We start from the raw sequence: 72,089 nt of genomic DNA on the forward strand, positions 1-72,089 counted from the left end.
CATCCCTGTGGTCATATGATCAAAATTCAGATGCCTGGCAACTAACTCACATTTATGATGTTTGTGATCTCCTTTTATACCGTTCTGAGAAACAATGCCAGATTCACTTAACAACTGTGTTGCTAACTTAACAACTACAGCGATTCACTTAACAACTGTGATAAGGAAGATCGTAAAATGGGGCAAAACCCACTTAACAAATGTCTCACTTAGCAACAGAAATTTTGGGCTTAATTGAGATCGTAATTTGAGGACTACCTACAATAAGCAGAAAAAGTACAGTAAGTGGTTTGAAGTTTCTTTCTACTGCATATATACAGTGCATGCTTTTGGATGTGGAAGTCTGTCTGTAAAACTCAACAAATGATCAATGAACATACAGGGTTGGCATTTAACAACTTGCAACCTCAACAACAAAGTTATTGTTTTAACATACAAAAGTATTCAATATATATTTGTAGATTGGGCAGTCTCTGAAAAAATTTGCAAAAAGGAAGGAGAGGAGAAAAGGAGATAGGAATGCTACATTGTAACCATGAATTCTAATATCCCAATAGCAGTAAACTTACCTACTGGGAAAACAGAAGTTTTAATTAATGTCCAAAATGTTTCTTTTAAATGTCTAAACATTTACATATACTCTCTTAATTCTTCTCTCTATATAAGATGCAGTTAAGAGCAGAGGAATAGAACCTGTGCCTACTTCATTTTTAATGCATTCTCCAAGTCTCTGTTTTAAGAATTAAAAAAGGACAAACACAATTGCAGGATACTGCAATATTGGAAACAAAGTGAAATCAAAGGCCCCATTTGTTAGGAGATTGAAGCAGAACTTCAGAACCCTAGGTGTTGTGCTTTAAACTTAGAATATTTATAACAGCAAGCTTTAAGCCTGGAAATGTTGGCATATTTTTAATAGCAGGCAATAATCAATTTCCACCAACATACATAAATAGCCATAATCCCAGTTATAGATTTCAATTAAAGCCTCATTGGAAAATTATTTTAGTACTTTAAACAGTATATACATGATACTAACATATAAGGTTAACAGTCAAAAAGCTAGAGAATGTTGGCATTTCAATGCTGAATTGAATAATTAATGAAATGTATCTATTGAACATGATTTATTTAATTCACACATATATCCTGTATGTGAGAAACAGTTTGGGGTGGTGGTTAAAAGGCATCAGGCTAGAAACCAGGAGTTCTAATCCACCTTAGGCACAATGTGACTTAAGAGTCACATTCTCTCAGCCATTGGAAAGAGGCAATGCTAAACCATTTCTGAAAAACCTTTTCAAGAAAACTTCAGCGAAGCATCCAGGCAATTTCCAAGAATAGGATAAAACTGAATGGAAGAAAAAAAATATACCATATATCTATGCAAACAAACATTATAGTTTTAAAAGTATGAACTTAAAAATATGTGAACAATTTTCTTCAGGATACATTTTCAGTTTAATTAACTTTAACCTAAGTTGAAAAATGGATATCACAAGCTTAAAATGTAATGTGTAAAGTGAATACAACATTAAGTTGTCTATCGTCCGATGACTTATTTTCAGTCATCCAGGTCATGGTTGTCCCAAAGGTGCTTTTTTCAAGAGGCAGCTGGATTTTCTTGTTTTTCTTTGAAGACGTTTTGCTTCTAATCCAAGAAGCTTTTTCAGCTCTGGCTGAAATGTCTTCAAAGGAAAATCAGAACGTCCAGTTGCCTCTTGAAAAAGCACCTTTGGGATTAAGGCTTATTAACTCGTTGCTAAAAAGAGTCCAAATTTTAATGGGATTCATTAAGGACAAGAAAAAATTAACAGGTTAAAAAAGACTGAAGAGATAAACAGTATTGCCAGTTGTTGCATCTAAGTTTATATGAAAGTCTATTGGGCATATAATAAATTTGAGAAAACTTAATATGCCCTTTTGGTAGGCATTTAAGTACTTTTAACTAGTAAAATGAGAAAGCCAGGATAATTATGCCACATTGCAAAGTAACTGGTAGTCTAGGGAAAATGTCATAAATGTCACTTACATATTTAATTTTGCATTAAAACTATTTGGAAAAGCTCTTTTCTCTTCCCCTTCTGTCACTTTAGTTACTTGGCCTGATAATATTGTTTGTGTTCTACTATCTAAATAAAAGTCACCAGAATATTGTTGTTGAAAAAGCAAATTGTGCTGCTTTTCTACTTATATGTGCCACAGAGATGTAATGAGAACCAATAAAAAAAAAATAAAGTGACAGCCTGTCATTTTAAAAATTAACTATGGTACAATAGTGTATTTCTTTTCCAATCATATGATGCTAATGATCCAAGTTTCAACAGAGCCACTAATGAAACAGTGTGTTCTATTCTAAAAAATATACAAAGAAATATGAAAGAACTACCTGCTTCTAGAGGCCTCTTAACCTAACACATCTTTTTTTTAATTTGGTCCTCCAAAACTGTAACCTGCCTTCCAGTCTCAAGCACAAAGAATTGTACCACCACCTGAACTGGAATCGATGTATGGACCTCATTTGTTATAGGAATGGACTTATATGTGCTAATGATGTGAGGTTTCTTGACTAGTGCCAGTTCAATCAAACGAGCCACGGATGTCAGCCGATGCCAATAAAAAAAGTAAACTTCTCAATGTATCACTGGCCAGCCTTCTAAATTCTAAATTAAGATTGATGAAGCAAAAATTTTATTCTTTTGCTGTCAGAATAACAATGATTTTTTTCTGAAATTTTTGAGTTGATAAAGCCCTGTTATAAATATATGCATCTACTTAAATATAAAAATAGTCACCAGCAAGCAATTTCTTACATACTGTATTACAAATGATATAAACATTCAATGGATTCCCTTAAAGAATCCAGTACTTTATATTGTTTTTTCTGTTTCTCAGAATATATTTTACTCAGTTGAAAAATCAATATTGGTTGGATGTTCCACAGTTGTCATCTACATAGCTTTAGATCAGGCCAATTCATTATGTTTCCAATAGGATTTTGATACAGGTAGTCCTTGACTTGCAACAGTTCATTTAGTGACTGTGACAACTGCATCAAAAAAAGTGACTTATGACAGTTTTTCGCACAATTGTTGCAGCATCCCCATAGTTGTGTGATCAAAATGACAACTGACTCATATTTATGATGATTATGACAATGTTCCAGGATCATGTGATTCACCTTTTGCAACTTTCTGAAAGCAAAATCAATGGGGAAGCTACATTCACTTAATAACCGTTACTAATGTAACAATTGTTGTGATTCATTTAACAAATGTGGCAAAAAAGGTCATTAAAAGTTGGCAAAATTTACTTAACTGTCTCCCTTAGCAACAGAATTTTTGGGCTCAAATGCAGTTCTAAGTCAAGGATTACCTATAAATGGTTGATCATAGAGATAAGTACTGTAGTTATTTTTTGAAAGAATAGGATGTTCCTTAGCAAGACGTCTGAGGGGACTCAGCAAATATTTTTACAGAGTAGTAGCCATTACGTCATAGAATACTGTACCTCACCAAGGATTAATGCCAAGGTCTATAATTGTGTCTGGAAAAATATTGCATGTTATCTGATTTTTCTATCAATATCATTGACTACATGTTCATATATCTTTTTACATATTAATTTGTAGCTTTCATTAACATAAAATGGTAACTTTTTTGCCAATCAATTACTTTATTGACCGCATGATACCTGGTAGTTAAAATGCTGTTTTGGCACTCAAAGAGACATCAGTATTTTATCAAGGGTCTAGAAAGAAATTGAAATTGTTAATAAATTATGATAAATTTGATGATTCTCTCCATGTATCCAAACTGTTTGTTGGACTTATATTATTAGTGAAAGAAGTCTGTCTCCTGCTAATGCTCTCAGTATCTTCTTTATTCAATCTTTGTTTGATTTTTCGACAACACAAGAAACTCTGCATGAAGTCTTGTAGGAGATGCCCACTGAAAAACATGTAGATCCATGGATTGCAACAACTGTTCAAGCAGGCCAAAAGGGCAGTCACTGTAACTGCAACATCCTCTGAATCTGTTGAGAAAAAGTAGAACATTATTTAGCAAAGACCTACAATTTAGTATGCTAATATTTCTTTTAAAGCAAGATCTAAGAAAAACCTGCATTAAATTTAGTAAGATTATAATTCTGCATTACATTTTCAAAGGTAAACAGGTATTCAGTAAAGTTGCCCAAATAACCTCAATATGCCCATGTTAAGTTTCTGGCTGCAATTTGTGGTTTTAAGCTGGGATATTAGAGGAAGTGTCTCTCTGAAGCAACTTGCTCCATCAGTTCTGGCAGGAAATGGACATTTTGGGTCCTGCTGAATCAAGGCAGTCATTTGGAAGGACCAGGAATGGCTTCTTTGTTGCAGCATTTGGCCTTTGGGTCACAATTCCACCCAAAATCAGGCTGGGGCCATCCCTGAAAGCCTTCTCTTTTCTCCTCCCAGGAATATGATTCTTATTCTGTTGCCTGCCCAGAGTTGCTTTTTTAGGTGGCCATATAAATTCAATAAACAAATCAAATAAATAAAATAAGCTTCTGGACCATATTGAATGTGTTGTCCATCACAACAAATTCACACATTCTGTTTTTGTCTTACTTACCTTTTGTTCCTTTCACTATACTTTTATTTTAGTTATGGTTTAGGAGCAGGTTACTTTGGTTTACAATTATAACTCGACTTCACAAAAGTTCTAGAACTCTGTCATTTATTATATCTAGCCACATTTGGAATACTTACAAAAGATGTTGAGACTCTAGAAAGAATGCAGAGAAGAGCAACAAAGATGATTAGGAGATTGGAGGCTAAAATATATAAAGAACGGTTGCTGGAATTGAGTATATCTAGTTTAATGAAAAGGACTGGGATGACATGATAGCAGTGTTCCAATATCTCAGGGTTTGCCACAAAGAAGGGGTCAATCTATTTTCCAAAGCACCTGAGGGTACAAGAAGCAATGGATGGAAACTAATCAAGGAGAGAAGCGACTTAGAACTAAGGAGAAATTTCCTGACAGTTAGAACAATTAATCAGTGGAACAACTTGCTTTCAGAAGTTGTGAATGCTCCAACACTGGAAATTTTTAAGAAGAGATTAGACAACCATTTGTCTGAAATGGTAGGGGGTTTCCTGCCTAAGCAGGATGTTGGGACTTGAAGACCTCCAAGGTCCCTTCCAACTCTGTTATGTTATGTTATTTCTATTCTATTCTTTGTGGCTTGTTCATAGATATAGTACATTTCACTTTTATAACACACAGAGATCATCTTAAAACAAATTTACAGAAAATATCAGGCCTACTATGAAGATGACCAAGGTGACTACCAAAAACAATATACTGCTGAGAAGAAGGAAGCAGCCACAATTTCCATCTTCTATGCAACTCAGAGAGCTCCCAGAGAACTGTTCTATTGCTAATATTAAATATTCTGGTGTCAAGCTTGCTTAGAGGATAGGAACTTTCTTTAAAAATAAAAGACTGCCATTTTTTAAAAAAAAATAAAAAAGACTCCATTATTCAGTTAATGTGCAGGTCAGCTAACCATGGGCAAAATTTGGGACAAACTAGCTAAAATAAACATGATATTGTATACCACTACAAATAACAAATGGCTATCCATAACCTTGATATTAAAGAATCATTTGAATTTCTGCTAGAACAGAATAATTCAGATTGTAAAATTGGTATACTGTTCAATATTGCTTATAGTAACAAACAGTATTGGTATGTTCATGTAGAAAGTAAATATTCCTTGTGGCATCTTTTACTGTAAATTTAAGTGGAAATGCAAGATAGAGAAGTTGAAGTCTTTTTTTAGAGCAGAAATTGTGAGAATGGCATTTATGGTTGAATTCCTCATATTCTGGTAAGCCAATGAGATGATAATGAACTTTCCAGTTTTGCTGTTTTTTGTGGGAGATTAGAACAAAACAATGAAGAGGAAAATGATCGTGCAGATACTGGATATTTTTTCATTAATTTTGTTGGAGAAACTATTTTATGTCATCAACTTAAAGGGCAGCACATATCATTAAATACAAAAATTGCATTCAGCTGGCTGATTGTGATCACTTGTTAAATTTTCAGTGTTTTACAAGTTGACTCTATGTAGCCAAAAATAGACACCAGTGAATTCAACAGTCTAGTCTCAATTAATTTGCACAGGAGTATCATCCTACCAGGTAATGTGTAGGCTTCAGCTTTGTTTGGATATTTTCCCACGTCATTATAGTTGTGCTTTTAAAGTTGTAGCAACATTTCAGCAGAATCGTTTCAGCAGAAGTACCTCTACATAAGAGGTACTATTGACAAAATCAGTAAGATACTACAAAAGCATCACATCAAGACTGCCTTCAAAACAGACAGAAAAATAGCAGCCATCCTAAGAAACCCCAAAGATAAAATTGACCTGGAAAACCAAGGCATATATGAAGTCTCCTGTGCATCATGCCCTGCCACATACATTGGACAGACCAATAGAAGAATAAGTACCTGCCTGGATGAACACAAAAATGCAGTAAAAAAGCTGGAACACACTTCCTCACTAGTCCAACACATGAAAGCCACGGGTCATAGCATCAACTTCAATGGCACCAAAACCCTAGCCACTATAGAAAACCCCAGCCACAGAATTATCTGAAAAGCCATAGAGATTGAAAAAAGACCTGAAAGCATGAATAGAAGAGATGATTCCACCAGACTGTCAATTATTTGGAAGCCTGCACTCACAAACAAAAAAATCTCCACAACACAAGCCAGGCAAACACCTGGGCACAAATAAATCCCCCCTGATACCTCCAGCTCAAACACACCCCAACCAGGCACCCAGATGAAACCTAGCTTCCTAATAAATGATAGCTGTCCATTTACTCGGAGCCAAGCTGCACTAAACGCCTCCAATACAGGAACACAATGTTGCCAGTCAATCAAGACAAAAAAAGCCACAAAACAGACAGAAGATATTAGAAACACCAATCAAGCAGAACACAGCAAACTCCAAGACCAATAAACACAGACCAAGACTCCCAACCAATCAGGATGAAGAAAAATCCATTCTGGCACAGCAGTAGGCTAGCCCCAAATTTAAAACTGAAACAACTGTAAAGTCTGACTCACAGACAAACTCAATACAGAAGCCTGATGATGGCAGATAAGATTCTGCTGAAACATTGCTACAACTTTAAAAGCACAACTATAATGACGTGGGAAATATATATATATATATATAAGTTTTCTTAAGTTTTATATATATATTCCTCCTTTAAAATCTACACAAGTTACTGTGTCTTCCTCAAAAATATATAGCAAAGAAATATATAAAACAATATTTTTAATGTTTAAACTTTGGTGGTTTAAACTCAATGCAAAATAGCTTAAACTCAGTGCAAGTAAGTAGAGGGTTTGCTCCCTGTTTATATACAGTATTTTGCTCTGCCAGTGTTGGTGAGGTGTATTTTTCTCCTTGGTGATTCCTTGATTAGGGTATTGTCTTTTGCTGAACAGCCCACACTCACTTGCACTGATGATGTTACTATCTATCTGGTTAATGAAACACCCTCAAGCAAATAACCCCCCATGGTCACTAGCAAATATTACTTAGTTAGATAATGCATATAACCAAGCTTAGAGAGCATCAAAAACAACATAATTCAAACTTGAGCTACACATATTCTCTTCTTTTGGAACATTCTAATATAAAATCCCATGACACTGATATTTAAGCTTGTTGACATGTGCAAGGTAATCTCCAATATCTTCCAAAAACTCTGAACAAGGTTGCAAACATATGTACTGATGCACAGCATTTAAATTTTAGGCTGCAACCCTAGCACCCTTTATTCATAAAGACCACCCGAAATACATATGGAAATGTGCATAAAATTATCAGAATCCTGAAAGTTTTGTCACTTTTAGTCTGGTACTGGGCTTTAATTTGGTAATATTTGGGTTCCTTGAGCCAATCTATTTATTTCTAAGTGAACCACAGTAAATGTAAGACTTGGAAAGTTATGGTGCATCCCTATTTAGTCAGGATTCAGTTGAATGACTATTAAGATGGGATATTAAATGAGCCTCTTTAGATGTATGTGACTTTCAGAACACTTCTTCAAAGAAAGTCTCAAAATATATACTTAAAAAGCAATATGTTTAGTAAGTCCTCTTGAAATGCAAACATGGTAAGACTGAATACTGTTTCCAATCACTGAAATAAATGAGAGTAATAAATGAGAGGCACAAAAAAATTATATACATTCAGGACAGCATTCTGCTTTAAAAAAAAATTGGTGTAAGTGGAATGTAGGCTTGGAATCCACACTACAGGGCTGCCCTGTTGAGAAACCATAAATTACTCACCTTGAGCCCTGGCAAGCTTATTTTGTTTGTTTTCTAGCTTAACCATTGCTGTCTGGTTTGCCGGATTCACTTTACTTTTCCTAGGCAGATTGATGCTGTTGAGCAAAGAAACAGCAACATCACCTCAACTGAGTAAATGTTTGCTGCCCTGTTAAACTCTCGGATTCACTTTACTTTTCCTAGGCAGATTGATTAGCTGTTGAGCAAAGAAACAGCAAAATCACCTCAACTGAGTAAATGTTTGCTGCCCTGTTAAACTCTGACCTAGGCTTCTGTTGCATGGTATGGCAGGGCAAAAAAATGTGCTGAAGATTAATGGCTCAAAACCTGGCCTTTAAAATTACTAATTCTCTTTTTCTGAGATACTCCCTTTTCAATTGAGCAGTTTGTTTGTTTTTTTAAAAAGGAGGCTACCAGTGAAATGCTGGAACATTTGTCTTTTTTTTTTCTACCCAGCTCCCGAATGAACCTGCTGAATAAAATACTGCAAGGTGACCTTTTGCAATAATATTCATTTGGGCTGAGGACTGGGATGAAAAAGCCTCCTAGGATGAAATCCTTCGAGGAATGGAGAAAAATCATGAAACAGTACATAGGCTAGCTAGTTCAAAAAAGCAGTTGAATAGTAAGAGACATATATATAAACTTATCTAACATGTATAGGCAGGATCAGGAGCTGATCAGAGCACAGCACCTACCCTGCCAGGAAGCGTGGTCGTCCCAGACGGAACGCATCTGTACAGAGAAGAAAGGGGCCCAACACACAATATAAGCCGAAATGATCACGAAGGTCATCTTGATGGTGCGGATTTTGGCGCGGGAGATGCTTTTGACGCTGCTGACATGAGGCGTGAAGAGCAGCCCCTTGCGCAGGGCGCCTTCGTGTGGCGGAGCCTTCTCGGTCTTCTGCCGCCGCGTCTTCTCCCGGACGTTGCTCCAGATGTGGTAACAGATGAAGCCGTAGCAGGTGACCAGGATGAGGACGGGCGCCACGAAGATACTGCCGGTTATCCAACTGATGTAGGCGCGAGCCCCCCACGGCTTGATGAACTGCGCCCAGCAGTCATAGACCTGCGAGCCGCTCTCCACTTCGCTGAGGGAGAAGATGAAGTACTGGGGCGCGCTGAGCAAGAAGCTGAGCGCCCAGGCGGCCGCGATCATGCAGTGCGAGCGCTTGCTCGGCTGCTGCAGCCTCTTGAGCGGGTGGCACACGGCGATGTACCGGTCGGCCGTCATCACCACCAACATGTAGGCCGAGGCGAACATGCCGAAGACCTGCAGGTGTTTCACCACGCGGCAGAGTCCGTCGGGCCCGTGGAAGCGGTGCGTGACTTCCCAGCAAAGTTGGGGCAAGATTTGGAAGAAAGCTACCGCCAGGTCGGCCAAGCTCAGATGCCGGATGAAAAGATGCATGCGGGATGCCTTTTTGCGCGGCGTGTGGTGCAGCGCTAGTAGCACGAAAAAGTTGCCCAGCACAGCTAAGGCGAAGGTCAGAGCCAGCACGGCGATTTCCAGCTTGGCTAGCTCTTCGTCCCGTCCGTAGGGGTCTCTGCTTCCGTTGGTTTTGTTCCCTGGCCACGCCGTCTCCACGCTGCCCCTGGAGCCTTCTACCTTCCCGAGCGGGTCCCGGCTCCAGTTCCACGCAGGCGTCGTCCAAGCTGAGCCGCCGGAGCGGTTGCTGGACGGCATGGCGTCGCTTTGCTTTTTGAGTTCTCTCGGTGCGCTTTCCCGCCTTTACTTTTCAGGCGCGGGATCTTCTTCGCGCCTGGCGAAAATCGGTGCGTCTCTTTTCAAGTGCTGCTCTTGAACTTCGGTTCCAGACCAGGTAAAGGTAGGCGGCAGAATAGAAGAAGACAGCCTGAGTCTTCTCCGCCTGGAATGAACCCGTGCGATTATCTCCACGCCTGGTTTCCTTCCTGTCTCCTGTATCCCACTCGCTCCTGGCTTCACCCCCGCGCTTAAACCGTGACCGGGCGCTCTTCTGCTTTTCGTCTCTTTGATTGCTTTTCTTCCAAGGTCCCTTGGAATGCGATCTAACTCCTCCTCCTCCTCCTTCTCTCCCGAGTGGCTTCCCCCTCGGCCGAGTCTTTTCACATGAGAGTCCCCTCTCTGGTTCTCTCAAACAAAGCTCTCTCCCCACTGTGCCGTCGGGAATCTTCCCCAAAATCGATCTGCGTTTCCTAGTCGCTTAGCACTGTGCCTGGACGCCTACATCGAAGCCCACTAATCGGTGGATTTGGTATACAAAGTGTGAACAGAGGGACACGGGGAGTTGTTTCACTACTAGTTCCTTGGTCCATGCATCACAGTATTGATCATGTCGCCCAGTCAATATCAACATGGCAACACCTGTTTCAGGTACCCCTTTCGGAGATTCCACAGCCTGAGCCTGGAACTTTTCCCCAAAAAGATGACAAAAGGCAATGTGCTTATCAACTACTAGATCTTATAACTAATGTGAAAGTTAATACAACACTTGAGATACTTCCAACTAGGAATAATTGCAAGCAAATTTAGCATCTTGGCTACCCCACAAAGTAATTTTTAAAAAAATCCCTAGAGGTGACATCTGCTCATGGTGGTTGGAGTGAGGGTTTGTGTTTCTTACAACATTGTCTTTTCTTCTAAAACAATTTATGAGGTCCTAATTTCATTCGGTTTTCTATAAACGATGTGTAGAGTGCAGTATAATCTTTTCATATCATAACGTAGAACAGGGGTGTCCAACCTTTCACCTTCCCTGGGCCACATTAGAAGATGAAAATATGGTTTGGGCCGCACATAAAATAAAATAACAGTAACGATACCTGATCATCCCAAAAAACCATAGAAAACATAGTTAACATATTAAATTTATTTGGAAATGAAGTTAGTGAGATGTTTTTATTATTTATTATTAATTATTTATTAAAAATTATTTATTTTTTATCACGGTTTTTTTTATCACGGTTTATTTTCTGGCCAAATTTTGCGGGGAAAGAAAGCTCGCCCGCCTACCCCTTTCCTAAGAGGTCTGTAGGGGGCGTGCATAAGCATACCAAAACGTGCCTACCGTCCCTGTCCTATTGTTTATTTTTTTTCTTATTCGTAAGAAATAATAATTCGTAAGAATTTTTTTCTTATTTCATGTATTTATAACCATGTTTATACTTATACCTGTTATCTAATAATTGTTTGACAAAATAAATAAATAAAAATAAATAAAATAAAGTCCCAGTATTGTGTAATTGTTTTCCAACTGTTTTTCCTCAATCCTAGCATCATCTGGAATAGCAATATCAGTGAATCAGACTTCCTTCTTTTCAATAACTGTCACATCAGGCCTGTTATGAACAAGATGTCTGTCTGTTGGATCTTAAAATTCCAAAAGATCTTAACCCACTCATTTTCCCAAACCCCCTAAACCTTATTGTGCTGGTTAGACAGTATATAGGAGATGTAGTTCATGTCACATGACCAATCAGGATTATAGATATGACCACGTGACATGAACTACATATCCCAAGAGGCATTAACTACATTTCCCATGAAGCATTCCCTTAAGGGGACAGCTCTCATTCCCCAACTAACTATATACTGTCTAACCTGCATACTTATGGTCCTAGTAGTTTTTACCAATTCAAATCCAAACCTCTGGCAAAGTTTGCAATGAATAGTTCTGACAACTCAGTCATGATGCACCTTGTAGTCAGTTTATGAAATTATTCTTCAGCCACTGATGAAATGGTTAGTTGTTTCATCCTTTTTGATCAGGTGGCACATGGTGATGTACCAGTTGGCCAACACCACCACCAACATGTACACTGAGACAAACATGTCAGAGAGCTGCAGATGTTTCACCACATGTTGCAGCACCTCTGGTAATCCTAGAAAAAAATGTGAAGGCTATTTTATAGGCAAAAGACAAGAAAAACTCCAGGCTGACGGAGTGATACCTTCTTGCTTGAAAGCCTGTGCTGAACATCTGGCCTGTATCTTCACTCAGATTTTTAATAAATCACTGGAGATAAGTTATATGCCTTCTTGCTTTAAATGGTCTACCATCATCCTGGTTCCTAGGATTCATTTCAGGGAGCAGAATGACTACAGACCAGTTGCTCCTACATTTGTAGTTATGAAGACCTTTGAGAGGTTAGTGCTGGCCCATCTGAAAGTCATCACAGATCTGCTGAAAGACCCTTTGCAGTTTGCTCATCTAGCAAATAGGTTGGCAGATGATGCTATCAATATGTCATTACATTATGTTCTACAACATCTTGAATTTGGGGACTTAAGCATGGGTCCTTTTTGTGGACTTCAGCACAGTGTTCAATCCATCATTCCAGAAATTCTCTACTTTAAATTGATCCAGCTTACTGCACCTGTTCATACTTCTAGGTGCATAATCAGTTTTTTGACATATAGGTAGCAACAGGTGAAGCTAGGGACCAGTACATCTAGTACCTAGGCAATGAGTACCAGTGCCCCTCAGGGCTGTATGCTTTGTCCATTGCTTTTTTTCCTTCTATACCAATGACTGCACCTGAAGGGAACCCTCTGTTAAAGTTCTGAAGTTTGCAGACAATATAACGATCATTGGTGTTATTCAAGATGGTAATGATGACATATATGGGAGGTTGAACAACTGGCCCTGTGGTGTAGCCAGAACAATCTGGAACTGAATACACTTGCAACTGTAGAAATAACAGCGAATTTTAGGAGGACTCTTTCTATTTCACCACTTCTTACTATATTCACCAGCACAGTATCTGCAGTAGAGCCCTTCACATTTTGGGTTCTCTAATATCCCAGAACTTGAAATGGACATTTAATGTTAAAACTATCATGAAATAGCTACAACAGTGAACGTTCTTTCTCCATCAACTCAGGAAGTTTAGATTGCCCCAGAAGCTGTTGATACAGTTTTACAGAGGAATTATTGAGTCTGTGATATGTACTTGTGTAATGGTCTGGTTTGGTACAGCAACCAAGCAGGACAGCTATAGACTCCCAACAGATAGTTAGGATGCAGGAAAAAAATAATTGCAACCAGCCAAATTATTTTAAACCAAAAATTTCTGCTGATTCCAAAAACTTCAAGATATTTCTCAATTCAGCTACATGAAACAGAATCAAATGTTTTTTTAATAGTATATCCAAACGATAAACAAATTTGTTCTTTTTGTAAAATAACTTTAAAATAGATTTGCCAGTCAATAACTGGTCCTTCATTCCTTTCAAATTTTTGCAGCCCCCCCCTTTTTTTTCTATAAGGAGTAAATAGTTTCTTTCCAAATAGCTGTAAATTTAATTTGCAATTATGTCCGTATGTCTGTTATTTTTGGCACATAGATTATAGGTCTGCAGTTTTCAACTTTCTTTATATCTTATGAATTAGGAATATTCTTCCAATTGTTAGCTATGTTTTGTTTTCTGATGATTCCAAAGCCATATTCCTGTAGTCTGTCAATCTTAAGTGTATATTAGTAAATGATTTTAGCAAGACTCCGTGGAGCTCCTCTGTTGCAGAAGCATTCCAATTTTTGATCTCTGCTTTTGTACCATTTCCGCAGTTATTGCTTTTTCTTCATAAAATAATATTAATTAATGATAATGATTAGCACCATACCCAACTAAGAAATGTCAATTGAAAAACACCATTTCCAAAAGATGGTTGGTAGCTCTTCTTTTATCTTTTTAATGTAATACAATTTTGTATTTTTAGCCTGTCTTTCGATGAGATGCTTTCTTATGTCTATGATTCAAAGAACGACCCTTCTAACTGTTTTAACTGCTGGTCTAAATACCTCTTTTCATTATTTCTTTGAAAACTTTCTGCTTACTCAAGCTTTGAAAACAACGTAGCTGTTAAAATCACCAAAAATGGCAGTGGTTCTTTATGCTAATGCATCTTTGCAATACTGCCAAGAATGTTTGCTGGAAGAAAAAAAGCAAATGGTCAGGTAAATCATATGGTTGCACTTATGTGAAGGACTAATGACAGTTTAATGGCATAGCTAACATGTTTTCTGTAGTTAGTAAACAGAACAGGTATTCTTTCTATTGCCATATTTGCAGCACCTCACAGCTTGCGTATCCATTGTGTGATGTTTCATTTTGTTATCCCATGCTATAGTCTATATTCCTAGTTTCCCTCTCCATTTGATTTACAATGCAGCAATATATACTGTAGTATGTATATACCTGTAGGATTACATCATAGCCACATATGCATTCAGCATGCTCTCATTCAGACATCAATAGCCTATCTAATAGTAATATCTATAATATATAATATAGTAAAATCTATAATATCAAATATATTTTTTAAAAGTTGATCTATACTTAGGTTGAGCAAAGTTTTGCAGGTAATCCTCTTTTCTAGGCAAATTTAAAACTGGGATATATGACTTTTAAAATTGTTTGGTTTTTATTTATTCATTTATTTTTGTTCTTCTATAAATTTGAACTTTTCCTTTTCCCCCCATAATAATAATAATAGTGTGATTTATCTTGAAAGCTGCATTTTCTTATTTTTCTAAGGAACATGAAAGCTTCACTGGTGGAAGAGTATTTTGAATGGAAGTGTAGGATCCTCCTATTCTACTTCTCCCTTTTATCATGTTTTTTTTTCTGAAGACAGAGACGGGAGGAAACAGATGGCAAAAAACTAGAGGAAGTGACAGCAGAGGGAAGCACACAACAAGAAGAAACTGACACAGAACCAAAAGAGAAGGGAATGAGAAGAAGCAAGACAGAAAGAACAGAGACAAATAAGATCAACTAGAACAACAAACCTATCTACAAGTAAACAGTGGAAGAAGAAACAAAATTAGTATCAATTAACTTAAATGGACTGAACTCATCTATGAAAAGGGAAAGGATTTTTAATAAATTAGAAAAATTGAAATTAGGTGTAATTTGTCTCCAAGGTGTGTGTGAGAGATAGAGTGTCTGATATGTGTGTGTGTGTGTGTGTGTGTGTGTGTGTGAGAGAGAGAGAGAGAGAGAGAGAGAAAGAAAGAAAGAAAGAAAGAAAGAAAGAAAGAAAGAAAGAAAGAAAGAGGAAGGAAGGGAGAGAGAAAAAACCTCTGTGCTATTATTTTTAATTGTTCCATTATTTGTCATGTGTTAATATTTTTCACTGTCCCTATACCTAGAGTGATTTTACTGCCTTTCTTTTGCCCAGGGCTACCACATATTTTTCAGGGATTTACATGCATTCAATGTCTGTAGTCCAGAGCATAAATATGTGTGTGTTTATTTTGTGCATCAGGTTGCATAAGTCCAGCTTAATATGCTATTCCTGGTATGTGACATTTTATATACATTCAGAGAAAGAAGCATTCTTGCGATCTTTGACTTTTAGGCTTGCTGTCAAACATCAGCCATAATACTAATTACTGTTTTGAACAATATGCAAGTTGTATTACACAAATGGCTATTTTATATGTGAAATTATGACTGAAATATTTCTTCACCTATATTGGTTATCAGATCAACTGATGAAGTCCCTCTGCAAATATGGATGGGACTAAGTGCCTTTAAATTGAATTGGACCTGCTTTTTTGTAAAAATGTATGCTTTGGATAGCCAGGGTGATTTTATATCTTTTTTTTTTTGCTCTACAAAGAATTGTGTTTGTGAAACATTAAATCAGAACTGAAAATCAATACTGATTTTCCAGGAGGGATTTGTGAATAATATGTTAATATTTACTGGCTCCTGCTTATATTTTCTGTTTAGACTCTTGTACACGTCCTTGGAAAGACTATTAATGCCAGTAATACTGTGGTTTCTTCCCCCTTTAAATCTCTTGAGAGAGAGAGACAGAGAGATGGAGATGTGGCTTCTTGGGAGTGCATTTGGAGAAGTATCAAGAGAAATGCTAAAAGGGCAATCAGTTTGGGGTTAAATTCTAAATGAAATTGGGTCTTCAGGGTAAGGAGACATGAAGAACATTCAACTGCAGGTTTCTAAAAATCTTATTAAAAAATGAATGAATAGAGGCAGCTCTTCAATTTCTAGCTATTCAGCTCAGGAATAACAGAGTTGAAAGGGACTTTGGAGGTCTTCTAGTCCAACCCACTGCTCTGAGGAAAACTGAGGAAGCCAAAATCTGAGTAGAGGTCCTGGGAAAGTTGTCAGAATAACAGAATAACACTTAGAAGGGACCTGGGGGAGACACCCTATACCATTTCAGAGAAATGGCTGTCCAGTCTTTTCTTAAAAACATCTAGTGATTGAGCACCCAGAACTTCTGGAGACAAGCAGTTCCACTGGTTAATTGTTCTCACTGTCAGGAAGTGTCTCCTTAGTTTTAGGTTGCTTCTCTCTGTTCAGTTTCCATCCATTGCTTCTTGTTTGCATTCTGCTTCTTTGGAAAATACATTGTCCCCCTTTCTTTGTGGCAGCCCCTTAAAAGCCTGTTGCCTATCACACTCTTGGGTAAAGCATGTGAACCATTTCCTCTTTTCAATGGCCTATGAAAGTACATTTATAGTATGTAGATAATAAAATCAAAAAAAGGTGAACAACATTTTTACAGAACTATAGATATGTTGAGGCTGGGTGTGACAAGGAATGACTGGGAGGGGAGGATCCAGGCGAGGCACCCCTTGATGTGAGTGACATTGAGTTGGCCACGTCCACCCAGACACATGACCACCAAGCCATACTCACCAAGCAAGCCATGCCTGGTAGTAAAAATTTTGGAATTCCACCACTGTTGAAAACCCCACCCAAATATGAATGTTCTAAGTTTCCCTCCAAAACAGTTGGAGTTTTTTTTTTTAAATACATCTTTGGATGACCAGTGTGGTTCCAGGTCTATTAACATTTTAAAGCAAACATGACCATAATTACATATTCCTACTATTAACTTTCTGAACTGATTGGACATTGAAAAGAAATGATGGGATGTCAGCCCCAGCCAGCATCATAAACACTGGCACTAATACAAAAAAAGTTCTATATTATAGAGAGGGAGGGAAGGAAGGAAGGAAGGAAGGAAGGAAGGAAGGAAGGAAGGAAGGAAGGAAGGAAGGAAGGAGTTTTTTGCAATACTTAAAATTATGTCCTAACAGGGGACTTCCAGTTATGGCGCCATGCTGGTGCGGTGCAGAGGGATGGATCTTTGTTCTGAATGCCTGAAGTGTCACGATCGGTAACCTGTAGGGGTGAAGTCGGATCCTGGAGGGGCCGGCAATAGAAAGGAGAAGATTCAGAGGCAGTGAGGAGAGCCACGACTTTCTACTGCTGTAAGAAGAAATCCCGAAAACCGGCGTGAAAGAGATCAGTCTTCATGATCCGATCCAGAGACGTGGCTTTATATAATATATCATAGTGATTTAAGGACTTATATTGACTATTGAACAACATGTTAAATATATTTGAGTAAGTAGTAATACCCTGATACACTGATACTCTAACACTCATAGCAAAAAATCATGAGGATTTGAAAAGTAAACTGAAGAATGATATAGGAGGAGTGAAAACTGACATACAAAAATTAGATAATAAAATTGGAATAATGCAAGAGGCAATGGCGAAGAATGAACAGAATTTGAAAACGATGGAAGTCAGAACAGAGCACATGGAAAATAAATTAGAAGAGACGGAACAGAACTGGAAAGTATTGTACAGTGATCTTCAGGAGGCAGTGGTCCATTTAGAATTGGAAAAAGCTGTGTTCTTCCTCAGATTCCAGAATGTTAGTGGGGACAGGAAAGAAGATCTATGTACTCTTATGACAGAATTGATAGTGGATACTCTCCAGAAAGACAAGCAGGAGGTTTGGAACGATTTAGATGAAGTGTACAGAGTACATACACATTATGCACGTAGACATAAGCTACCAAGAGAAGTCCACGTACGGTTCGCAAGAAAACAACTAGACACCTGCTATATGGAAAAACGAGAGATAGCCATTAATCTATAAAGGAAGCGAGGTGGTGACTCTGAAACAGATACCCAGGAGGCTCAGAGAGCAGAGGAGGAACTACCAGTTTTTATCATCCCAACTGATTAAAAATAGGATTGCATTTAGGTGGCTCACTCAAGGAGGACTCTAGGTATCCTGGCAGGAAAAGACATTTAAAATTGATACATTGGACAAGGCATACAAGTTTCACGAACGTTATCTGGGAACTGAAGAAAAACAAGAAAGTAGGGAGGAGATGGAGAGTAGGAGTCAAGAGGAGCAAATGTCCAAGGAAAAGGAGACAGAACAGGAATTAAGAGAACAAAAGAGTTGAGAGGAAAACAACAGACCACAGAGAGACCTTAGACCATGAAAAGAAACAAGAGTTGCTGTATACAACAGTAAAATGGATGTAGGAACTACGCTATTATCAGTTAATGTAAGTGGACTAAATTCGTATATTAAAAGGAAACAGATATTTGCAAAACTCCAAAAACAGAATGTAGATATTCTATGTTTGCAAGAAGTTCACATTTCAAAACAATATGGAGATGTCCTAAAAGCTCCCAAACTAGGTAAATTACATCTGGCAAAAAGAAAAGAAGTATTGCAGTGTATATAAAAGATTGGTTGAACCCAAGCCAAATGTATAATGATGAGGATGGAAGGATGCTACTTATAGAGATAACTATAGATGAAAAGAAGATATTGTTGGCAACAATCTATGCACCAAATACTAACCAGAAAGAATACTACTGTAAACTCCATCAGAAGATAATAGAAACTGAACAAGTGAATGTGTGCATAATAAGGTATTACAACACAGTGCCTGACACAGAAAAAGATTACAAAAGTAGTAAGAAGAACAAAAACAAGAGGAGAACACTTCCAACCACATTTGATAGAATGGCATAAGAATTGAATTTGAAAGACACATGGAGGGAATTAAATCATCATGGAAGACAATTTACCTTCTTTTCCAATACGCACAAATCATGGTCTAGAATAGACATGGTATGGATGGATTCAGGACTAGTGGAAAACATAGAGGTAATGGAAATTTTGCCAGATACCTGGGCTGACTACAACGCAATCAAAATGAAATGGAGAGGAAAGAGGAAGACTGGGCGATGGACCTTCAATAAAAGTTTAATAAGAGATAAAGAATACATTCAAATGGTAGAAAAAGAATTAAAAGTATTCCTTAAAATTAATTTGAAAGAGCAAACAACAGTACAAAACTTGTGGGATACAACAAAAGCTTATGTAAGAGGCTTAACAATAGCTTATGCTGCGAAAAGAAATAGGGAAAGGAAGAAACAGTAGATGGAATGGCAGGAGAAATTGGAAAACTTGGAGCCAACTTGGAAGCCAATATGCAGAAAGACCCTTGCAATGAGAAAATCAAGAGAAATGGATCTGGCGAAGCATGAAATAAATTTAAATATACAAGAGGAAATGGACAGAAAACTCAAACTTGCAAAACAAAACTATTTTGAGAATGCGAACAAACCAGGGAGATGGCTGTTGCACAAGTTAAAGAAGGAACAGGAGAAAAGAATAATAACAATGCTGCAAGATGAAAATGGGAGCTTATGTTTCCAGATAGATCAAAAGAAATGGATTGCCCAAAAGTTCTTTACCAGTTTGTATACTCAGGAAGAAGTTCCAGATGAGGACATCATCCATTACCTTAAAGAAAGGGATTTACCTATAATATCTGGCACCACAAGGGACATGTTAAACAATAATATTACTATAAAAGAAATGAAGGATGCAATTGGGAAACTAATAAAACTCCAGGGACAGATGAAATACCAGTGGAGTTGTGCTGTCCAGACAGTATATAGTTAATTGGGAAGTGGGATAGTTAGTTAGGAATTGAGAGCTGTCCCCTTAAGGGAATGCCTCATGGTAAATGTAGTTAATGCATCATGGGAAATGTAGTTCAAGTCATGTGGTCACATCTGTAATCCTGATTGGTCACTGAACTGACCCTTGGTTGGGTTGGGGGAGTTTCCTTTACTCTTGCCCGGACCCCAGCACCATGCTGGTGTCTCACCCTTTGCTTCACTGTTATGGGATGAAGATCACTATAATTTCACACTATGAAGTCAACTGTGCAAAGAATTGGACATTGGATGAATCTCGACATAACCGTGAGTTATACTTCGAGGATGCCCTGTGACCCAATAAAGAAACTTTGTATGGAAGCCTTTGTAGAGTTTGTCTGTCTGTCTTTATATTCAGCCAGTAATTAAAAGACAGAACAGGAGTTTCATAAAGAAATTCAGGAGCCAATGGAGGAATTAATGCTGGACTTGTACAGTGAGGCCCTAGAACAAGCAAAAATACCAAAGACATGGACAGAGGCACTTATAACACTCATACCCAAGAAACATACAGATCCCCAGCAGATTAAAAATTACAGACCGATCTCGCTCTTAAACGTGGATTATAAGATTCTAGCTATGATAATGTCTGAAAGACTGAAGAAAATATTAAGTGAAATCATGCATTCCAACCAGATAGGAAGATAAAGAACAATAAAGACTGATTATGGATGTCCTATAATATGAGATTTATTCAAACAAATAAATGGCACTCATGTTCCTGGACGCTCAGAAAGCATCCAATAATTTCAGTTGGCATTTTCTCACTGAACAATTGTCTAGGATGCAATTTGGTGGAAATTTTTTAGGACTCATTAAAACAATATATATACCATACAAACTGCAAAAGTGATAGTGAATGGAGAAACCACGGATGGTCTAAAAATAAATTAAAGAGTAAGGCAGGATGTCCACTAGCCCCGTTACTATACATACTATCTGCAGAACTATTGTTGACCCAGATAAAGCAGAACCAAGACATTAAAGGATTGACTATTAAGAAAGAAGAGTATAAACTTCAAGCCTTTGCCAATGACATGGTATTTATTATAGAAGATGCAAAAGAGACAAGTAGCTTATTAATATGAGAAATAGAAGAATTTGGAAATGTGGCGGGGCTCAAAATTAATAAAGAACTAAAATAATAACCAAAAACTGTACTTAAAGGCAAAAAAGTATGTCTCAACAGTACAGCATGAATTAAATATCACTATCTCATCCAGTGTTAAATGATTCACCAATAATAATAAAAAAACATAAAATTCCTTCTCCCCCTGCTCCTCCACATGTAAAAAAGTAAAAAAAAAAGTTTTTCTTTTTTTGCTTACAGAGAAGAAGTCTGCTAGAACAATGGATCCAGAAGAGATCCACTGTGGAGATTAGGGCCAACTAATTAATCTAGATCAGCTTTGCTCAGCCTTTTTATCCTGGAGCAACACTTGAAATATTTTTTAGTTCTCAGGGAATCCCTGCATAAAAATGCAAAAATATCACAATACAATTCACTTCCACCTTACAAGATCACACCTTGTAACAACAGCAAAATGGCAGGCTGGCTACTAAGGCATGCATAGATTTCACATGAAGAAAATGAAGTGTTCTACAATTTCAGTTTTCCCAATAACTTTTCATAGCTTGACTGGGTTGACAAAGGTCTGTAATCTATAAATCACATACATTCTGTTATTCTTTGGTTTTATCAGTCCAGCGTGTGCCAACAATGTTTCTTGTTCCTTGGTATTATGTAAAATCAACTATAATTTATGTTGAATTATTTAAGCAGTATTTTACACACACACACACACACACACACACACACAGTGTTAGTTTCTATATATTGTGAAATTTTCTAGACACTCTGTTTGCTATATTCTTTAAATATTCCATCAATTCCTGCAACATTTTGACTTAATAATTATCATTACTAGTATAAGCCTTTGCTCATATTTTAAGTAAATGAAACCCAGAAACAACCCCCAAATCAGGATTTTTCTTACTTTTGGAGAGTTTTGACTCGACTTTTTTGACTCTTAAAGAATTTATAGACCAAAATACAAAACAAAAAATCCCCAAACCCTAGTACATCTGCCATTTCCTTAAATATAACCTCTTTTAGGTTCCTCAGAAGTATTTTCTTTTCCTAATGTTCCTGCTGTAGAACAGATTGATATAAATTACATTTTTATTTTAGGCTTAATGGTGCCCTATCATATTTAATATGACATTTGAGCACACCAATTTAAATGCTGCTTTATCCTGTTCATTTTTGCTTGTGAAGCATATATTGAAGCAACTATTTTAATTTGCTTTGAATTATGTAGCCAATACATTAAGTGACTTACAGTATTTGGTATTAGCAATTATTTCAGCAAAAGGCATGAATTCAGGAAGTAAAATAGCGAATAATCTGCAACACTTTCACATGCATTCCTAGTCAGAAATCAGTTCCATTTTATTCAACAGAACATACTTGCAACTGGCTCATGGCTTATGACTTTCATAAGCTAAAATAAATTGCCATCCTTATCAAGTCGGAGAGGCATGGGGAAATGGCAGGCGTACTGTAAGTTCCTTCACTTTTATACAAAAAACTTTCATACTTAATAATATGTGAGGAACGTGAGATCATTGGTTTTCAATGCAGAGCTGAAAACATGGAAGAAACCAAGGAGATTGTATTCCACAGAGAGTCACAGTAGGAAGAGGAAAGCTATATATAATATATAGATAATAAAGAAATTGGTTAGTGTTGCTCCACAACAGTTTGATAGGCTACAAATTCAGACAATTATTTGCATTCTGGCAGCAACTTCCAACTGCCCAGCAATATTTATTTTTGTAACGGAACACAATTCAGTTTGGCAAGATTCCGTCTTCTGTCAAAAACAAGAAGAGATATGGTATAATCACAGGTATATACTTAATATCCAGTTATGTTTTTAGGAATCTAAAGTCAGCTCAAGACACGGCATATAGATTTATTCAAGAAATACTCAGTGGGACAAATAAACTGATAAAAAGCTCAAATTGGAAAATACACAAATGGATCATTAAGCACATTTAGTATTTTGGAGAAATATTTCACATGATCACTGATTTTTCAGAAGCTTGACATAAGTCTAATAAAAACACAACATGTAAGCACCAGTTGAATTTTTCAAACCCTTCAGAGGTTAGGCAATGTTTTGTCAAGGAAGAATAGAGCATTCAAATAAATATAATATTCTTTAATAAAGGTCAAACTGGACATTTGTAAAAGGCCTCCATTTTCCAGACGTCCCTTAAAGATTAAATAAAAAACAGTTGGGGGGGGTAATGTAAGTTTTTTGGCCGGCTTAATTCTTGGCTTTCATTTATCAAACTAGGATTGCTTAGTATTCAGAGATGCATATCTTAAAAACTGTGTCATATGATATAAATAATACTTCATTAGACATTTGGATAAGGTTGTTAAGACACAACCTAGAGATTGTATCTCTTTCTGTAATAGAACTGTGGCTTGAAAAGACAACACAGTCATTTGTTTTCTGCTGTATTTCTTAGTTCCATTTTCCACCTTTGTACTTATTGAAACAAAGAGGCAAAATTGTATGTTTATTGAATTGGGAGCTTGGAAGGAATGTAAAATACGTCATAGGTCCATCCTTTAAATAAGAAACGACATAGATAAATAAGTTGCTATAGATTTTCTCATCTAACCTGAAGTTCCAGGAAAATAATCAAGATTATGTGATTTGTTAATCATGTGCCCTGGCCTAATTCATTTTGGGGTAAGGGTAGTATAGCCTATCTCTTCCTGCAATAGCTTTCATTATTTTACATGGTTTTAAGGGGTGGAGGAGAATCATCTGCTTATTCTATTGTCAATATTCTAAGAATATTCCTGTCTTAATTATGTTTTATAATAACTAGTCACTTTTTGGAGTTTGCTTTGTTCTTATATTAATAGCAATAGCACTTAGACTTAGACTTTACAGTGCTTTACAGCCCTGTCTATAATATTATACTAGCAAATGCATAATACAGTAGAACAGTGTTTCTCAATCATGGGAACTTGTACATGAGTGGACTCGCAGAATTCTCCAGCCAGAATTCCCAAGGCAGCAGGTAGTTCGCCCATCTTAAACTTGTCAAGAATTAAAAACGCTGATCTACAGAGAGGGATTTTTCCATTCCTCTTTTACTGGTTCTTACTTACTTATAAGCAATCATAATGCAAAATCCTCATTCCATTCCAGAGCAACCACCATTCCCACACTAACCTGCTTTCCAACAGTGTTCTCGTCTGTGCGGGGCAACAAAAAAAGATCATGTGACTACCAGTTTAAAAAAAGTTCAGTCAGACTTCCAACTTCTGGAGGGGGAAAAGACAGTGGTGGGATCCAAATTTCTTAACAACCAGTTCTGTGGGTGTGGCTTGGTGGTCATGTGACTAGGCAGGCATGTCTTGGTGGTCATGTGACTGGCTGGGCGTGGCCAGGTGGCTGGCAAGCCAAATACAAGTGGTCCTCGCTGAATGGCAGGTAGTAAATGTTCTAATTTACGAATGACCTTCCCAGAGTTACTTGACCTGTTTTTGGAGTTTTGACAGCCATGCACACGTGGGCACGCGCACACACACACACACTCCCTTCTACCCTGCTATTGTATGATTCTGTAAGGATCTCCTGCTGGAGCAGGGGATTGGATTAGAAGATCCCTTCCAGCACTAGATTGCTATACTGTTTCAGAGTCTTCTGAAGCCAGGGTTTGTGTCCTTCCTTCCTCTCTTTTTTTTTCCTCTTTCCCCCCCTCCATGTATCTATCCATCCATATATCTCATTCACTTTGTCCTCCCTCCCTCTCTTTCTTTTTCTTTCTTCGTCCCTTCCTTCCATCTGTCCCTTTCTTTGTCTATCCCTTTTCTTCCCTTTGCTTCCTCTCTCTTTTCTTTCTTTCTTTCTTTCTCTTTTCTTTTCTTTCTTCTCTCTTTCTCTTTCCCTCTCTCATTCCCTCTTTTTCTCTCTTTCCCTCTCTCTCTCTCTCTCTCTCTCTGACTCTCTATGGCTCTCCCCCCATCTCTCTGCCCCTCCCTATCTTCCCCCTCTCTCCCCCTCTCTTTGTGTATATGTGTGTGTGCATCTCAAAGCTGATTGGGCCAAGCCAACAAGCTCTCCTTGGTGCTTTTCGCTACTTCTTTCATTTCTTCTTCCAGTCTTCCAGACTGGCTGAACAACAATCGCCAGCCGCAATGGAAGCATCCCTTCGGGTGACCCTTCTCCTCCTCCCCTCCTCCTTCTCTTGCAACTGGCAGCTATGGAGAGGCCGGGAGGCTACACACGTGCAGGGAGACCCTCCTCAAGTGAGCAGCCGCCCGCCCCACGCCCGGTTTTACTTTGCTTTGGCATTTGCTTGAGGAGCCTCTCCCCGCGTATGTGCACCCTCCCAGCCCCACCACAGCCGCCGGTTGCAAGAGGAGGAAGGGAAGGAGGAGGGTCGCCCAAAGGGACGCTTCCACTGCGGTTGGCGACCGTTGTTCATTCAGTCTGGATTCCAAAAAGAAGAAATGAAAGAAGTAGCGAAGAGCACCAAGGAAAGCTTGCTGGCTTGGCCCAGGCACGGCTTTGAGAGGGAGAGAGACACAGAGAGAGAGAGAGAGAGAGAGAGAGACAGACAGACACAGACACAGAGAGTGGGTGAGAGAGAGGGGAAGATAGGGACCCGGCCGCTTTGCTATTCCCCACCGTTGCCTTTATCTTCTCAGGCCAGGTGAGGGAGGGGAGGGTGAGTGGCAGGACCAGCCGCTTCAGGCAAGGTGAAGAGGCGGCGACCAAGCACGGGCAAGTAGAAGCCTGGGAATGGCAGCTCCCAGCTCAGCCAGCCCGAGGGGCTTTGAGGTCGGACAGCCTGGAGCGGCCGAGATCGGAGCGAGCATTGCACTGCGGTGTTTGCCCAAAGGTTCACCTGAAAACCCACTTCTTTGGTGTTGGCTTTATGGAGCCGCGCAGTGAGGCCTGGACTGATCTGCTACAGCAGTGCCTTTAGCTGCGCTCACTTGTAAGTTTCCAAATAATCTGGCAAAGACACCAGAGGAGTCACTCAGGTAGACCTCCCCCTCTGCAGTCCTCCTCCTGCAGAAAACAACCATTCCCTTAGCTAAAAAGTCAAGGAGCTGCGGTTCAGCTCACCCAATTCCTAAGACTACCCCGAATGATCCTAATTTGGCACGGAGAGGGCAGCTCCCCCTTTTCCCTTGGTGCTCTGACTTCCCATGGCCCGCCAGCCTGAACTCCAGGTCGGACCACTAGAAGGCCACTTCCCCGCTTCTCAGTGGCGTTCCTGTGCTAGCCACTGCAGGATCCTCCACCTCCTTCCCCAACTTCTCCCTCAACTTCAAAACGATGACACCTGTTGCTGACGGGTGCGACCAGGTGGGTGTGGCGGGCCAACCAGGGGTGATTGTTCCTGGTCCAACAAAGGAGCTGCAGGCGGAAGAGGGAAGGGGTGGCAGGCAAAGGGGCCATCTGGGGCCATCTCACCCAGGTTAGGGGGGTGGGCAGCAAAAGGCAAGTGAGGGGGGAGGAAGGCAACCGGCAGTGGCAGGTAGGTGACTGGACCCCAGAGCTTGCAGAGCCTCACCCACCCAGGGAGATCAGGCAGGGCCACAGCCTAAAGCAGGCAGCAATATCTGGCCTGGCCGGTGGGCAAAAGGCTGCAGGCAATGCCACACATACACAATAAGGACTGACTGGGAGGGGAGGGGCGGGTGGAGAGGGCCAGGTCCAGGCAGTGGTGCAATTTGCCGGTTCTCTGAACTACGCAGAATCATAACAACCGGTTCTATAGAACTGGACAGAACCGGTATAATCCCACCCCTGAAAAAAGATCTCCCAAAGTTGTAAGGTCTGACTGAACTGACTGATTAGTCTCCCAGCTGATGGGGCTGATGGTCCATTGCTGCCTCCCTGCTGATCATCACGGCTCCCAGTCATGCAGTCTAATAGGCCTCCCTGCAGCCCCCGGGAGCAAGAACAGGGCACGTGGGGACTCCTGGAAGGGGAGGGGTAGGGCCGGCCAGAATTTTTCCTACCGGTTCATCCAAACTAGCTAGAACTGGCTGAATCCCACCACTGCCATTAATCTGACGAGGTCACACATTCCTGAGCTAGCATGATGTGGGACAACTTATAAATTAGAGGAGGAAATACTAACAATTTTACATAATTGTATACTTTTAAAACTAGAGTTTCTCTCTTTATTCTACATTACCTTATATAGAACAATTTTATTTATCAGAATACAACTGGTTTGCAAAAGCTGTTCCTTTATACTAACTCCATTAATATTGCATGATGTAAAGAATGTCGGCCTATGCACTGCATAAAACACCCTGCAGAAGTGATTTATTTTAAAAAATGGTGCCAGTTAGTCTACTGCTCGATTTCAAAAGTTTCATTTACAGTAGTTCCCACCCCAGATCTTGCTTTCTGAAGTTAAAAAAAATAGTTGTTTGCTCTTCTAGGATATTATCTATATATATATTCTTTATCTCTCTCCAAAAAAGAGTACCAGTTAGGTAATCACAATCACTTGCTATCTTAATAACATGGTCATATACTTTATGGATCCTTTGGCTTGTTTGTATTCTATAGATGCTCTTATGCCTGGATTTTCCTTCAGGCTATCATATTGTTTTTACTATATTATTTTACTTAACATTTATGAATACAAAATTGTTGCAAGTTGACAATAGGAACTATTTAAGGTATTCATCACACTTTCATGCCACCTACATTGTTTTCTTCCTCCTTTCTTCTTGAAACTCTATTTTAACTCTTTTTATTTCTCTCTCTGACCACATATCAGTTTGTGAACCTCTCACTAATGTTATCAAAGGATGTTTTTAAAATAATGGAAGTCTCTGAAATCAAGATTTAATTAAGAATACAAAACTTCTAGAATATGAGATAACGTGAGGAAAATTACTCCATAAACCTCTTTTACTGATGACAACTTCATTCCAAATACTATGTGAAATAATTAAGAAAAAAGGCAAAACAATTGATTGGCACTACTTTATCATAAAATGTACTACACTTCACCTACTAATGTATGCCCTCTCACTGAAATTTAAGAGTCATTTAAGACCAACACAGAGGTGGTATTCAGCAGGTTCTGACCAGTTCTGGAGAACCAGTAGCGGAAACTTTGAGTAGTTCAGAGAACCAGCAAATACCACCTCTGACTGGAGATTTTACAGTATCCTCCCCCTGCCACACCCACCAAGCCACGCCCACAGAACTGGTAGTAAAAAATTTTTAATCCAACCACTGGACCAACCCAAAATTTTTTGCAAAGCAATAATGCCCATCTACATATGAAAACTATTATGATGTACACATAGTCCTTGACATAGTCCTTGAATAATTGTGGCTTGGCGACTGTTCAGAGTTACGACAGACTTTCCCCTTATGACTTGATTCCAAAATTCCAATAGCCAGGCCTCATCTCTGCAATCACGTGACTGCATTTTGGGCATTCAGTAACCAGTTGTTTACAGGGTCCCACATTCAAATGACCACAATTTATGATGTTTTTCAGATTTGCTTAACTACCGCACTGTTCACTTAACAAGCATGGGTTCACTTAAAGACCATGGTTAGTCAGTCCATGATTACTGCAAAAAAGGTCATAGATCAAGGATTACCTGTACTGTCTAATATTAATTAATGATGTTACTGGCTTTGTCTATGTTAGCCATCCACTGGAAACATTGCTCATCAATCAAAGAGACAAATCAAGGAGTTATATAGCCACAACATAAATATTTGTGAGGAGTATCCTGGATTGATTATGTGCCTTCACATTAGTGTTGACTTTTACTGACTGTAAATAAATTTTCTTGGAATGATCTGTCCCCAGCCTGGCCCTTAAGATTTCCCAAAGACATTTCCAGAATAAACAGTAAGAGTTGGAAGGGGCATTGGAGGTTTTCTAGTCCAACCCGCTACTGAGGCGGGAAACCCTATACTGTTTCAGATAAATGGTTTTCCAATCTCTTTTTAACAACCTCCAAGGATGAAGCACCCACAACGACAAGTAATTTCACTGATTAATTGTTGTAACTGTCAGGAAATTTCTGCTTGGTTCTAGTTTGCTTCTCTCCTTAATTAGTTTCCATCCATTGCTTTTTGTCTGGTGCTTTTGACCCTCTCTTCTTTGCGGCAGCCCTTTAGATATTGGGACACTGTTATCATATCACCCCTAGTCCTTCTTTTCAATAAAATAGACATACTCAAGTCCTGCAACCATTCTTCATATGTTTTCCATCAGTATCCTTCTTTTTCTTCCAACTCTCCTAGCATTTTAGACTTCTCAAGAGAGCTAGGTCTTGAGATAATGTCAACCAAATAAGGCATCCTTGCAGTAGTGTCAGATCCCTAAAAGTGATACTGCCATTCATTGGGAGAAGGGGGGGGGGCTTGAATTTGATTCATTACTATTGCCTGTGACAACTGTTATTTTATAACTTGTATCCTGGCACCGAAGCGCCCTGAGAAATTCTTACATCTTGGCGAATGTTTAGGGGGCAGGTCCATGTGGATTTTTTCTCTTTGAAAACCAGCAGAAGATGGCCATGGGAATCTGTTTCTCAGAGTGGCTAGTACAATAACATCTTCACACCTTGGATTCGCTGAATCCGCATCTGGCTAAAGAGAGGGGTCTTTACCACTTTAATTCTACTTGTCTTGCCGAAGGGTATTCAGACACTGCCTTAAATGGCTTGCTTTCACTTCTGCTCAATAAATAATAAATAATAATAAATAATTTACTTTTGAAATTCTTAATCTTCAAGAGTTTTTATTTTCTTGAGTTAGGAGCAGAGGCAACCCTTTTGCAAGTAGTCTCTTGCAAAAAAAAAAAATTCAGCTCTCTGATACCATAACTTTCTGTATCCAAAGGAGTTGCAGAGTTTATGTTGTTGGAGTTAATCCTCTAAGGAAACCCAGAAACTGTTTTCATATACAGTATATCAAGCCCAATGGTTAGAAAAAATGTCTGTTAAATTATAATTTATGATATCACATGTAATAATTTAACTTAAAAAATACCTGAGCATATGGAAGGAAACAAAAGACTATTGATTGATAAGTTATAATCTACCTCATTCCTCTTGGCTTTACTGGCACTGAAAAGGCTCTTTAAAATGAGCAATCGCATCACTTTTTTCCTCACTCAAGTACATTTAACCCATCAGCAATATAATCGAGTAAGTGCTCCATATCTGTACTCACACAAACTGCCCATCAAACATTATTTAGTCAACAACATCCTGTACTTACAGAGGAATTCAAACAGGATGGCTTTCTGTTGGTGTAGTTATGTCTCATAGTTTTAAAGAACCTCCTGACATGCTGATTCCATAATCCATTTATTGGAAGAAAAAGATATGCCTGTCTGTATATAGTTTTATTAAGGTTTTGAATACAATAGTGAAAATTAATATAAGCTAAATTTAAGGAAGTAAACAGGTAATGGTAAGACAAAATAAAAAATTCAAGAAAAAAGAAAGTGGGGAAATAATAAGAAAAAGGAAAATATATAAAATGTATTCCAATCTTCATTAAAATAAGTATGAAAAATTTAGAAATTTTTAATCCCATATAAGGTTACAAACATATCTCTTCATTCCATGTCCCATCCCTTATCTATAAGGGTTATCCATATGTATCCATAATACATCAACTTTTCAGTCTTGGCGTCAGCAAAATGTCCATAAAGGCTTGCCAGAACTTTGCAAATAAATGACTTAATCTTCATCAAATAAACCAACTTTGTATTCCTTTCTTTTACTTCTAACAGTCTTAAATCTTTAGTTTATTAAAATATTGTTGTAAGATTGGATTTCTTTTCCATTCTTCTTTTTCCATTGCATAGACTACTTCAAGGATTTAACAAGCCTTTTTTGTAAATCCAATAAGAAAATATTTTCCACTTGGCTCTTCCCCCTTTAATTTTTAAAACTTCAGCCAGTTAAGTTGGCATATCTAGTCCCCATCCTCCATTTAGAATCATAGCTCCCTCTAGTGTCCAGTTTGTAAAATCATAAAGTCAGTAATGTTTGTTATGAGCAAAGTTAGCCAAAATAATTCTGGTTCCCACAAGAAACTATTTGTATTTCATCGTTAATTCCCTAATCCTATAGTAAAAGTCAATATCCCAAATTTTACTGGACCCTTAATTTGTTCATAACTGTCAAAATCTTGTTTAGTGTTTTGATATTTATTTCAAATAGTTAAGCTTGTAATTATTTTTTTCTTTTGTTCACAGTTGAAGTTAAATTCAGCCAGTGACTCTTCAAATTTGTTCCAAAAGTCTCTAATAGTTTTAAGATGGTTAACAACACTGAGTTGAGGATATGTAAGCATCAATTAAAAGTCCTTTTAAATTGTTATTTTCTCTCTCAGTGTTATATAATTTTCTTTAAAAAGATAATCCAAAATTCTGCCAGTAAGGTGTTTTACTTTACAGAGAATGGGTGTCTGGAAAGCGCTATCCAGTTCAAACCATTTTTAAAAGTGTGCCATATGAAAGAGAATATGGGGCAATGAAGTTTCTTCTTTAAGAGGCAGCATCTAAACAACAGGCAGAACAAAGCCTTCTCCGAAGTGGTGAGATATTTTAAACTATTTACAATTATAGCTGCTATTTATATATTTGAATGATATACAAATAGGTACACATTCTCATGACCTGAATGTGTTTTAGTGCAGGTTTGAAAGGAAACTACAGCCACCTATCTCCACAACCCGCATCTCAAACATACCAACAACAGCCAAGCTTCCTACAACTGTCCCCAACCCATTGGGTTCACAACCTCTGGTGATCACAGAAAAAGAAGTGCAAGATCTATTTCATAGACAAAAGCCAGGAAAAGCACCAGGGCCAGACAAGATAACTCCTTCTTGCTTAAAAGTCTGTGCTGACCAATTGGCCCCCATCTTCATCCAAATCTTCAATAGATCATTAGAGATGTGCTATGTTCCTTCCTGCTTCAAACGCTGTACTATCATCCCAGTGCCAAAGAAGCCCTCCATCAAGGAACTGAATGTCTACAGACCAGTTGTTCTAACATCTGTAGTTATGAAAATCTTTGAAAGGCTTGTGCTGTCCCACCTGAAAACCATCACGGATCTGCTGTTAGATCCCATGCAGTTTGCATACCGAGCAAATAGATCAACAGATGATGCTGTTAACATGGCTCTGCGTTACATCCTACAACACCTTGAATCTCCAAAAACCTATGCAAGGGTCCTTTTTGTAGACTTGAGTTCAGCATTCAGACATTCTTCTAACTAAATTAAACCAACCAGCAGTACCTGAACACTCTTGTAAGTGGATCAAAAGCTTCCTAACAGACAGGAAGCAGCAGGTGAAGCTAGGCAGAATCACACCTGATACCTGTACAATTAGCACAGGGCCTCCCCAAGGCTATGTGCTTTCTCCACTTCTCCCTGTATACCAATGACTGCATCTCAAACAATCCACCTGTTAAAATACTGAAGTTTGCAGATGACACAACAGTGATTGGCCTTATTTGAGACAATGACGAATCCACATACAGATAGGAGGTTGTACAACTTGCCTCGTGGTGTAACTGGAACAATCTGGAACTGAACACACTCAAAACTGTAGAAATGGGGGTAGACTTTAGAAGAAACCCTCCCATACTACCACCTCAATAAAAAAGCTAAGAAGGAAACAAAAAGACAAGAATACATATACATATATCCAAGAGCTGACCCTCAGGGATAACTGAACAAGGAACATGACATAATGTTTAGGGATTTCCAGTATAGTTAAATATGTCATGGGGGAGGCAGAGTATTTGATGGTTCACTGGCAAGAAAGTATGTGGACCTGTCTAGCTCAGACTAGCATTCTATCTCTGATACGTACTGATAAGTGGTTTGGCCTGGTCATAATTCATACTGTGTAGAAGACCTGGAGAGGGGCCCAAGGATGAGATATTAACTACTATTGTCTGTTTCAACATGGATTCATGGTATGTACATTCTCCTGTTCTGATTTTATATGTATTATAAAATGATGCTTTTAATACTTGTGCTATCAATGCTTTCCTTCCTTCCTTCCTTCCTTCCTTCCTTCCTTCCTTCCTTCCTTCCTTCCTTCCTTCCTTCCTTCCTTCCTTCCTTTTTCTGAATTTGATTTTGGAATTTCACTTACAAAGGAGCTAACTTCTTGCACATCTGCAGAGCTCCCCTGTCTTTACTCCCACTGTGGAATAAGAAAAGAGAAAAACACATTAAGTTGTTGCTTGGAGTTTTCTAATGCTGATTAACCCAACAAGAGGAGTGGACAGAAAATTTATTTTGCTGGCCAGCTCTAGTTTCTTATAGCAAGTTTGCATATGAATGCTTCAAACTTTATTTCAAATAGGTGCTTCAGAATATGTGGAAACCTTTTTAGAAAAGCCGTACAGATTCAGGTTACAATGGAAATTGGGATCAGAATTTCCATCAATAAGTGATGCAGTCATAAAGCACAACATCACATGACTGCATTGCTTAGTGCCATCACTAAGGGCCTCCCCAAGGCTATGTGCTTTCTCCACTTCTCCCTGTATACCAATGACTGCATCTCAAACGATCCACCTGTTAAAATACTGAAGTTTGCAGATGACACAACAGTGATTGGCCTTATTTGAGACAATGACGAATCCACATACAGATAGGAGGTTGTACAACTTGCCTTTGATATTTCTAGTCTTAACCCTAAGAACTATATAGTCATTAAGTAGGAAGAGGTGACAGTTCCAGGCAAGCAAGTAGATAAGAGCTGGAGATGAGAACTATTGACAGGACAGTGAGCAGGTGCTGCAGGGTACAGGTGGGTGCTGTAGGCAGGTAGCCTGGACAGGGGCTGTGGGGATAGAGGACAGGAGCCACAGGCAGGTGCTAAGGAGTGCAAGCAAGGGAACAGGTGCTCCAGGCAGATGGACAGGTGTCACAAGTAGGTTTAGAACTGAAGTGGGCAAATAGTTGGCGGTAGCAACTTGTTAACTCCTACCAGCTTCCCCATTGATTTTGCTTGTGAGAAGCCAGCAGGGAACACCAGAAATCATTACTTACTGTGACATGGCCATTGTGAGCGAGGCACTGAGACCCAGATCACAATCCCATGACCATGGGGATGCTGAGATGGTCAGCACTGCAAAAAATCCTTGTTCAATATTGTCATAACCTTGAACAGTCACTGAATGAGTCGTCATAATTTAAAGACTACCTCTCTCTTCTTTCACAATCTGGTTGTTTCCAAAGATTCTGTACATGTTTGAAGTACATCTTCCAAATTGTTTTCAAGTATCCACAGACATAGTACAGACAACACGGGCTAGTCTTCACTTTCAATATATTATATTCTTTTGGAACAATACTGTGTATGCTTAAAACTAGGCAAGGATAGCAAATGAAAGATTAATGGTTATTTTGCCTTTGTCTGGTAAAGAAAACATCCTCTGTTTAGTGTCTCTTCTCTCTCATGCATTCCATGCTTTGTATTAATTGCAGACAACTTGAACATCCTGGTTTCTTTCAGGACAATATTCCTGAAAAATAACGTGCACAATTTAAAACACAACTACCCTCCTAACAGGGAAAAGGATATAAAAACCATTGCTGTAGTAAGTGACTATATTATTTTAATTGTAAACCATAGCTATCAGGCAAATGGCTCTTTAAACATTTAAAGAGCCTGCTATAGTTACATAAGCTCTTTTATAGCTTCTGTCAAATAGTTTAGAGTCTTCATAAATGAAGACATAAACATACAAATGAAAACTTAAACGGTAAGTTTAAAAACAAAAACCAAAGTGGAGGAGGCATTTGCTACCTTCCATATGTATTGGAGTACAACACTTAACTTTGAAGTACGATGGGAACAGTAGTCCTTTCAAAGCATTAGGTGAGGGAAAACTGACTCATAGCATTACACAGCCACACAGAGTTTCAGAGCTCCTTTTTTGGTCAACTTGATAGGGCTGCCTTTTGACCTAACAATATTATTATTTTTCAGCATGCTTGTCTATTCAAGGAACAGCACAGAAAGGGTCTTTCAATATGCAAAACAATGAGAGGCTTTGAATGTCATTACAAAACGAACAGTCTTCCACAGCAGGATATCTTCTTCTAGAGATATCATAGTTGTTCTTGATAATATTTATCAACTCAAAGATGATGTAGAATATTGTTAAGTTTCTCATAAATAATGCTACTGCAAAGTAATTCTAAAACTAACAATACATTATATTATATGGCAGCAGCATCAGAATGATGAGTTTATACTCGGCAGAAAAAGGATAAGGGACTCTTAAGACAGGATAAAGGACTAAGATGAACGCAATTTATTTTCATCAATTATTTTGTTTTGTATTATTTTGATTAACATTTGAGTTTTGCCAATGTCTCTGTCAGAGTATGTTCATGAACAGGAATAGAGCATGGTAACAAGGTCAGCCAATGAATAGACATAGCAACTAAATCAGCCAATGAGAACTGTTTGGAAACTGAAACTAGAAGTAGCCTAGGCATGGCTCTGTAAAATTTACTGATATTATATTTATAAAGAAGTTAAATGAAGCCTCAGCCATCTATGTTTGCTTTTCTGGTGCTGAATTAATGCTGCAATACTTTGAACAGGTTATGGGCCCAGAAGCCCAGAAAAAAACTGAATTGCAATTAAAGCTGAGAGACTGCCTGTTTTAAAAGTAAGAACAAGGCAAGGCTTTGCAGGATGGCTGAAAAAAATTAAAGAGAGCTCTCTACCCCTTTTGGGTCAGAAGAACTATATTATTTGGGCTGCAAAGATGGAATGTTTCCTGAAAGCTAAAGAGCTTTGGGATATTGTTGAAAATCTACCCCAAGCACTATTGAATGTTGCACTTCAGAAGCTGCATGATAGAGCATTTACTTATATCATCTTAAGTTTAGAAGATGATCAGTTTATCACTGTAGCTGATTTAAAGACTGCAAAGAAAGTCTGTCAGCACATTCAACTATGTAATGAACAAAGTATTTAATAAGAATATTTCATTCATTCAGATCTAGGATGTCTTATTTTTGTGTTCTCTTTAATTTTTTGAGCGGTGTATTTCACTGCTATTCAGGAAATGATATGCCTAGATACAGATCATCTCAGACATATTTTGCATTCTGCTTTATTTTTAAGGAGGACCCACTTGGGAATTAGAACTCCTGAAACCTCTAGGATGGGATCAGGTCAAACTCGGAAATATGCACTTGCTTTGTTACTTCCTGTGTAGCAAGTATTCTCTGGGGAGATTTACATTCCTGCTTAAGCTTTTCTGCAGTTATATGATTACAATAATAATAGAATACAAAATAACAGAGTTGAAAGGGACCTTGGAGGTCTTCTATTCCAACCTTCTGCTCAAGCAGGAGATCCTATACCATTTCAGACAAATTGCTGTCCAGTCTCTTTTTAAAAGCCTCCCGTGGTGGAGCACTCACAATTTCTGAAGGCAAGTTGTTGGTTGACTGTCATTACATTTATCTTTGGTTCTAAGTTGCTTCTCTCCTTGGTTATTTCTCATCCATTACTCATTGTCCTGCCTTCTGGTTCTTTGGAAAATAGATTGAAACCCCTCCCCCTTCTTTGTGGCAGCCCATCAAATATTGGATTGGAAGACTTTCTAGAGTTACTTAAAGAGCCTTTGGAATAAAACATATTCCATCCTGATATCAGTGTCAGAAATATACGTGGATAGGAGAGCACTATCCATGTATATTTCTGAGTCATAAAATTTTCATTATTTTTAACACGGGGAATGACTGGCAGAAATAAATATATATCTAAAAATGTATTGGATTTTCAAAGGTGAATTTCATACTGGTAGTTCCTAGTTTTCCTAAATGTAAAGTAAAATTTAGTTTAAAAGTCCATTATGAATCTATTTTATGTGATGATCCATTTGGGATCCATTTCTGCCAGTCATTGTCTTTCAGACAAACCTTCTTTATAAAGCTATAAGAACAAAAAGCAATAAAAAGAATAATGCAGATCATAATGATTCCTTGGAAGAAAAATCACTATATAATTGAAAATTGTACTTAAATAACATAATCTTAAGCTTCCAAAAGATTGAAGTAAATGAACATAAATCTAAATAAACAATGAAATCAAAATTGGATCTTTTAATAAAATTGTCTTTTATGATACAAGGTGAATAATGTTATATACTTTGTGACTCAGCTACCTTTCCATGTGACGCTATAAGTCAATTAGATTTTACATATACTTCTAAATCATCTATGTCTTTGGAATGACATTTTATATACTGATAAATGATGCCTGAAAAACTTAAGACATTAAGACATCTCATATTTCTGCTTCCGCAATTTGCCATTTCCAATTTGGTCATTTTCAACTCATTTCAACTCAAATGGATTGCACATTGCTCATTTTATCAAAAGGATACTGTATGTATTTTCCAAAAAATGCATCTAACACATTGGACTAGGACTTAAAACAGAGAAAGCTCCTTTAATTCTTATGTCAGTTAAGAATTCCAGGTGGAATAAAATAAACATCTCTTCAAGTATTATTAATAGGTATGTGTATATAACTAAGGGTAAGATTGGAATTAGGGCTAGTATTATATCAACATCTATGACAATATACTTATATTATATTAATAAAAAAGTAATCACAAGTATACTTAATGCAGAAAAGGTAAAGAACAACTACTGGAGTGGTTTTCTTTTTTTCTTTTTTTTTAAAAGAAAGTTGATGACTCAACTGATTTTTGATAAAAACTAGATCACAGATGGAAAATCAAAAACTTAAAGACCACAGAGGCCTTCAGCTAGATAGCAGGTTGGATGTGCTTGATACCTTCTTTCTCATCAGCCAACTAATTGTTGTGTTATGGAGGTGACTATGTTTTTCCCACCATTTCCAATGTCCATACAAATAAATAATCAGTCAATCACTGGATCACCTTGCACACCAACTAACTCACTATCAGCCTAACCTCCCTTATATGAACATAATGATAAAATTTAAGAATTTTCAAGTTCAAAAAGCTTGGTGAACTCCTGAAATAAGGATGGTGTACATAGAAATGGTACGTGGCATGTATCTCTATCAAGATGTTTCATATCAGGGTTACACATTTCCAGATCAAAGCGATTGCAGATCAAAGCGACTGAGCATTCCAACTCTTCATGGCTCTTACATAAGCTTGGTTTCATTTAAAATCAAATATTGAGAAAAATTAAGTTCACCAGAGGATACTCTTTTGAAATGTTTCCATTGGCTAATGGCAGGCTGCCATGCTATTTCACTTCACAGCCCAGGAACATATCCTTATGAATCATTATTCTTAGCACACACAACACACTTTATTGCATTTCACACATCACAAGTTAGTTTCAGTCAGAGGTAGTATTCAGCAGGTTCTAACCAGTTCTGGAGAACCGGTAGCGGAAATTTCGAGTAGTTCGGAGAACCGGCAAATACCACCTCTGACTGGCCCTGCCCCATCTATTCTCTGCCTCCCCAGTACCAGCTGATTGGCTGGGTCTTCTTTTGTTGCCCTGCACAGGAGAACAGAGCTGGAAATCAGGTTAGTGGGGTGGGGAGGGAATAGGATTTTGCCCTAACCTTCCCCTGGAGTGAGGTGGGAGTGGAGATTTTACAGTATCCTTCCCCTGTCATGCCCACCAAGACATGTCCACCAAGACACAACATGCCCACCGACACACCACATTCACCAAGACATGTCACACCCACCAAGACACCCCCACAGAACCAGTAGTAAAAAAATTTGAATCCCGCCACTGGTTTCAATACAGTGTGTTTGTAAACAGAGGACAAACTGTTAATGACTACAATATGAATAGATTAAAATTTTTGAGAGCTCCTGGTAGTAAAAACCAAAAGACCCAGAATATGCCATACATTTGTCATATTTATTACTTCTTGAATGTTCATCACCTGATTATCCTGAATATGTGGAAAAATAGTACCAGGCCTGTATAAATCTTCCTAGCATTGTTTGGCTGCCACATCTTGTGGGTGGGACTGGTGATACAAGGGAAGTTTCCATGTTTTAAGTCTCTGGGAGGTTAAAGTCTGCTGCATGTGTTTCCCTTCTAGTTTGGGTTTTTTACTGCATAGCCAAGAGTATGCAGAGGAGGATAAACTTTTGATTGTCAAAGCTGCAGTTAACTCTGAAAGCTTGGGCAGAGGTGTGTGTGGAGCAGGAGTAAAGGACCCGAAGTATCTCCTTATTCGTTTTTATTTTTATTTAGTGCAGTAGTGACCTTGATGGTTTCCATGTTTTCATGATCTCGGTATACATTCTTGGCATTCCATTTTCCCCTTTCCTCCTCCAGTTCTGTTGTGGTCTGCCAGCAGCCTGTGGAGCTGGCAGCAGAGTCAGACAGTGGGGAGGAGCCATCTGGGAGTTATGTGCTGACTCTGGAGCCTCTAGAATCTGACAGCAGCGAGGCAGAAGAACAGGGAGAGCCTGTTACCAGTGTGCATGTGCGCATATCTGCCAGAAGGTAAGAACAGTTAAGACAAAAGGGGTGACTTAGGAGTAAGGCTTAGAGGTGATTGTCCCTCCCATAGGACATAAAGGAGGAGCAAAGGGACATGAACCTTTGCAGGAAACAATTTTGTTCGTACTGGTCAGTTTGAAACCAGAAACTCTGTGTTGAATTTATGTTCCATTTGGTCTTGTACAAATAATTGGCAATTTAATTGTTGGCAGCATTTCAAGAAAGATAAAGGTGTGCTCTTATCAGACTTATCCAGAAGGACTTTGGCAGACTAATTGGCAGTTTAATTGTTGGCCTATTTACAAACTGTTTGAGACTCAATACAGGCTATGAGTCAGAGTGATATTCAACCAGTTCGCACCGGTTCAGGCAAACCGGTAGCGGTGATGTGGCGTGGGTCGCCAAACGTAGCATGAATTAAACGTAGTCACCGAACCGGTAGCAACACGGTTGAATCCCACCCCTGCACACCACCTTGCCCAGTTGGCCATGCCCACCCAGTCACACGCCCACCAAACAAGCCATGCCCACAGAACTGGTAGTAAAAAAAAATTGAATCCCACCACTGCTGTGAATGATTATAATTCACAGCCATTGAAATAAAACAAAAGGTTTTGGGGACTAACGTGTGTTTATTAATGTCTCAAGAAGCCTTGGTCAGAACAAGTTCATTGGCAAGTTGAAAAGCATTAGGGTTTGAAAGAAGCAAAGAGGTTCAATCCCATTTGAATTTGTTTATCCTTTAAACACCATGATATGCTGTCCATATATCATCCAAATTCATCAACATTTGCCTTTCAGAAATGTTTGACCTCTCTCATCCTTTCTTCTTGTTATCTTGATCTCTGGCATGATGTAACCATTTTTTTGCAAATTACCTATCACCTTCACTCCCATCAATCAATTCATGTCTCTTGGTCATAATAAGATTCAAGAAAGCTGATCGCTTTCTTTCTTTTTCTACCTTCTCAAAATTAAACTGCCACCAAGAGAAGCCAGAAATTTATTGAATACCCACTCTTGCTGTTTTTCAAAAGATATCAGAATAGTTAAAATTATGGGCTGTCCTATTGAGAACTTGGAAATCTGTCTGAGCTATGATAAACTTTCATAATGGTACAACTCTTCTTTTGCACTTTGTTAAAAAAATAAATCTCACTATTTTTGAATTCAAGATCATTATCTTTATTACAGTCATGTTTTTCTTTACTTATTTCTGAGTATTCTTACTTGCTGTTTATCTCTTCCACCTCTGTCTCCTCCCCCTTCTGCTTTAGTTTAAAGCTCATGCCAAACATTTTATGCCTACTCTTGTGAACTACAGCAATGTATGCTTAGGAATTTTTTATGTTGAGAAAGTTGTACAAAAACCTCACTTTTTCATTTGTGATGATCATGTGATAAAATTAATTATACATTTACTCAAACAATTTCTGCAAGAGTCCCATATTTGAAAACTTATAATCACAGTATTTTTCTTAATAAAACTAAAATAAAAAGATTAGTTATATATAATGTCACTTGGAATATTTGTAACATGTTTGTATTACTGTCCAAATACAAATCTTTTTTGGGTTGAAAGGATTTGCCAGTGACAACATTGCCCAGTGGACGATTGTCAAAAGTAATGTAATCTTTGGGGAGTGTTCTTTTCATATCCCCCTTTTTAACAAGGGCTAAATTTCTATGACCTAATTTATATCTATTCATTTGCTCAGTTGAATGTTATATGTCTATAATTTGAGGTGTTTCTGACACAAATAAAGATTCCTGTCCAAAACCAATGTGGTACATATGTTTTAGCAACTCCATGCTTAAAATTGTACTTTAAAAATAAAGTATGAAGACAGGAGCTATCTAAAGGAGGAAGAATATTTTATAAGCAAAATAAAAGGGGAGCTGGCCACAGTAGATGATTGTCCATCAGAAGAAGAATTAGAGAAAGCAGTAACCTCAGTGAACAAGCCGACAACCAGAAAAATTACAGAAGAGGTGTTATAGAATTGGCACTCAAAAGCAATTGTCAGGTGAGAGATGAGGAAAAAACCTATATTATAATGCTATAAAGTTATAATGCTGAATCCCTGAAGAGCACAGAGAAGACTAAGTAAAGTTGAGATGGCATCATCTTATAAAACCTGTCAGGATCAAAAATCAGATATGTGTAGAACAGCTCCCAAGACTTATAAAATCCACTGACAATAATTCCTTCTTGCTAACCCACATAGAAATACATACATACATACATACATACATACATATAATGTTTTCTATTTAATTTTAAATTATTCACTGGAGAAAAAATCTTTTACTTTCCCCCCACTGCTAATTTAAAATAGAAGTAATATTTTGTTATGTTAGTGAATTTTCTCCCACTCCCCCTTAACTTCAACAATCATCAGGAGATTTGTGGAATTACATGTATGGGTGGTGGGGGACGACAGTAAATACTTGGTATTCCACCAAGTTAAAAAAAGATTTTTAATGAATTTGGATAAGAGATCACATCTTGAAATTCTATCAGAAAACATTAAATTCTTATACCAAAATAAAACAATTTATCAGAAGACAAATTATTTTGACTTCAGCTAACTTGAAACAATAACAAATGAAATAGCTGTTCAGTAGTAATTAACATATTTGAAAAAAACACCATTTTATTATATATATGTAAACTGCAATGTATTAATTAAAATTATATTTGATGCAATGTATTAATCATTTGGTGTTTCCGCCCTATATATTGCATTTGCAATACTACCACATAAGTTATTATTATGCTTAAACTACTCTCAAAACAAACTTAATCTCAAAACAAATTTTTGAACTAAGAATTTTTGACAATGCCTTTTACAAATATTTGTTATAATATATAGCTGTTGTAACATAGGGAACCGATTCTGTTATCAGTTCAGGAAATCAAGCCATAATAGCAAGTTTCTCTTATGTAACGTCGTCCAAACAGTGCGATTTCAATACTCGACTATTAACGACTGTTACAAATACATCACAGTGAAGAAAGAAACAACACTATTATTCAACAAGCTCTTTTTGGCATTACTAAAGGAGCCAATGTTTTTCCGACTTGGCCTCTTTAAGACGCGTGGACTTCAACTCCCAAGACTGATCGTTGGCTTGGGAATTCTGGGAGTTGAAGTTCACACATCTTAAAGCGGCCGCGTTGGGAAAAAATATACAATGGAGCAAGCAAATCCAAGTTCAATTCGCGTCAGGCCAAAACATCAGCCGCCTAAGAGTGGCGTCACGATGCGAAGCCCTTCCACACCTGCGCAAGATGGCTACCCCAGTTGGGCTGTGAAGGATGCGGCTAACTCAGAAGCGACTCTGCTCCGCGTTGTTGGTCGCATACTTAGTCTTTTCCCTCTACGCGGCTTACAGCGTCTTCCTGAAGCCTCGCCGGCCTGCTGCCTCACGAGCGGGCCAGCGGGAGAAGCAGGGGCGAGGTAACGAAACGTGGGCGCTTCGCCCTAGCACCCTCAGGTGGAAATAGCGCTTTTTTGTCCTTAGTCTGACAGAACTCAGTAGATCCCTCCGGCCGAGGGCTTGTCTGCTTAAACATGCAATTTCTTCTGATGCATTAAGCAGCACAGTGCATGGCAAACCAGGATATCGGCCTCTCTGTTGTATATGTTATATAAAGCTTCAAATAATCCCATCAAGGGATTTGCATATTCCCACTGAGTTAGCTATGTTATGTTGCAACTTTCACAATTCAGGATGTGAGTGCTTCAGCATTAACATCGGGACCACTCCAGAGTCCCTGACATCTTTATTTTTTTAATGAAATGTCTTTTCATATGAAAGTTACAATATATATTAGATTTGTTCTATAATGTTAAAATAATTGAAAGATAGCAGAACAGGTCCATTTGCACTTTTGAACCTACAGTATATCTTTTCTAAGGGTGTGTAGTCTGTTTAGTTTGCCACAGTTATGTTCTTATAAAGAGAGCTGGTTTGGTGTGATAGTTGAGACATCAGGCTAAAAAAGGGCCAGTCATTCACTCAACCCTAGGAAGCACACAATGTCAAACCTCTTAAAAATCTTGACAAGGAAATTATAGGGATTTTTCCAGGAAGTCAACAGGAGTCAAGACTAATTCACCACTAAAACAAAAAAAAATATTAATCATATTGTACATTGTACAACATACTGATTTCAGTGGAACAGTTAGAATAAGGGTCTGACCACCAGCAAATCCTTTCCTACACTGGATTTTTTTTTATTCTAAAATAATGAGATTTGGTGGAATATGGAGAAGTTACAGAACAGAAGTCACTGTTTTTAAATGAGGAATCATTTATACATGTACACATTTGGTGGTATGTATGAATTAGGTTTTTGTAATGCCCACTGTTTTCCATACAGGCAGTCCTCAACAACAGTTTGTTTATGTCTGTGGAGATTCTCAGTCATCCCGGTCATGGTTGTCTCAAAGGTACTTTTCAGGAGGCAACTGGACTTTCTAGTTTTTTCTTGAAGACGTTTTGCTTCTCATCCAAGAAGCTTCTTGAGCTCAGTCTTCAAGCAAAAACAAGGAAGTCCAGTTGCCTCCTGAAAAAATATCTTTGGGACAAAAGTTCATTTAGTGACTGTTCAAAGTTAACAACGGCACTGAAAAAAGTGACATGACTATTTTTCATACTTAGAACTATTGCAGTATCATGTGATCAAAATCCAGACACTTAGCAACAAACCCATGTTTATGACAGTTGCAATGCCCAGTTGCAGTATTAAGCTGTGGGGTGGGAGGGGGTGTATGGGTACAGAAGTATGTGGGTAACACAGTGGGAATTGGGGAGTGTGCAGAGGAGGCCTGGCAAAGTTTAGGAAGGGTATGAGGGGAGGTCCAGTGAAACTTGGGAAGATTGCACAGGGGTAGACAAAGTTCAGGGAAAGTACATGAGGAAGGCACAGTGAGCCTTAAGTGGTGCCCAAGTAGCCAGTGTAGCATAGAGAGGATATCCAAGTTGGGGAGACTTACTCCAGCAACTAATATCAAGTATGTGTGCTTGAATAATATTTGCATATATAGAATGATAATGGTTTAGTGATACAAAGTAACTCTGCAACCAGTGCTTGGGTTTACAGTCTTCACAGGTATGTAAAGTAAAATAAAACTAAAGATCAATCACAGTTTCACTTGGAGATTGCTTCACTTAATAATCAAATTGCTGGTTCTAATTTTGGTTTCAAAATGAAAACTACCTGTCTGCCCTGAATGGCAAAGGCTTTTCAAGATTTCAAATAGGTTTCTATTTGGAGATACTGTGATCAATGTAGATGTTTTCTTTATATGTTTTTGATACTTGGTTGTTAGTATGTGTTCTAAATGTGTTTGTAACAGTTTGAAAGGCATCTTGGAGTAACTGCTTCTTTTTGAGGCAATTCACTTGAGATTTTCATGTGATTTTTCATTTTCTATTCCTAGAACATGTTTTGGGAGTTGAAGAATGGAATCCTTGGGAAGCTGATGAGAAAATTTATTTGCAGCAGAAATCTGCAAGTAGCTTTCAGATGCTGAAAAAAATGTCATTGCAACAAGAATCCACAGACTTCAGGGTACAAATTTGGGGGAAAGCTGCTATTGGTAAGCATTTGTAATTAACAAAGTAAATGCTCTTTTAAAAATATTATTACTTGCTTAATTGCAAACGTTTATCTTCTGAACTGTCATTGGATGTAAGCATTAGAAAATAATATATTTGTACCCTAGGAATCCCAAATGAGCCAGAAGTATATTTCACTAATATTGGTTAGGATTTCTTCAAGAAGACATAATTAAAGTCAAATTAAATATGAAATGAGACATACAATTGCCTGTCAACATACTTAAAAATTTACTTGGATACCACTCTTATCTGTAGTTATAAAATTTGTTTTTATAGTTACATAATTTTGTAATTGTTAAACCCCAAGTGTTACTTTTAAAATAAGATATATGAGATATGTGTGTGTATAAACACAAGTATAGAGATTGAAATGTTAAAATTGTATCTCTAGTTATAAAATTATTTAACTGTGTATTTGTATATAATTATATATGAAGTTATATAATAAATAAATTAAAAACTGTCCCATAAAATATGATGCTGTGGGTGGTTAGTTGCCATTCTTCCCCAATCCTGTTCTCCTCTTATCAGAAGAGGTATTTCTCATTTATCTATGCCATGTAGCTAATGTTATACAGATTTCAGTCAGAGGGCCAAAACACCTGTGTGTTTCTAAGGGTCTGAGTTGAAACAATTCTTGCAATTATCTCTGAAATGATCTCTTTTAAAGCACAAAACAGCTGTTCCAAACTAAAAAAAAGAAAATTTTCAGAGTGATCAGAACAGCATTGGAATACTTCCAGCAAATCAAAGCAATCAATTCAAATTCAAAACTTTAATATTTTCAGTGTAATTTATAATGAGTCTTTGTATCTGTGTGAACAAAAAATATGCTTTGCTACTTCTAAGTCTTATGTGCCTATTATATCATCACTGCTGTGCAAATTACAGTACTTAGTTCTTTTAAAATTAGTGTTAGATTTATTTGCTGGACAGTAGCATTGATAAATTGTATTCAAGAAAGAAGCAGCAGTTATTTTGAAGCACATCCTGTAGAAAAGTGAAAATCACCTTTTCCCGGAAAGTCTATTTCCTTATTCGCTTCTTGATTTAACTTCTTAGGAGAAATTGTAAGTTAGGGTCTAACTATTTCATTTGTTTTACAAAATGTAATAAGTCAATGTAAGATATCAAAACTGTGGAAGGCCTGCTTTCTAGGATTTGCTGTTAAAAAAATACCACAACTGGGAAAATCCGAATGTGCCCATTCTATTTATAGATGAAATAATTCTTTAATATCTCAGGCATCGCACACTTCCTGTTTAGCTAGTATTGGGAGGAATAATGACTTAATAAAAATTTCCATCTCTTGCTAATCAGCTTGAATGGAGCAGATTATTTATTCCTAGGTGAAGAAGTTGTCATTTCTGGTTTGAAAAATCATTATTCTGAAATCTAATCTTGGTCATGTAAAAGGTCTATTATTTGCCCAGCAGTATTGTCTGGAGACACCTAATTTTTATTCCTTAATGTTTATATTTGTATTTTATTATTTACACTTAATAGCTTAATATAGATCTATCCAGCAAATTTCTTTTGCATTCTTTGCATTGAAATTATTCTGTTTGTTTTATTTTTCTACATATTTATCTTGGCTACTTTTATCTTATAATTTTTTTAACACCAAATATTTTCTTAATCATTACATTGTAAATTGTATTTTATAGGCCTTTATTTATGGCAGCATATCTTCGAAGGTTTGCTTGAGCCTACAGATATAAAAGCTCAGTGGAGAGAAGGAAGCATAAAAATAGGAAAATCATATTTCAGGTATCATCTGTATGATCTCTCTTTTCAATATACTGATAGTATTTTCATAGCCTAATGTAATGTTTTGTATAATTTGGCATGTTTAATAATGGAAAATGCCATTAAGAATGTTTATTCAACAACATGGATTCTTCCAGTCCTATTTAATACTTAAAAATATCTGTTGCCAATGGGGGAAATAAATAGATTCTTAAAACTGGAATTGAGGAACCTTTGATTTGTTTGTTCTAGACCAGAGGTGTCAAACTCAAGTAATCATGGTGGTGTCACATGATGTATTGGGACTTTTTCCCTGTTTGCTAAACCAGGCGTGGGCGTGCCCAGCATGTGATGCATCTGCCCGGAGACCAGGAGTTTGATAGCCCTGTTCTAGACCCTACTCTTTACACACACACACACACACACACACATATACATACACATATACATACACATACATATATATATATACACAGATTTTTATTTTTAGTTTTTTATATTCCATTAGCAGCAGTAAACCATTTCAAAAGTGATTTTCAATACAGAAAATTTACCTAACCTGTAATAATAAACTATTGTTACTTGAAAAAGGAAATGAATTGGATCTTATCAGTTTTCTAAACTGTTTTATGAAGATGAAAGGACAGACATTTTTGGTCTGATTTCACCTCTTCTGGCTTTTTCCCCATGCGTCATAGATATAATCAGCAGCTCTTGATTACTTCTATAGTGATCAGACTTTGCTAGATAAGATTACCCATACCTATATTAGAATATAGTAACCATAGGTAAAAGTTCCCCTTGAACATACCTGCTAGTTATTTCCAGCTCTAGGGGGCAGTGCTCATCTCCGTGACAAAGCCGAAGAGCCAATGCTGTCCGAAGACGTCTCCATGGTCACGTGGCTGGCATGACTAAATGCTGAAGGTGCACGGAACGCTGTTCCTTCCCACCAAAGTGGTCCCTATTTTTCTACTTGCATTTTTACATGCTTTCGAACTCCTCAGTTGGGAGAAGCTGGAACAAGTAACGGGAACTTACTCCGTTATGTGATGCTAGGGAATGGAACCGCCGAACTGCTGATCTTTCTGATCGACAAGCTCACTGTCTTAGCCACTGAGCCAACGCATCCCCCTAGTAACCATAGGGAGTATGATTACTAAAATGTCACCTTAGCAAAAGAGGCCAGCATTTCCTTACATTTTTTAAGTTATCCTCAGTATGTAGCTGATATATAGCTTTATTTTGCACTTCCAAATCCTGGGAAGATTCAGAAAATTTTGTACAGGTATCTGGAAATAGATTTTGATTGGATGAAGACTAATAAACCAAACCTTAATCCAAATAAAATAATTACTACATAAGGGAATGCTGAATGGCTTTGCACTTCCTTAAAAATGAGATATGCAGCTTGGGAATTCTGAATTCAGCACCATAAGTGGAGGAAAAAAAATACTTTGTGTGCTTTTTTAAAATTACTTTGCTTGATTTGAGAAAGCCGTCTCTTTACATTTATCATATAATACTACCATCTAGCCTGGATGCAGTGATGCATCCAGGTGGGTACCCTTAAAGTATAATATTTTCAGCCTCCAAAAATGAAACTGCCTAGGGATTAGAGCTTATATTATAGCAAAACACTAAGGGGAAGGATATGTTTCTGTGAAAGATGAACTGATAAGATAGCTAGTGGGCAGATCACGTGATCAGTCAGCTGTCCTTCCTGAAAAGCATAGGCTACTTCAGCTTTGATTGCACTGATTAGATTCTCTTTACATTTAGGATTGTTAAATTTAAAACCAAAGCAATCCTTTTGTTTCTATCTTACTGGTTTGCTTTCAGAAATATGATGTTATGGTAGATGTACAGAACTGAATTCAACTTAGACACATTGTATTGAGCAGGATATTTCTTCAGTTCCTCAGTGCAATCTTAAAGCAATCTTTCATTTAGCTAATCAGGTCCAGGATCCTTAAAGTGTTGAAATTCACCAAGATTGGCTAAATGCTACTACCTAACGGGACAAAAGGATACTGTTATGCTAACAGAAATCTCAGCAGCCTCAAGTAGTAGTCTCAGTATTTGTATGATAAATAGCTGCACTGTTGCATTTCACTTCACATCCACATTGTCATCACAGTGGGCTTTAAGACTTTGCATTAAGGGTTGACATTGACTGATTAAAATGAACTTTTGGGTGTTGGAGAAGTTTTATACATCCTATAGAAGAGAAGAGTAAAGTTACATTTAACACCAGTGAGACAAGTGGCAACAGTTAATTAAACTGGCTCTATGTATGTATATGTATAGGTGTGTATGTGAAACATACATCACACACACACCTACTTGTGCACTTTTTTCTGTTTGTGCTTTGTTGTTTACAGTTTCATCACAGGCCCATCTCTAGTTCCTGGCTACTTCTCTGTGGAAGCTGAAACTATTGTCTTAATACTGAATGGCAGAGAAGAGGGAAAGATCTCCTACGCCACTCAGTGGTTACATTATGCACGGACACTAATGCAAGCACACAGGCTGCAGCATGTTGCTGTTGTGTTGCTTGGGAATGAACAGTGCAAGAATGAATGGATTTATCCTTATTTAAAATCCTATGGAGGGTTTGTAGAACTATTTTTTCTAATTTATGACAGCCCCATAATAAATGAAGAAGATATTTTTCAGTGGCCTCTGGGAGTAGCAACGTAAGTACTGAATGTTATCAAACAACAATTTTAAAATTTGTATGAAATTTGAACTGTTTTCCTCAGATTCTTGTATATAAAATTAACATGAAAATAATTTAAAATTTTAAACTTTGTAAAATTGCTCTTATAAACAAGAAGTAGATGACAGTACAATCCTGTGTTGCCAAATTGAAAAATAAATACCACTGTGTTCAGTTATTCCCAGACCATATAAGGATTGTTCTCTTTTAACAGACCTAATAAAGCAGTGATGGTGAACCTTTTTGGTGTGGTGTGTCAAAAATACGCACGTGCCAGTACCTACAATACAGTGTGCCCCACCCCACCCTGTACATGTGTGCTCAACACCCCCTCCCTACTTCCTTACCTGCACGCACCTCCCAGCTGATTTTTGGCCTCCCTGAGGCTTGAGGGAAATCTCTGCAGCCTTGGGAGGCCAAAAAATGGTCCTTCTGGAAATACTGGAAGTGCCCATTTTCAGCCTCCAGAGGGCCGCTGGAGCCCAGAGGAGGCCGTTTTCTCCCTCCCGGGGGCTCGAGGGAAGCCTCTGCAGCCTTTGGAGGCCAAAAATGAAACGGGCCCATTTTTTGGCCTCCAAAGACTGCAGAGGCTTCCCTCAAGCCTCAGGGAGACCGAAAAAGGCCTCAAACGGGCCAAAAATCAGCTGGGATGCGCACATATGTGCAGTGCAGATAAGCTTGGCTGGGACTGGCATGCCCACACAAATGGCTCCATGTGCCACCTGTGGCATGCGTGCCATAGGTTCGCCATCACGGTAATAAAATATTATTTTCAATTCAATTAGCATACTTATACAATTCTTCGTTTATAGTTATAGACATTTTCCTGTGGTTGAACCAAGTTGGTCAATGCTCCAAAGACCAAGACCATATCAGTGTAACTTCTTGGGAACTGTTTATAAGAATTCATCTAGAGAAATTGTGTTGGAGATATTGATGCAAAGTGGGCTTCACAAGCTTTGTTGGATTTCAGCTAGAGAACAGTAAGAAATATCATAATCATGAAACCTTTAAGAGAATTAAAATATTGTATATTTGTCTTGACTGCAGTAGCAATATAATGTAATCATCTTTATAACCATGGAAGAAAACAGCCAATATTATTGGGGATAAGAATGTTTTTAAGGTTTCTAACTGATGTCTTTTTAAAATGCTGTTAGGTGTTGTGTTTACTTATGAAATTTAAATGTGTGAAATAGAATGAAGTTCTGCTATAGCAAGGGTGTGAAACTGGCAGCCCACGGGCTGGATGTGTCACACACAGTCCATGCCCACCCTGACTCTGCAAAGGCAAAAAAGTCACGATATGTCACGCGATGCGATCGAGTTTGATACCCATGTGGTACAGGATCAGAGACAGTGAATTTCCTTCTAAGAGTGTCTCTACCATCCCTTAGCAAGTGGCATCATCTGAGTTCAGATGTTAAACAAAATTGGCTTGAGATCTTCAAGGGAAATAAAATTATAGGATAGACAGAGGAATCAATTTTGCTGCTCTGGTGCCAAAAATGGGTGCAAGAAATCACTAGAAGTCCATTTCAAGTCAAAGGAAATTTGTTTATTCAAGGTAATTTATAAAAATATAATCTAGTTACTAAGTATAATGGTAGTAATAATTAAATAGATTTTAATGATTTGCCTAATCTTTAGGCATTTCTATTGCTGCTGTAGCTACCACACTGAAGTATTATACTGAAAATAGATTGTGAATCTTTATATTTATTTATTTATATTTATTTATTCAAAAACAGTGCATTTTCAGATGTTGTCTTGTTTTAGGTGGACTCCTCAAGAAACTAATGAGAGTTTGCAGATCTATCAAAATGCATTGTTGGAGAGTGATCTTACATTATGTCCAGTGGGAGTAAATACCGAATGCTACAGAATCTATGAAGCTTGTTCATTTGGCTCTGTTCCTGTGGTAGAAGATGTAATGACACCAGGCAATTGTGGAAATTCATCTATGCACCATAGAGCACCACTGCAATTACTAAAGGCCACAGGAGCTCCCTTTATCTTTATTAAAGACTGGAAAGAGCTTCCTGCTGTTTTAGAAAAAGAGCAAAATATGACACTTCAACAAAAGATTCAAAGAAGGAAAATACTTATGGAATGGTATCAGCAATTCAAAGCACAAATGAGACAAAAATTTGTTAGCACCTTAGAAAAAGCATTCTTACCTAAGGATAATGATGATTGATTCTAATTTCAATATAAACTGAAATATGGTTTCTTGCAGCCTTTCAGTTAAATATTTTTTAAATGAAGATACTTTTTATCATCCATTGTAAAAAATATATAAAAGCATCTAGAAAAAATAAATGCAAATCTATAATGTAGGAATGTTGCATGAATGCTGACTGTTCCTAATATGTGTACACATGACAAATTCATTTGAAATACTTTTTAAATTGTTATATTTATACCTGCTTGCTTTGAGAAAGCTTGTTTAAAAGCAGTAGATGTGTCCTCTGTGATAACATGTAGAATATTTTCATTACCTGTGCCATATGTAATAATATTTAGATGCTTATTTTTTATTATTATTATTTACTCCAGTAAAATAAATTATAAAGAGTTCTGTTTGGAAAGCAGATTTCACTAAGGAAAAAATAGCTTTCATTTTTTCAATAAAATGTAAGTAATCCTAAATTATTCAGCTATTTTCACAGCAAAGCAGAAATTCATTCTTTAGAAATGGTATTAACAAGGATAACAAGCTTTTACTTAGCTTTTTAGTTAAAACATTTTTAAGAAAAGTGTGTAAATCAGTTGTTTTGATTTCAGTAAGAAATATTATAAGTTAGTTACTTAACATTATTATCTTTTCAATGTTTACCATTGAAAATGATAAAGCTGCATGATTGCTATTTAATTTACTCAGTTGAATGCTAAGTACAGAATATTTTAATTACCACCAGGTATGCTTAAAATTGAATATTGAAAAAAATTAGTCCAAATGAGTCCAAATCAACTATACATTTATGAAATTAAACCCTAAAATACAGATCCCTGGGGCCTTTTGAATGTCAATGCATCTATTTCTATATTTACATTTCATTTTAACTCTGTTTTTAGAGGTTGGACAGGTTATAATACATTTTCAAAGAAATGAACAGGTCATGCCAAACCACTCTAATCTTTTTCTTTTATAGAGTATCCAGTTTAATTGCATGGTGGACATAGTATGTGGTATAGTATATGTTTGATGTTAGTAAAATATTTGAACAATTTTCCCATTTGATCCTAATGAAGATAGCAAAACTATTACTAGATTATACTATAATTACGGCTGGTTAAACATTCAGACCTGAAAAGTTTGTATCAGTGCATAGCAAGCTGGAAGAAAACTTCAGCTGGCATACCACGAGATCTTCTGCCATTGATCTTATAAACAATTTGGATGATGAGCTGTAAATAGGATTATCAAATAAGATAAAACTGGGAGAAATACAAAGGCCTTCGTTTGGATAGTCTTTTGCTGAAGATGTGGAACAGGCTGCTTTGCATCTGCCATAGATGCTCTTGTCTAGTTGTTACGCCTACAGCAGGACTTGGATGACATTCTAACATTCCACTTACTCTAACACTAGCTTTATACCTATGCTTCGCTACGAAACTATGTGATCAGGCTTAGTTTTGGGGGAGGAAAATAATGGGGAAAAATTGTGCCTCTGCCTACCAGCATCCATCAGTATTCATCTGACTAGCATCCTGTCGGTGTGTGAGAGAGTTGAGGGCTGTTTGGAAACTGAAGCAGTATTTGCTGTGTGAGCAAGAAGGAGACAGGAGCCTGGGCATGGCTTAGCTCAACTGTTCTGTAGTAAAGCTGCTTGCTGCTGTGAAAAAGTGAAACTAAAACTTCTCTATACTTGCTTGTGTTTTGCATTTGGAACATATTTCTTTTCAGGTGGGAAGGGGGAGTAGAACTCCTTAGCATCAGAGCGTGTTAATAATACATGAAATACTAATGCTCTGATGGCAGAGGTGGGATTCAATTTTTTTAACAACTGGTTCTGTAGGCGTGGCTTAGTTGATGGGCGTGGCTTGGTGGTCATGACTAGGTGGACATGGTTTGGTGGTCATGTTATTCGCTGGACGTGACCAACTCAATATCACATCGAGGCACGCATCTCCTTGCCTGGCCTCTCATGACTGTGGGGATGCTGCAACAGTCATAAGTGTGAAAAATGGTCATAAGTCACTTTTTTCAGTGCCATTGTAACTTTGAATGGTCACTCCACAAGCAAAGTACCAGCAAAGGAGGGGAAAAAAACTCCAGAGAAGTTCCAGAGACAGGAAGTCTAGTCCTGCCAAGAATGTAATAAGGGTTAACAGGCAGTTTCTGTAAGCAACCCCAGAATGTTTCCTTCCTGCCTTCCTTACAGGATTAGGCCAGTAATTTCTTCTAACAACCGGTTCTCCGAACTGCTTAGGATGTTAACAACCAGTTCTAGCGAAGAGGTGCGAACTGGTAGAATCCTACCCCTGTCTGATGGTCATTTCGAAAAATCCTTTCTTAGCACCTAGAAGCCAAGAGGAACATATGTACCAAATTTCAAGCTTGTAGGCTTTACAATTCTGGAGATTTTGGGGAATCAGAGAAGAGACACTGCCTAGGAAACAGACAAGAGAGGCAGGAGCCTCTGATGGTTTAAGGGTCAGAGAAAGAAATTAAGGAAGGACCTGTCCTATCAAACAGTTAAAAATGGAGGTGGGAAGTTTGTACTTTTGTACTTGCAAGAATTCATTAACATATCTTTACAATAAAATAGAATGGGTTTATCTAATCATGCTTCGTGTCTGATTTACCTGGTAAAATTAAAATAATTTTTACTAATTTTAGTATATGTTTTGTTTTTATTATTCATAAAAACAAATCAGATACTAAAAACAAATATATGAATAAAAATTATTTTGTTAACTACTATTATTGTTACATGTTGACATTTCTGTTTTTCTTTTGGTTTTTCCTAATAGGAAGAAAGCAAAGGAGAAACACAGAAGTATCAACATGTAACAATAATAGTAAAATAGTTTTTATGTACTTATTTTTAGTATCTGTTTTGTTTTTATGAATAAAAAAATATTAAAAATAAATAAATACATAAATAAATAAAAAATAGCAACTTACCAAAAATTAGGTGAAGGCACAAGGCAGGCAAGTTAGCTGGCCAACTACATTGGTGTCCACTTGGCACTGGAGACCTTGCTGCAGTGAGGGTGGCTGGGCGGCCTGGGAGTTGGCACTCAACTGGGGCTGGCAGCAGTGGCGAGAGAAGGAGGTAATCGACCGGCGGAGCTTGCTGCTTGCCTCCTCACCAACCAGCGGTGGAAGGCCAGGCAGCAACAGTGGGCCACGGGCAGGTGAAAATGGTGGTTGGGTGAGGCAGGCAGCATCGGTGAGGGCAGCTGGGTGGCCCGGTGGTTGGCACTCAACTGGTGCTGGCAGCGATGGTGGCAGGAGGAGGTAGTCAACCAGCAGGGCTCGCTGCTTGCTTCCTCACCGATTGGCGGTGGAAGGCCAGGCAGCAACGGTGGGCCACAGGTGGGCAAAGATGGCAGCTGGGCAAAGATGGTGGCTGGGCGATGCATACAGTGTCGGGGAGAGTGGCTGGACAACCAGGAATCATCAGGACAAAACCGGGGCTGGCAGTGGCTGACAGGTAGGTGACCAGGGCTTGCTTGGAGTCTCACTCACCAATCTGCATCTTCAGCAACAGCGGGCAGGCAAAGATGGTGGCTGGGCAAAGATGGTGGCCGGACGAGGCAGGCAGCATAGGCGAGAGCAGTTGGGCAGCCCGGGAGTCAGCACTTGACTGGGGCTGGCAGCCATGGCAGCAGTTAAGTGACCAGCGGGGCTTGCTTGCCACCTCACTGATCAGCGGTGGTGGAAGGCCAGACAGTAATGGTGGGCCACGGGTTGGCAAGGATGGTGGCCAGGCTAAGATGGCAGCTGGGTGACGATGGTGGCCAGACAAAGCAGGCAGCATCGGTGAGGGTGGCTTGGTGGCCCAGGAGTTGGCACCCAACCAGGTTGGCAGCAGTGGCAACCAGGGCTTACAGAGCTCCAGTCACCCAGATCAGGCAGGCAGGGCCACAGGCGGGCAGCGATGGCTGGCTGGCTGGCTGCTGCAGGGAGCAATGGTGGGTGGGAGAATGCAGGCAGCAATGTCATACATGTGCAATAAGGACTGACTGGGAAGGGAGGGGAGGGGAGAGCAGAGGGGGCGGTGCCAGCCAGGGGTACGATTTGCCGGTTCTCTGAACTGTACAGAAGTGTAACAACCAGTTCTACCAAACCAGTCCGAACCAGTAGAATCCCACCCCTGCTTCATTTATTTTTATAAGCTGCCTCTTGCTCATAAGTCTCTTCTTTAATTTGAATTTTGTGTCTTATTTTCTTGGCTTTCAAACTTTCTGCCTGTCCTACACTAAAGGTGTGACTCTTTTCCTGTGCTGAGGTTGTCTCATTTTATAGGCTAACCATTTCTTCTTCTTTTTCCTTTTCCTATTCATTGCTTTCGGGCTAACCTCTGCTTCTCTATTTTGTCTCCCTATGTGTCTGCCTGTGTTTTCCTCAAATTCTAGCTTTTGTTCGTTCCCCCTCAATTCCTTCAAACAACGTCTTTCCCTTGTGGAAGTCTCCAGTTCAAATTTCACTGCAGACTCCATGGAATCCGCTAAGCCTATCATCTCTTCTTGTGATCCTACACCTTCATGTCTTCTTAGTTACCTTAATATTTGAGAATCCTGTTTCCTCCACTTTTGACTCCTAATTTCATATCTGTTCAACTGCTTTCTTAATGCCTAATTGATTTCTTATGTTTGTACTAGTTTGTATCAGTTTTATTCACTTCCCAATTCTACTCTAACTCTTTGGGCTGCCCAATCTCATCTTCCTTTGTACTCTTGGCAAAAGTCATTAAACAGTATTGCAGTATTGCCCCGCTCCTTTTCTATCTTATTGCAACTAGCATGCCAACTCAAAAGGGACAGAGCTTGTGGCATACTTCAACTCTACAGCAAGATTCTGTAGATGCCACTGTTGATATCAACCTTCACTGATCTATGCTAATTAACATGTATTTTGCAGTGAAGAAACTACAAGTGGCCCTTGACTTACAACCATAACTGAGATCAGGATGTCCATTGTTAAGCAAGGCAGTTGTGAGTTGTGTCCAATTTTACAATGGTTGTTAAGCAAATCACTGCAGTTGTTAAGTGAGCATGACTCTAAGATGCTGCAACCATTGTAAATACAAGCTGGTTGCCAAGCACCCAAATTTTGATCATATGACTGGGAATGTTGCGGAAATCCTAAGAGGATCAGTCATAAGACACTTTTTTTCAGTGCTGTTGTAATTTCAAATGGTCACTAAAGACATGGTTATAATTTGAGGACTACCTGTGCATGTATTATTTTGTGCATGTATCTAATGTGCATGTATTATTTTGTAATGTTTTGTTAATTGTATAGTGAATTATTATTTTAATAATTAAATTAGGTAAAGGTTCCCCTGTCCAGTCATGTCTGACTCTATGGGGCAGTTCTCATAATTTCTTAGCCAAGGGAGCCAGCATTGTCCAGAGTCATTTCTGTGGTCATGTAACCAGCATGACCACAAGGTGGTGCATGATTATACTCCAATGGAACCCTGTTACTTATCCACCGAGGTGGTACCTATTTATCTCTTTGCAGTTGTAAACTTTTGAAATGCTAGGTGGGCAGAAGCTGGGGCAAGTTACGGGAGCTAATCCTGTTATGCAGTATTCAAATCTTGAATCCGGGCTGTCAGCTTTCCAGATGACAAGCTCAGTATCTTTAACTGCTGAGCCATCACAGCCCCACTAATAATTAAATATTTCATAATAATTACTATATGCTAGTTTAATTCATAACCCTAAATGACAGTCTTATTGAGTTTTTAAACATACATTTATAATTCTCAAAGGACTGCAAGGTATACAAGACTTGTTCAGGAAGGGAAAATGTCAGCTACTGACTATCATGTGAAAAAGAAGAAATGTAAAAATTGTCAAAAGAAAATACTTTGCTTCTTACCTCAATGCATGTCCTTCAAATCTTACCCAAAGGCTACTTATACAGAATCATGCAGAAGAACCACATGCCTGCCATATAGTCCCCATAGTATGTCACAGTTTCTTTCACTATGAAGCTGACTCAATTAAAAGCAGAAATATATTTGTCCCAAAGGAATATAATGGTGCACCTTTTGTATATCACTGGTGAAAATAGACTTACTGCTGTTGCTTGCATTTTAAATTTATATTTAATATTACTATCATGTTTATCTCTGTAAAATTATTGAAGCAGCTTATTGCAGAAGACTGGACTAAAATATGGCTAGTCCTCAACTTACAACCATAATTGAGCCCAAAGTTTCCGTTGCTAAGCAAGATAGTTGTTAAGTGAGTTTTCCCCATTTTATGACCTTTCTTGCCATAGTTGTTTACTTAGTAACACAGTTGTTTAGTGAATTTGGCTTCCCTCACTGATTTTGTCAGAAGGTCACAAAATATGGTTGCAAGTCGAGGATGATCTATATGATCTTTGTGAACTTTTTCAAATCCACAGTGCTATGATTCTGTGATTTTATGGCATCTATTTCATTCATAATTTCTGGTTCTACTTTTTGTTGCAACTTACCTGAATTCTAATAGTATCTCTACATCAAATCTTATTTTTTCCTGAGCATTGCAAATTTCTTTAATCTGTTCTCAAATAGTATATATTTAAGTTCCTTCATTGCTTTTGTCAATCTTTGAACTTATTCGAACCTGACAATATCCTTCAGGAAATGTATTTAGAATAATATATACTAGTAGTATTCCAGGTCTGTTTCATCAGTGTAAAGAGGAATAAGAATTTCATGTCTTTGATATAGAGTTTCTTCTGATGTAACAGAACACTGTTGGTCTTTCCAGCAATTGGTTTCACAAAGCTGGCTCATATTCACCTTGTCAATTATACTCAGGGTCTTCTCCTATTGTTTTTGAGCTACAAATTCCCCATCTTGTCTATGGTCCCTATGTTTTTCTTCCCTAAATATAGTAATATGTATTTTCCCTGTAAATGAATAATTTCCCCCTCTTGGCCCAATCTTCCAATCTATCCAAATCAAATTACAGTCTTATTCTGTCATCCTGGATGTTAGTCAGGCCTCTCAATTTTGTGTCATCTGCAAATTTGATAACCAGTCCATCAGTGCTGTTATTCAGGTAATTAATAAAAGCAGTGGCCCCCAAGATGGATCCCTTACATAAAAACTTCAAGATTGTTCAAAACGTAACAGATTTTGGCAAAAACGGATCACGTTATTGCAATAAACTCTAAGTTAATTTATTGGGAGGCTGTAAAGAACAAGCTGACAAGAAAAGAGCCCCACACAAAGAGTTTTGAGTTGGAGATACGGTTTACCTTTCCACCAAGTTCTTGCAGTTGTGGCAGCCTTGCAAAAAAATGGGCCCCAAATATGTAGGTCTTTCCCCATCACCAGGGTCATTAACCCAGTGATGGTGGAATTCTTTTGCCAAAAAATCTTAAAAGGATTAATCTGGTCTTTCGCTGTACTCTGCAGAACAAGGTGGAAACTAGTTCCCACTCACAAAGCTTATTCCTCCTCCAATAATGATAGAGTGGGAACAGCATTTTGAGGTCAAAGAGACCTCAGACTCTAGGTTCCTTAGGGGAAAAGTTCAGTCTCTCATTCTATGGAAGAATTTCCCTCCCTCTGAGGTGGAGTGGGTTGATACTTCCCATGTTTGTTCCCTCCGGTTGGTCTGCCAATTTCATGCTAGGTATCCTAATAAGAACAGATAACAGATAATCAGAGTAGGAAGGGACCTTGTCGGTCATCTAGTAGTCCAACCCCCCACCCAAGCGGAAGACCCTACCCCATTTCTGACAGATGGGAGTCCAGTCTCTTCTTGAAAATCTCAAGCGCTCCCACAACTTCTGAGGGCAAGCTGTTCCATTGGCTGATGGTTCTCACTGTCAGAAAGTTTCTCCTTATTTCAAATTACAAATGAGGGATTTTATTATTTCCTGTTATTTAATGTTTCCTCCGTTTTTTTGTAGGACTAGTCTTTTTTCTGGAGGGGCTGCATGTCACAGCTGCCATTCCTGCTTGCTTCGCTTTACAATCCATCAGCCTGACTTATTTGCAATGGGGGAGGGAGGAAGAATTGAAATGCAGGGGGGAGGGAGATGTGGGGGTGGAAACCACACTGTGCTGGGCAAGAAAGGAGGCACCACTCCAGCTCAAGGCCACCTGAAAGAATGCAGAGATGGAGAAGCTGCGCCAAAACTCCATTCCCAAAATAAAATAAACATAGCTAATTGGACAATGACTGATTGTAGAGGGGGGTGACCAGGGGAAAGGGAAAAATTAATTTGCACCAATTTGCCGGATTCTGCTTCTTTGTCTGTAACCATTTATTGCTCTAGTAAAGCATACTCTTGGAAAATCTCAGGTCAGGAGTCTTCTTTTGCTAGCTGACTAAGTGGGGTGGGATGACAGCTGCCTTATTTTCAGCTGGTGCAGCCATGGGCTCTGTCATGCCCTGCTCAGAGCCTTCACACATCAGCCAGGGTCTCCATTTCTGCCCTACTCAGGGCCTTTTTTCACCAAAGCAGCCAGGCATGTGAAAGAAGATCTTGGTTATTCCTGAGCTGAATAGAAAGAAGGCCCCCGGCAGGACACAAATGGTTGATGTGTAAATGGAAACCCTGGGTGATATGCTAGAGAAACTATATGTTGCCTCTTCGTGTCATGATAAGAATCACATCTCAGTGTCACAAAGTTATCCATCAAAGTACAGGTAGTTTTCCTTTAACAACCACAATTAAGACTGACAACTCAGTCATTAAGTGAAGCAATTGCTAAGTGACACCGGGACTATGTTTATGATCTTCAACTTTGTTTTGCAGAGGTCATAATGAGAGGACTGCAAAGTTACTTTTTTGCAAAGTTACTTTTTTATTACTGATGTACTGATAAATCCAAGTGGGCCTTCCACAAGTTTATCAAATATGGTTTCAGTTGGTTTTTGTTTGCTGTACAGTTACTATATTGCTCCTGCACTTTTACAGCTGAACTTTCTAAATAAACAGCAAGGTTCTTTTTACAAATTTCTTTTTCTTTGAAACAAAAGAAAGAAATCCTATTGATTTCTTACACCCACCTGAGCCAAGCTTAGAATCAAAGGAGTTTGCATGACATACTTAAAAGATTATTTCAGCATCTCTGTATAATAAATAGGAATTCGTTTTTCTATTCAGTGGCAAATGAATTCCAAACAATTTGCTCAGTGGATGTGCTACCACTTCTCTTAGTTTTTAAATATGTTAACCTAAACAGATTGATATTATTGTTTCACGTAGTAAATATGCAAACAATTTTAGTATTTAAAAACATCAAATATTATCCCTCCTTACGTATTCAGAAATCATATAGTAGGTTAGGGTTTGACAACCATTGTAACATAAAAATTACTCAGTTTTGAGAGACTGTATCGTAACACGGTCTCCTTTTAAAATCTGTCTAATTCATGTAGACATAACAACACTTCCAGATTATCTGTGTTTCTTTGTACTGAACCCTGAATAACTTTTGTATTTCTTTACCAACATGTATGAAACCTTCAACACTGCTAAGAACAAAATGCCTCTGAAATATCTGTTTGAATCTCATATACACAAGTGCATGAAGTGAAATATGAAATATTCATTAGAGGATGTTTAGCAAATCCTTTGTCTGTTTAAAAGCATGCATTTTTGAGATCATGTTTGCTTTTTCGGGCCTTTAAAGATTTAGTCCACATAAACATACCATTAAGCAATTTCAGACTTTTATGGTTTTCATAGTTCCCCCATGTACTTGAAAAGGTTATTATCCGGGAGTTTTAAAAATACCCCTTAATTTTAAGAAAATTACAGAGTACATGGAGCTGACTACAACATATAATGTTGCAGAACCACTTTGTCAGCAGGTTTGAAGGCAAAGCTTATTTTAAAGAATTAAAATGCATTTTTTCTATTCTTAAATTATACCCTAATTTCATTTATTTAAGTGTTTAATTCCATGAAACTAAAAATAGATGAGTTAAATGCTGTAATGGTCAATATTTCAATTCCCCTCCCATTTTTAATTACATATATCCAACTTATTAGCTGACTTTCAACCAGTCAGTTTCAGTCAGACCTACCATATCTCACAAGTTGTAGAGGTGGAAAAATGAAGGGAATGAGCCCTATTTAAAAAATGCCTTCAGCTCTGAACAAAAACACTGACATACAAATCTAATGAAGGTAGTTCTTGATTTAAGACCACAACTGAGACCAGAATTTCCTGACTGTTAAATGAGTAAGTTGTTAAGTGACTCACACCCAATTTTATGACCTTTTTGCCATGATTGTTAACTGAATCATTTGCAGTTGTTAATAACATGGTTTTTAAGCAAATCTGGCTCCTGCATTGACTTTTCTTGTTGGCAGCTACCTAAGGAAGATCACAAATGGTAATTATGTGACCCCAGAACAATGCAACCATCATAAATATATATACCAATTGTGAAGTGCTCAAATTTTGATCACCTGACCATGGGAATGCTGGTTTTAAGTGCAAGTACCAGTTGTAAGTCACTTTTTCCAGTGCCATTGTAATTTCGAACGATCACTAAACTAATATAAGTCAAGGACTACCCACAAAAAAACTAAGTATTGGAACTATTGGAATAACTATTGGAACTATACAGATGGCACTTCTTAGATATTCAGGGCTTTTTTCATGACAGTTAATTTTATAGCCCTCTCCTGAAGTTGGTTAGATTGAGAGGACCATTGCGGGCCCATGCCAAATTAGAACAGAAACAGAAAGCTACTGGTATATCCTTCCTTTCCTAAACCTAACTATCCCATTATAGACTGAGCTTTGTATGTTGCAGATCTCTCCATTTGTACAACAGGCCTGTAATTATGATTACTTTGGCAGGGACCCAGGCAGTCCCTCCAGTATAGTTGTGGGCATACACTAAGTCCCTGATGCAAAATGACCAGCGCTGGCTGGTCGAATTGGTGGGTATCTCTCCATTGTAATTTGGAAGTAGTCTGTCTATTTGTGATCTGAATTTGCGGCCCATTAGCAATTCTTCTGGGCTTCGGTTTGTGGTGGCGATAGGGGTTATGTGTTGAACTTAGAAGAAACTTATCGATTTTAGCTTGCCATTCCCCTGGACCTATCCTTGCTAGAGCTTCCTTTGTTGACTGCACCATTCTCTCTACTTGGCCATTAGCCGACGAATGAAATGGAGCAATCAAGGCATATCTGATACCTAATTCATCTAGGAAGAGCTCAAATTGTGTTGGTGTAAATTGGGGTCCAATGTCTAAGACCAAAACGTCCGGTAGACTGTGGATGGAGAAATGTCTCCATAATACTTGAATGATCACTTCAGCCATTGTAAAGGACATGAGTATTACCTCAAGCCATTTTGAGTATGCATCTAAAACTATTTAAAATGTTTGGCCCTGGACTGGGCCCACAAAGTCATTGACCAGGGTGCTTGAGGGAAATCCCATTTGTGTTCTGGTGTGGCGGGTGGTGCTGGTCTGGATTCTTGGCAAGGAGTACATGTGGCAACCCATTCTGTTATGTCTCTATCCATATTTGGTCACCATACATAGCTCCTGGCCAATGCCTTTATTCTGACAATGCCAGGATGCCCCATGTACAATGCTTCTAGCACGCTGCCTTAGTTTAAAGGGTACAATGACTCAATTCCCCCACAACAGACACCCATTTTGAGCAGACAATTCATGTTGATGAATTGGTCCCTCAGGCCATCTCCTCCACACCCAGTTTAAAACTTGTGCCAAAGTTTTGGCTTAATGTTTCGCTATCTCACCTGATGTGACAGGACCAGATACAAAGTCCTCAAAGTCCTCAATGAGGAGTACAGTTGCAGCTGGTGTAGGGTCCTCAACAACTTCTGGGAATGAGCACCAGCTGAGGGTATTGGTGTGGCCTAGAGTTTTGCCCAGCCAATGGAGCATCCGGTACTTGTATGCCACCAGGAAAATTGTCCATCTTGTCATAAGAAGCTTGGGATGGGGTGATCCCCTGTGAAGATGCCTAGGAGTGGTTTGTGGGCTGTAATTAATTCAAAGTCCCTTCCGTATAAGTATTCATGAAACCGCTTGACCCCTGCCACTGCAGCCAGCACCTCCTTGTCCAACTGGCTGTGGTTCTGTTCAGCTGCTGATAGAGTTTTTGAGTAAAATGCAATTGGAGCCTCAGTCCCATTTGGCAATCAGTGGCTGAGAACAGCTCCGATTCCAGATGGAGAGGCCTCACAGGTTACTATGAGGGGCAGAGTCTTGTTATACTGTATGAGGACGTTAATAGATGACAGGAGTCTTTTAATTGTAGTGAAGGTGGAGGCTTCCTTTTGTCCCCAGATCCATTTTGCCTTCTTATTTAGCAAGCAGTGTAGCGATTCAGCAACTGTCACCTTCTGTGGCAGAAAAATACTATAAAAGTTTATTAGGCCTAGGAATGCCTGGAGTTTTGTCTGGTTCTTTGGAGTGGGGGCTTCCTTTATAGCTTTGACTTTGCTATTGGTAGGGTGTATTCCTGAACCATCAATTAAGTATCTCAGAAATGCAACTTTTGGCACTGCTGTTCAGCATTTTTGTTTTTTTACTTTGAAACTGGCTTCTTGAAACCAACTCAATCCTTAGTCAGTGGATTAGTTCTTCTTTGTTGTTTGTGGACACGAGGACATCATCAAAGTAGGGTACCACCCCCCGGAATGCCCTATTCCATTATGCTTTGAAAAACTCCTGGCACCACACTTACACCAAATTGCACCCTGTGGCATTTAAATGCCCCTCTCTGTGTTACAATGGTCTGTGCCTCTGTGTTTGCATCATCCACCAGCAGTTGCTGATATGGTTGGGCTAGATCGAGTTTTGCAAAAATTCAGCCGTTTCCTAGGGAATGTAATAAATCCTGTACGACTGGCACGGGATAGCATTCTGCTGCAATGCCTTATTGATCATGCATTTATAGTCCATGCAGATGCAGATTGAGCCATCTGGTTTGATCAGTGTGACAATTGGTGTGTCAGTTTTGGAAGCCATATTCCACGCTACCACATAGCCTGGGAGAGTGCAAGGGGGGTGATTTCAATTAAGTAGCTCTAAGTAGACAAAATAAAGTTCTTTGTTAGTTTAAGGTCATTTAGTATGGCGCAGGATGAAATAAGGATCTTACTTTTGGATGGATCGTGATTGGGCCATGTTATCACATGGCCCAATCACGATCCATCCAAAAGTGGTGACCAAGGGGAGATGGATTTGTAGTTTTAGAAATTGTGGAAAGCCGAAAAAAGTGGTAGAAGGGAACATATGCTTGGCTACATTCAGCTGTTATATACAATTTGGAAAAAAATGTTGATGGCAACATATAGAAAAATACATAAAATGTCATTAAAATGGAAGACATGGGAAATAGGGAGAAAGGTTTAGTTAGATATTTTATAGAATTGTGAAAGTGAATCATATGGGACTCTTAAGTACTTTTGTTTAAAATTATTTGTTTAATTGCTAATTCAGAAAGTGGAAAGAATAAAAAATTATTTTGAGAGGCCTCTTGTAGAGTTGTAATTGCAGAAATGTTCCAATCTCGGATGGCAAACCTCAGATAAAGAATGTTTCCAAGCAAATACAACTCAGGCAAACAAAGTCACTAATCTATGGATAAAGGAGGATTAGAGAGAGGAAGTAGACATATGTTAGACTTTAACTAGAGATAATTAACTGTATGGATTACTGTACTAAACAGTAACAAAAGTTAAGCAGTAACCAAAGTTAACCAATGATGGAGGATAACTAAAAAATGTATATAAATGCAAGACTATACTCCAATAAAGATCATCATAATTCAGTTGTTCATGAGCAAACAACTCGACTGCCTCATCATTACAACAGCCTCTATATTTTCATTTTATAAATTCTGTGGTTTACTGTATAATGATGAATAACATTTGAAAAATTGACAATTTGTATCCATTTAATTTTTATACATATGTCTCTTTCACCTCTAAAAATTGGAATCTTTACCATATTTTTCTTTTGTTTCAAACCATCACCCAAGATCTTATCAGGCTTTTTGCCATTCTCCCAGTATTGCTATGGTAAGTAGGTTTGCATAAATTATCTCTGCTGTGATATTGTAGTAGTTACTTCACATTTCTTTTTTATATTCTTTCTGTTCAAAATTGTAGATGGGCATCTAACCAGCCCATACATTTTCAGATCATCTTTCAAATTATTTTATGGGACTCTTAAGAATTTGCAGAGTCTGTAGAAATTAGAGAATTGTGTATGTCATTGCACTACAGTATTTTATGCACAAGCATGACTGACAAATAAAAAGTCTATTCATGCTTTTAAGCAATCTCTATTCATTGTTTTGGTGCTCAAAAGCCACTCATTGTTCAAGTAATAAAAAAAGTGATTGGTCTTTTGGAACCAAATTGTAATTCTTTTTACTATTTGATAAATTCCATTGCATTCAAAAGCACTGCTGAATTCTACGATGAGAAATAGCTTTGAATGTTCTTTTGCTATTTCTGGGATGTAGCCATGTCAGTACTGACTTGCCCAAGGATTAACTACAACTGTCTGTTGTTGAGAAATGTTGTATGTTTTTATAATGGTAATATGTAAGCAGAGATAGTATTTAACAGGTTGTGACCAGTTCTAGAGAACCAGTAGCGGAAATTTTGAGTAGTTTGAAGAACCGGCAAATACCACCTCTGACTGTCCCCATCTATTCTCCAAGCTTTGTTTTCACTGGCAGAGGGCTACAGGAGGGCATCATTACCCAAAATGGAGCTCAGGAGCCCATTTTCGCTGGCAGAGCACTCGGGCCACCACAGGCGCCATCAACAAGAGTGACACCAAGTTGCCCATGCCCACCCCGGCCCCTGAGGTCAAACACAACCCTGATGCGCCTTCATTAAAATCGAGTTGACACCCCTGCTCTTGAGGGATAGAAGAATAGAGACAACTTAGCTCAACCCTCTCATCTCAAGGAGAGGCTACCTCTTGAAGTTAAGCATTCAGGCTAGGAACAGCTGTATCACCAGGCAGGCTAAGGTTATTATGTAAGTTTGATGTTAAGTGTTAAGAAAAGTTTGCAAATGGTAATTTGATGTATTTATTATTTATTTCTGCAAGTCATGGGCAGAAGTGTATTATAGTATTTAAGATTCCTCTTACTTTTTCTTCAACAACAACAAAACCTTTTACTCTGAAAACAGACCTGAATAAAGGTGTCTCTTCCTACTTTGCCAAAACATCTTGGCCTAATTTTGTTAGCATTTGTTAGCATTTAATGGTAGTTCTAAGGACAAGGTTAAGAACAAACAGTTAAAATAAAGCTCCGAAGTAAAGAAGCATACTTCCGTTTTTTGTATTCTAGTACTGTAATTGGTAGAACATAAATAAATAACATTTTGTTATTTTTGTTTCTTTATTTTTTGTGTTTTTGTAACATCTTTGAGTTAAAGCTTTCAAAGAAGGATTTCAGCAACATGATTTTGCAAATATTCTATCAAGTTCATAATAATCCCGGGAGGCAGATTAGATTTAAAGAACTGGCTACATGAGAAACCATATTTTTTACATCATTTCTGCTTGAACAGAAAGATCTTGAAAACTGGTATACTCCTGATACTAATTGTAAAGCATCTAGTTGGACCTAGGGAAATGTAAAATGAATATGTTTTCATGGTTTATAGCTTGCATTAAAAAGGCAAATTCTAACCCTTGGAATAATTAAGAATGAAAAAGAAAAAAATAACCAATAGATACTTTCTATTTAAATCTGTTGGGATTCATTGTATTCTGTTCCAATCATACTCAGAAAAGGATATTGCAGAGGTTGGAAAGCTACAAAAAGGAGAAAATATTAAAAGAGCTTCAAGCAGCTTTTCTATGAAGAAAACCTAGGACATTTTGGTCTTCTTAGCTTTGGTCAGAAAGTAAGAAACGATCATGTGATAGAAACATATAAAATCATATGTGAGATGAAAAAAACGTTTTTTGCCTGATTAGAAATAAAATCACTTTTAAACATAAATGAGGAGAACTTCAGGATCATAAAAAAGGAAACCATACTATATAACCAAACTTGTGATCTTTTTTCAGAATATTCTCCTTTGCATTAAATTTTAAATATGCAGATCTACACACAAAGGATTTCACTGTTAATATTCTAGGTATATTTAAACACTGTAACAATTTTATTATTTAAAAAAACAAGTTAAATATAATAACCAAAGGTACATAACTAATTTGTAGATTAACTCAACATTATAAGAAATATTAGGATCTATACTTTTAATGTTGTGTGTGATATCATAATGGATTTTCTATATCCTTAACCATAGAATAAGAAAAGAGAGGAAATTCAGTAACACTGAACGCTCAGTAACAATGAAATCTAGTTTGATATCCAGTTTTTAAAAAATAGGATTGTGAAAATGTGCTTTTTTCCAACCTTCTGATACAATCTAATGCCACTTGAGGGAGCTATCATATCCAAAATAGTGTAAAGAAAACATAATAAGGATATAGCTAAAATTAACCAAATTTAAAACTATTTTATTTAGAAGACAAACATTTACATAAGTGTATACTTAATATTTTTATGGAAATGACCAGACTTTGTTTTTACTGTAAATATATAATGCTGCATGTTTCACAGATCTTACATTTTTGTCCATTCTCTGTGACTGTATTAGCAGATACAATACTCAGTTGTTAAAAATATAAGAATATCTGCTGCTATTTTCCATACAATTCTTTTGCCAGTATGTTTTGATTAAATTAGACTAGGATAAATATTCCTTTATAGCAACAAAATGGTACTGGAAAAGAGAAGGTGTAATCAATATTTTACTGCAGTTTATCTTTACCACAATTTTCTGTTTTACTAGAGGACAAATTGTCTATTTATTAATCCAGCAGCTTTTGTCTTCTTGTATCAGAGTACACTTAAGAATAAAAACTGTAAAAGTAAACAGAATGGAATAATAGGTATGATAAAACCCTTAATAACAATTTAATATGTGGATGAATATTTATAAGGATGCAATTATTACTTATAACTCAAATTCAGAATAGAACAAATATCACAGTAAAATAATGTGATAAAGTACAACTGCAATTACAAATTGGTGTGGGAGTAATAGAAAAAGTAATGTCAAATATATCCAACCGCTATATATAACGATACATAACGATAGTTATTCTAGGAAACATATTTTTTAAAAAGGTAAACTTCACATTACAACTGTTAGATCAAGGATGTCAAACTCACGTCATCACAGTGTTGTCACGTGATGTATCGGGTGTGGGTTTTTTCGCTAAACTGGGTGTAGGTGTTGCCAACGCATGACGCATCCGCCCGCGGGCCAAGAGTTTGACAGCCCTGTGTAAGATGGTAGCAAAAACACATATTCTTAAGTATGCCTCTTTGATTAAATCATAAGTTTGGTGAGGAAAGATACAAAAATTGTGTTCTCTAACTTTTGCATAAAACTAATTTATGGTATATCTTGAAAACATGTATCAGGCTTCCCCAATTTCATAAGCTGGTTGAGATTTCTCAGAACGTATCTGGAGAACACCAATTTAAGGGAAATCAATATATATATTACATCTTCATAAATGAAATACATGTTATATCAGTGTTGTTATGAATTCCCCCTCAAAAGTTCTACTGGTAAGCTATAAAGGCACATAACCATAATAAAGTTCATAACTATATGCCACAAGTTATGAATAGCCATTTCTTTATTCTTTATCTTTATTTCTTTTTCCAGTCTTCACTTACTCTTCCCTGAAACCAGGGGTGGGATTCAAATTTCTTAACAACTGGTTCTTTGGGTGTGGCCTAATTTGTGGGTGGTGCTTGGTGGTCATGTGACTGGGTGGCTGTGGCTTGTTGACTGGGCGTGCCTCAATCAGGGCTGGTGGTGGTGATGACTAGGCTTGCAGAGCCCTCACTCACCCAGATTAGGCAGGGCCGCGGGTGGCGGAAGGCAGGCAGCAATGGCTGGCTGGCTGGCTGGCTGGCAGGCTGGTCAGCCTGACTGCCTGGCTATTTGGCCTGCCTGGCTGGTTGACCTTGCTGGCCTGGCAGGCCTGGCTGGCTGCTGCAGGAAGTGATGTTGGTGGGTGGGAAAATGTGGGCAGCGATTTTGCACACATGCACTATAAGGAGTAACTGGGCAGGGCGAGGCGGGCGGGAAGAATGCAGTCAGCAATGTCACACATGTGTGTGATATCACGCATGCTTGATAAAGACTGACTGACTGGGGAGGAGAGAATCATAACAACCTGTTCTACTGAACTGGTCTGAACTGGTAGAATCCCACCCCTGCCTCGAACATATTTGCCCTGTCATTGTCATTTATGTGCTGCCAATTTCTCTCAATTATAATTATCAAATGCAAAAAGGGAGGAAAAAATATCCTTGCATGCCACAGCTACTTGAATGCAACTGCACATCTTGGTTATAATATAGTAGTGTATAAGCAGCCTCTATTTGTCTCTTCTTTCAATTCCATCAGTTTTGCTCCCAGGTGCATATATGCTGTAGTTTGACCACTTTTCTATGATATATCTGGAAATGTTTATACAGCACATACCTCATTGTTCTATTCCACACTGTCTTCTGTTGCACATGCCTTCATAGATTGCTGTATTTTTCATGTCTAGGCCATAATGTTCATTTCAAAAATTAAGGTTAAAGAAAATGCAACATTACTAAGTATATGACTGAGAACTTTGCTAAGACATTTGAAGCCCCATAAGGAAGTTCTACCTGATTCAGTGAGCCTTTTAAAGAAAAACTGGATATCCTTTCTATACAATATTTATGGTCCTTTGTTTCCTAATTCATTTCCTCTCTAACAGCTGTTTTATCTGGTAATCTCTATCTGCACCAGACTTCATAATCCTCACCCAGGTGGAATTATCCTTGCTCAGGAAAAGCTGAATTAGCACACTTCTACCCAGAAGCCAATATCTAGGAAAAATTAAACCTTTAAATGGCTAGGTATCCCAGGGTGCAGGACTGCTCTCTTCCTTGTCAAAAAGCCAACTACCGTGTTTCTCATATAATAAGGCCGGGTCTTATTTTTTTTGAGCCCCGAAAAAAGGGCTAGGACGTCTTTTCGGGGGTGACTTAATTCCCCCCCCTTGCATCTTAGGGCGGGTGGCAACGGCTTGGATGTTGACCTCGGCGTTGGTGGGGCACTTTGTATCAGGGTCAACACAGGCAGCATCATATCCGGGTGTGCAACAAAAGTACTTCATAACAGCAAGCCCCCCCGCCATTCCCCCCCCATTTTGCATGTTTTAATATAGGCCTTAATTTGGGAGGAGGGGCTTAATTTCATTTCATGCCTATAAAACATGCTGGGATTTCCTATCGGGGGAGGCCATATTGTTGGAGAAACAGGGTAGTTAAAGGAACAACACTCAGAAACATTGAATTGTGAATGTCTGCAGCTGCAAGTCTAAGTGAAAAATGATCTGGTTTTCCAGCAAGTCTTGGCAGGTGGTGACAGATCTTCAGGCTTCCATCTCTCTTTCTTTCCCCAATCTTTTTTGCCAGGTGCAGACTGAGATGTGGCATCAGCATTTTTGCTGACTATTGCTCAGTTAAGTGAGATAATCAGGTGCTTCCTCCTTCACCCACCCAGCCCTTTGTCCCCGCTATTGTTGCTGCTGTCAGCAACAAGCATTTGAAGCTGTTTATTATTAATTAAAGGGAAAATATGTGCAGAACATATGAGTTGGAGTATAAGTGAAGAGGACAATGATTTTATCACTGACATTCCTACCTCCTCTATCAAGAAAGCCAATTGTGCTTTGTCAATCCTAAAAAAACCGGGCACTATGATTGCTTTGCAAGTATGAACCATTACAGGAAAGCATGTTTTCCAGAAAGGTGTGCAGTAATAGAGTAGCATTGTATAGATTGCCTGGAAGCCAATGGGATTAATCCTAGAGGAAAGGGCTATTTTATGGAAGTAACTGCATACTGGTGCTGCATGTTCCATTATACTCTCATCAGACAGAATATAGCCAAAACTATGGCAGAAGTGTCCAATGAAAGGTTGTTGTGATGATAT

The 72,089-nt window shown here is 38.1% G+C and overlaps 2 protein-coding genes across 2 annotated transcripts; one reads left to right on the top strand and one right to left on the bottom strand.

The window, feature by feature from the left end:
* Nucleotides 1–3,655: 3,655 nt before the first annotated feature.
* On the bottom strand, nucleotides 3,656–10,055 carry AVPR1A (arginine vasopressin receptor 1A). The gene is made up of 2 exons (XM_026709882.2): nucleotides 9,065–10,055; nucleotides 3,656–4,035 (listed from the first exon to the last, which is right to left on the bottom strand). The coding sequence occupies exons 1-2, from the start codon at nucleotides 10,053–10,055 to the stop codon at nucleotides 3,779–3,781; spliced, it is 1,248 nt and encodes a 415-aa protein (XP_026565667.1). The 3' UTR covers nucleotides 3,656–3,778.
* Nucleotides 10,056–43,027: 32,972 nt separating this feature from the next.
* RXYLT1 (ribitol xylosyltransferase 1) lies at nucleotides 43,028–52,853 on the top strand. The gene is made up of 6 exons (XM_026700214.2): nucleotides 43,028–43,209; nucleotides 45,199–45,357; nucleotides 47,047–47,149; nucleotides 49,513–49,827; nucleotides 50,663–50,833; nucleotides 51,630–52,853. Exons 1-6 carry the CDS (start codon nucleotides 43,068–43,070, stop codon nucleotides 52,048–52,050), a joined length of 1,311 nt encoding a protein of 436 aa, XP_026555999.1. The 5' UTR covers nucleotides 43,028–43,067; the 3' UTR covers nucleotides 52,051–52,853.
* The last annotated feature ends 19,236 nt before the right edge of the window (nucleotides 52,854–72,089 follow it).

The sequence above is a fragment of the Pseudonaja textilis genome, chromosome 5 (assembly GCF_049901715.1).
Source record: "Pseudonaja textilis isolate UNSWEBS1 chromosome 5, rPseTex1.2, whole genome shotgun sequence".
Taxonomy (NCBI): Eukaryota; Metazoa; Chordata; class Lepidosauria; order Squamata; family Elapidae; genus Pseudonaja; species Pseudonaja textilis.

What these genes read in the sequence shown, in the direction of transcription:
- AVPR1A (XM_026709882.2), bottom strand. Translation starts at nt 10,055, where the DNA reads ATGCCGTCCAGCAACCGCTCCGGCGGCTCAGCTTGGACGACGCCTGCG. An exon ending in CGACCACGCTTCCTGGCAGG is followed by an intron (nt 4,036 to 9,064) that starts GTAGGTGCTGTG and finishes TTTTCTCAACAG; the next exon opens with ATTCAGAGGATGTTGCAGTT.
- RXYLT1 (XM_026700214.2), top strand. Translation starts at nt 43,068, where the DNA reads ATGCGGCTAACTCAGAAGCGACTCTGCTCCGCGTTGTTGGTCGCATAC. An exon ending in GCGGGAGAAGCAGGGGCGAG is followed by an intron (nt 43,210 to 45,198) that starts GTAACGAAACGT and finishes TTCTATTCCTAG; the next exon opens with AACATGTTTTGGGAGTTGAA. An exon ending in ATAGGAAAATCATATTTCAG is followed by an intron (nt 47,150 to 49,512) that starts GTATCATCTGTA and finishes TGTTGTTTACAG; the next exon opens with TTTCATCACAGGCCCATCTC.